Source organism: Dendrobates tinctorius, unplaced genomic scaffold (genome assembly GCF_039654945.1).
Source record: "Dendrobates tinctorius isolate UK_male_01 unplaced genomic scaffold, ASM3965494v1 ptg000028l, whole genome shotgun sequence".
NCBI lineage: Eukaryota > Metazoa > Chordata > Amphibia > Anura > Dendrobatidae > Dendrobates > Dendrobates tinctorius.
In genome coordinates, this window is record NW_027361696.1 from 46,764,245 (window position 1) to 46,836,333 (window position 72,089).

Here is a 72,089-nt window from a genome sequence, read left to right on the forward strand (position 1 = left end):
ATGTCACAATCACCAGGATCCATGGAAGCATTCCAGAGTTATTATCATATAAAGGGACAGTGGTCAGAATTGTAAAAATTGGTCTGTCATTAACATGCAAACCACTCTTTTGGGGGTAAAAGGTATAATAATGGAGGATATATTACAGTATTGAAAATATATGTAGGATCTAATTTATGTAAATGGCTATACTGGAAAATATGGACCCCTATCCAGGACCAAATATGATGATCTGGCAGGTATATTGTTTAATGTCTCAGGTCTTGTATCTTGTCCCAAGCAACCATATCAACAGTATCTAGCTGTTGATCCTATCATCTGTCTATTATTTTTGAGTATCTTCTACCTAAAAAGCTCATCTATTGACCTACCTATCTGTTCAATCCATCACCTAAAATTTGTGCACTCATATAGTTGAAAATTAGAACTGAACCTTGGATTCTAGGTATTAAAAACAGTTATGATTTCACAAAACTAAACAAATGTGTTACGTGTTATATGCTTTACACAATTTTTACCTATCAGTGATGATTTCCTTCTGGATATCAATAATATTGATACTGTCAATGTAAATCATATGGTGACTTTTTTTATTTTGTACCTACTTATCTATAAATATATCATAGAATCATAGAATCGTAGAGTTGGAAGGGACCTCCTGGGCCATCTGGTCCAACCCCCTGCTCAAAGCAGGATTCGCTAAATCATCCCAGTCAGATGTCTGTCCAGCCTCTGTTTGAAGACTTCCATTGAAGGAGAACTCACCACTTCTCGTGGCAGCCTGTTCCACTCATTGATCACTCTAACTGTCAAAAAGTTTTTTCTAATATCTAATCTGTGTCTCCTCCCATTCAGTTTCATCCCATTGCTTCTAGTCTTTCCTTGTGCAATTGAGAATAAAGTTGATCCTTCTACAATGTGACAGCCCTTTAGATATTTGTAGACAGCTATTAAGTCTCCTCTCAGTCTTCTCTTTTGCAAACTAAACATTCCCAAATCCTGCAACCTTTCCTCATAAGACAGGGTTTGCAGACCGGTCACCATTCTGGTCGCTCTTTTCTGAACTTGCTCCAGTTTGTTGATGTCTTTTTTAAAATGTGGTGCCCAAAACTGGACACAATATTCCAGATGAGGTCTGACCAGAGAGGAGTAGAGGGAAATAATGTCTTCACGTGATCTAGACTGTATGCTTCTGTTAATACATCCTAGAATTGCATTTGCCTTTTTTGCTGCTGCATCACACTGTTGACTCATATTCAGTCTGTGATCTATTAGTATACCCAAGTCTTTTTCACATGTGCTGTCACTTAGCCCTATTCCTCCCATTCTATATATGCTTTTTTCATTTTTATTGCCCAGATGTAGTACTTTGCATTTCTCCCTGTTAAAAACCATTCTGTTAGTTGCTGCCCACGTCTCCAGTTTATTTAAATCTTTTTGAATCCTCTCACTCTCTTCTCTAGTATTAGCTATCCCTCCTAGCTTTGTGTCATCAGCAAATTTAATCAGTTTACCCTCAATTCCTTCATTTAAATCATTGATAAAGATGTTGAACAATACAGGGCCCAGGACAGAGCCCTGTGGTACCCCACTTGAGACATTCTTCCAACTGGATGTGCAGCCATTTACGACCACTCTTTGGGTCCGATCACTAAGCCAGTTATGAATCCACCTAACAGTTGCCTTGTCCATTCCATACTTAGTCATTTTTTCAATAAGGATTGTATGAGAGACTTTGTCAAATGCTTTGCTGAAGTCAAGATATACTGTATCTACAGCATTTCCTTGATCCACCCAATCAGTGATACCGTCATAGAAGGAAATTAAGTTAGTCTGACATGACTTATTAGTTACAAACCCATGCTGACTCTGTTTAATCACTTCATTCTTATCCAGGTATTGACATACATGTTGTTTAATAATTTGTTCAAAGATCTTTCCTGGTATAGAAGTCAGACTCACCGGCCTATAGTTCCCTGGGTCCACCTTCTTCCCCTTTTTGAAGATAGGAACAACATTTGCTCTTCTCCATTCTTCTGGCACTTCTCCTGTTCTCCAAGAATTTTCAAAGATTATGGAGAGGGGTTCAAAAATTTCTTCTGCTATCTCCTTCAGTACTCTGGGGTGTAATTCATCTGGACCTGGAGACTTGAATTCATTTAGGTTAGCTAAGTGTTTCCTCACTATCTTTCTGTTTATAGATATCCTGGATTCTTCTATTCCCTTAATAGGACAGTGAATAACAGTTGATGTTACATTTCCTTTCTGAGAGAAAACAGATGCAAAATAGGAATTTAAAAGTTCAGCCTTCTCAACATCCTGTCTTACCATTTCATCATTTTCATCCTGTAAAAATCCTATAGCATCTTTGACTTTTCTTTTACTTTTGACATATCCCCAAAATCCTTTATTATTGTTTTTGACATCTCTTGCAAGCCTCAATTCATTTTCAGCTTTAGGTAATCTGATTTGTGCCCTGCAGGTTCTACAGACAGCATTATATTCTTCTTTAGATATGCCTCCCTCTTTCCATTTTATAAACATTTTTTTCTTCCTTTTTAGCATGTGCTTAAGTTCTGTGTTCATCCATCCTGGTTTCCTTAAATGCTTCCTATTCTTCCCTCTTTTCGGAATTGTTAACAACTGTGCTTTGAGAATTTCATTTTTCAAGATTTCCCATCCCTCCTGGACATTTTTGTCTTTTAGGATATCCAGCCATTGGATCCCTCCAATTCTCTTTCTGAATCCCTTAAAATCTGCCTTTCTGAAATCTAACCTTGACGTCTGAGTCTTCACAGGTCTTCCGCCTCTAGTTATCCAAAATTCTAAAATAGCATGGTCACTACCTCCTAGGGTCCCAGCCACTTTTACCTCCTCAACCATTTCCTCCCTGTTTATAAGGATTAGATCCAAGGTAGCAGTTCCCCTTGTTTTCTCCCTTACCTTTTGGAAGATAAAGTTGTCAGCAAGAGAGGATAAGAATTTCCTTGACCTGTTAGTTTTGCCTGAGAGAGATTCCCAACAAATGTCTGGATAGCTGAAATCTCCCATGACAACTATGTCATATTTTTTGGAGAACTTGGCCATTTGATGCATAAAGAGTTCATCCATATCTTCAGCTTGCACAGGCGGCCTGTAGTAAATGCCTACAATGGTGTCCTTTCCATTGTTCTGTCCTTGTATTCTTACCCAAACAGTTTCCACAGAACTCCCAGTCTCTGAAGCTTCAATCTCTGTGCAGATATACGTGTTTCTAACATACAATGCGACACCCCCTCCTCGTTTATCAAGTCTGTTTCTTGCAAATAAGTTGTATCCTTCTAGTCTTGTATTCCAATCATGTGTATTGTCCCACCAAGTTTCAGTGATTCCAATGACATCATATTTCTTTTCCTGTGTTAGTAGTTCCAATTCTCCTTGTTTGTTGCCCATGCTTTGTGCATTAGTATAGAAGCATTTTAGTTTGTGATTGGTTTCTCTTTCTCCAATATTTTTATTAATTAGATTCTTTTGTCTTTGTTCTTCCTTTCCACTTCTAATAGCTGAGTTCTCAATAGCATTTGTCAGATGTATGGCTTTTTCTGGTCTTTTGCTTCCCTTCCCATGTTGTTCTAGTTTAAAGCTCTCCTTACAAGTGTAGCAAGGCGACTTCCAAATACATGCTTTCCAGTCTTCGTAAGGTGCACCCCATCTCTAGCAAGTAGTCCATCGTATAAGTAGTTCACTCCGTGATCCAGAAATCCAAATCGTTGCTGACGGCACCATCGACGTAGCCAGTTGTTCACCTGCAGAATCTTATTCCACCTCCTTGTTCCATGGCCATCCACTGGGAGGATGGAAGAGAAGACCACCTGTGCTCCCAGTTCTTTCACTTTCTTGCCTAAGTCTTCAAAGTCTCTGCAGATGTTTTCCAGGTCGTTTCTTGCGGTGTCATTTGTCCCCACATGTAGTAGCAGGAATGGGTAGTCATCTGTAGGTCTGAAGAGTCCTGATATCCTGTCAGACACATCTTTAATTTTTGCACCTGGAAGACAACACATTTCTCTTGAAATTATATCCGGTCTGCAGATAGCGGCCTCTGTTCCTCTCAACAGGGAATCCCCCATGACCACCACTCTCCGTTTCTTCTTCACAACATTTTTCTTTCTCCATCCAGGAGGACTCTGAAGGCGTACAAGGTTGCTGTTTGTGGGCAAAGTCTTATCCTGATGTATTTCTTCATCGTTTTCCTGCGTGAGAGCCTGGTACTGGTTTCTGAGCAGTATGGGTGCTGACTGCCTCCTGATCCTCCTGCTTCTCTGGGTCACATGTCTCCATTCCTCTGTTTCTTCAGGTGCACTTCGAATTTCTTCTCTTTCTGTAACATGAAGAGATAATTCTGCTCTGTCCAAGAACTCTTCACCTTCCTTAATGATCTTCAACGTAGCTAACCTCTCTTCGAGATTTTGCAACTTTTCCTCCAACAGGGACACAAGCTTGCATTTGTGGCATGAGAAGTTTGGCTTTTCCACTGGTAAATCTGTGAACATGTAGCAAGAAATGCAGCTCACCAAATGGCTCCTGGCCTCTTCCATCTTGAGATTTCTTAAAAACGGTGAAAGATGAGCCAAAATTTCCAATTTCCTCTTTTCAGCTGCAACGGCCAATACCCAGTGATCGTTGAGCTCACGCAGACTCTTCACTTATCCCAGAAGGCACTGGGAATATGCAAATGATCTCCTCAAGACTCTTCCTCTAGACACTTACTAATGTCTATTCCTGTGTTGACTAACCAATTCTTCTATCGATAAAATACCCTAAAGCCCAGGGCCGGACTGGGACTAAAATTCAGCCCTGGCATTTGAAGTTACACAGGCTCACTAGTCACATGGTGACTATATAATATTTTTGTACAGTTGTAGGTTACAAGCAGTGAGAGGAGATTAACACGACTATATAACATGTAGTCACAGCTGTGCCCAGTATTTCAGCTCAGTCCTATTTATTGCTTTTAGGTACAATACTCCTCCCAAAGCTCTGTCCCCTTTTGTACGCACGGTGACAGAATTCCTGGCAGAACTGCTATCCATTGGGCAACCAGACCCCCTGGTCATAGCTGCCTCTATCACACCTCCCAACTTTTGAGGGAGGGAAAGAGGGACAAAGACTGCGGCGCGCTGTGCGCGCCGCTGCAAATTTTAGGCCATGCCCGGCCACACCCATTCCACAACTAGTCACACCCATGTCCACGCCTAATCGCACCCATTTAGCACTGCTGATCACACTGACTTGTACTGAGGGCACAGTGGCTGGCATTATGGGCACACTGACTGGCACTAAGGAAGAGAGAAAACAGAGAGAGAGAAAAAAGAAAAAAGAGAAAGAAAGAAAGAAAGAAAGAAAGAGGGGAAAGAAAGAAAGAACAGAGAGAGAGAGAAAGAAAGAGGGGAAAGAAAGAAAGAACAGAGAGAGACAGAGAAAGAATAGGGAGAGAAAGAAAGAAGTAAAGAAAAGAAAGAACAGAGAGAAAGAAAGAGAGGAAAGAAAAAGAAAGAAAGAGGGGAAAGAAAGAACAGAGAGAGAGAAAGAAAAAAGAAAGATTAGAGAGAGAAAGAACAGAGAGGGAGAGAGAAAGAAAATGAGGGAAAGACAGAACAGAGAATGAGAAAGAAAGAACAGAGAAAGAAAGAAAAAGAGAGAAAGAAATAAAGAAAGATTCTATAAAGATACTACAGCAGCCCGGCTCCCATTGTAGTGCCCACCTGAGCCTCCCGATGCAGGACATATCATGATCCGCTCACATGGCCGGCATCCCCGATTCCAAGGCGATCCTGCTGTCTGCGCTGTCGGAGGAGGACACGGTGATGGATCTGAAGCATTCCTGGTTCTGTTACAATCTCCTCAAGAAATTATCTCATTTCCGGTCAGCTTCAAGCACATCACTTCAGGTGGAACATCATGTGTGTGTTTTAAAATGCTCCTCGGGGCTCCGCCGTGTACTCCTGTGTCCGTGGGAAAAGCCGGCTTTGTATGCTTTGTACACACTTGGCTCCGCTCCGTACATCCCGTACACATATGGCTCCACTCCGTACAGACACGGCTCCTCTCCGTATAACCCATACACACGCGGCTCTGCTCCGTAAACCTCGTACACGCGGCTCCGTTCCGTACACCTCGTACACACGCGGCTCCTCTCCGTACTCTTCGTACACACGCGGCTCCGCTCCATACACCTCGTACATACGGCTCCGCTCCGTACACCTCGTACACACGCGGCTCCTCTCCGTACACTTCGTACACATGCGGCTCCGCTCCGTACACCTCGTACACACGGCTCCGCTCCGTACACCTCGTACACACGGCTTCGCTCCGTACACCTCGTACACACACGGCTCCTCTCCGTACACCTCGCACACACACGGCTCCTCTCCGTACACCTCGTACACACACGGCTCCTCTCCGTACACCTCGCACACACACGGCTCCTCTCCGTACACCTCGCACACACACGGCTCCGCTCCGTACACCTCGCACACACACGGCTCCTCTCCGTACACATCGTACACACACGGCTCCTCTCTGTACACTTCGTACACACACGGCTCCTCTCCGTACACCTCGTACACACACAGCTCCTCTCCGTACACCTCGCACACACACGGCTCCTCTCCGTACACCTTGTACACACACTGCTCCTCTCCGTACACCTCGCACACACACGGCTCCTCTCCGTACACCTTGCACACACACGGCTCCTCTCCGTACACCTCGCACACACACGGCTCTGTTCCGTACACCTTGTACACCTCGTACACACACGGCTCCGCTCAGTACACCCCATACACATACAGCTCTGCTACATCTACCCTGTAAACCCCTCCTGACCTCACACATGCTTATCTCATCCAGCAACATGACAACAGCACAGCAGAGTCTTGCAGACACCAAGAGGCAAGGCTGAGCGCACAGGACCTGTGATGAGGTCACAGGAGGGGCGGAGTCAGGGGTCTGGACAAAGGCTCCTGATCATGTGACCCCCTGACTCCTCCCCTCCTGTGACCTCATCACAGGTCCTGCGAACGGAGAAGGCAAGCGACACTGTGAGTGGCTGCGGGGGCGGGGGGTCTCATGCTGCGGCGAGGATGGGGTGTGTGGGGGAGGCATGGTGGCTTATCTCCCTGCAGTGCGGGAGGAACTTGGAAACTATCACCGCCGTGCCCGCAGAGGGCCGGCGGCAGGAGCAACAGTGGCCGCAGCAGCTGGCAAGCGGCCAGATGATCGGGAGCTGCCGCCCGCGGACCACATGACAGCGGCCCAGCGGGAAAATGCCCGGTTGGTTATATTGCCAATCCGGGCCTGCTAAAGCCTCCTTTACATTTAGCGATGCACCAGCAATCCCGACCATGATACAACAAGGTCAGGATCGCTGGTGCATCGCTAAATGGTTGCTAGTGAGCTGCCACACAAGCGCCGGCGCCAGCAGGAAGCCCAGCAAGAAGCGCCTGACGAGAAATGTAGCTGCACGATCTCGCACGATCAGCGACAGACAGTGGGGAGCCGGTCGGAGGTAAGTATCACACATAGCGATATCGCTAGCAATATCGCTGCTGCGTCACAAAATCGATGATGCTTTAGCGATGTTGCTAGCGATATCGCTATGTGTAAAACCCCCTTTAATGTACAGTAGACTTTGGTGGATCCTGGGTATTTTCTTGTCTCTTCTTGTGCTAAGTTACCAATGGGATTACAAGGATCGGGACAAGTGTGAACTCTGAAGTGTCTGTTATGTCTAATGGACAATTCTCTAAGGTCAATTTCATAATAACAGAGGGAATTACAGCTCAAATCAATGCAGCAATACCTGACTGGTTTCTGGAGAGGAAAACAGGGACAGAGTATTTATTTTATTTAGAATTTCAACTATACATAAATATATTTGTTAAATTTCTCATCCTCTCATATGTGTTATGCATAATTATTTTTTCCATAAAAAATGTATAGCATAATACAAATAGGGAAAAAAATTACGGAACTTTTCAGACTACAAGGATGTACTGACCATAAGACACACCACAAATCTTGGGGAGGAAAATAAGGGAAAAAATTTTAAAAATTACGGTCCGTCTTATAGTGCAAACTTAGCTTATGGAGGGAAGGTGGGGCACTGTGGAGAGGGGTCACAGGAGACAGGATTGCTGCTGCAATATTCCAGCAACAAGAGTTCTTCACAAATCTGTCGGTGGTGAGGCAGGAGTGGAGTCCGGACTCTGTACATTGGATTTTTCCAGTAGTGCGTGTTTGGATTTTCCCACTGCACTGGATAGATCCCCAGCCTTTCCTGCCTCTGTGGCCTCCTACCTGGGCTCGGCCACTGCGGGTGCTGCTCAGCATAGACATTGGTCCCAGTGTCTTTCTCAGCTTGTTGTGTATGCTTAGTTACTGCTGGTTCTCCAGCCATGTCCTTAGTAACCAGTGATATACAGCTGCAGCCTGGTACTCTGGAGTCAGCATGTCTGTGATGAGGCGTCCTGCTATTAGTGGTCGTACGTCACCTGCTCTGGTGAAGTGGCGGCTCTGGTTTGGCCCACGGGCGATGTCTCGGCCTACTGGGCGTGAGTGTTTGGGGTGGAGCCTAATGTATATAAGGCTCTAAACGGTGCACGCGGGCACGCTAGTGTCATCTATGTTATGGTGTGAGATTGTGGATACTCTAACATTCTGTCTGCATGCTGTTTGAGTCATCTAAGTCTCGGGACTTTACATGTTGGGAGGCAGTTAGCATCAGTGGGGGCAATGAGATTTTGGCTTAGCATCTGTTTCCTGCATGTGTGCAGTTATCACAGTGGAGTTACAGAGCAAGTCCAACCCTTTAGTCAGGGTATTATACCTATCTTCATAGAAGTTTCTTCCGGCTTAGTATCTGTTTTGTGCCAAAATGAGGTGGCAGATTCCCTTTAATAGATTGCAGACACCGTGTTTTATTTGCAGAGGCTGTGAAGCACTATTTCAACAGGAACTCTAAGAAGCAGGCAATATTTACAGAGCCTAGAAGGTGGCAGAACAGTAGAAAAACTCCAAAAGTCACCCCATTGTAGAAACTGTACTTTTCAATGAATTCATCTACAGCTGCAGTAGCTATTTTGCAACATCCACACCAAGCTTTATTTTGGAGAAATGCAAATATGCCAGTTTAGTGTCCATACATTTCAGCCTTGTACAGCAAATTACCCCCATATATTTATATAAAAATATCAGAAGAAAAATTATCACACTAGGGTTACTATAGGCCACAGACCATAGATAATATTGTCAAATGCAACAGATATACTCTAATAAGTAGGTACAAAATGAAGAGGAAAAGGAGTGCAAAATCCATTTAAAAGCTACAAAAATATTTTATTTATTTAATTACAACGTCATATCAATAACTGTCATAATTACAAAGGTATATGGACAAAAGGATTTGAAAGTGAAGGACTCGAACAATGATAAGTCTGAGTCAACCAAAGATTATGTACAGATCGGGAAGTGACATTCTTGCAAAAATTGTAACTCCAAACTTCATTCTATAACAGTCCCAACTAAATCTATGTGTGGCAGCACTTAAAGTTGTATATACAGTCATAATGCAGTTACTTCATCCACACATATATAGGGACATATTATCAATGTAAATAAAGTGACATAGTGTCTGTCCCTGTGAACCAACAGACAAGGCAGCCCCAATGCGCGTTTCTTGTGGACTTCCTCAGGTGGCCGTGACAGTAAATGTGCATTTACCATTTTATTACCCTGAAACACAGGGTCTGCAAATTGAGATTCTGGTTTTGGCTTTTATCCTAAGTCATGTAACAAGGCTTGTTAAAGGGTCGACATTGACTTTTAGGATTGCTGCTTCCAATAGGTAGCACTAGAGTTCTAGTCCTCTTCCTCTCTGAAGAGACAATTTGCATAATTCACCATTTTATACATGACCATCAGCTGTTAAATTATGTTGCTAAACCCGTGGACCATTTTGGGACCGGAAAACCAAATGACATAATGACACAATTCCACTTGAGGTACAGGATTATGACCCAAGGAGATTTTGAGTACAGGACAATTATTTTTCTGTATTAACTAGTGGCATTTTCAGGCCTTATCTGCCTTGTTTTGAACTTCTGTAGATTCCTGCATGGAAAGTTCTCCAGTTCTACCACAACAGATCCAGAGATTCAGGGGGTGTTTACACTATATAGAAATGTCACACTTAGAAACAAAAAAAGTGATTCTTTCTAATATAAAAACTGCAACTTTGTGGTCGTTATATGTGAAGAACCTGGGAAGACATTGACAGTAACAGAAAACTAGAGCAGCTCATATATACATGATATAGCTGGGAGAATGTACGAGATAAAAACTTTTCTTGTTGCAAAAAATAAACACAAAATAATCACTGCACTCAAAGTCAATTATAACCCAGAAATACCAAAACATCAAATTTAACCCTATCAGACACTGGTTTGGAGAAACCTGACTTACATTGAGAGGTCATGTTATAAAGATGACGAAAGGAAGAAATATTTTTAGATTAAATTCAAGTTTTATTGAAGTAATAAATTTTACAAAATTATCAAAATATACAAAGGATTAAAGTGTCTTCGGTTTCATTCCACAGCACAAAGTCCAGCTGCCGATTTGTTCAATCTTGTTGCTTTAGGAAAAACTGGCAGAGACTCTAAATACAGATCGGATGCAGAATTAGTTTTCAAAATTCAGTTGCCACCAGTTCTTCTGTCATCTCCGCCAGCAAGGATCTTTTTATTTTTTCTGTGGGAAGATAAGAATAAAATGTAAATATTACACCACAATGAAATTAAACAATAGGCAAAACATTGTCAAATGTACCTATTTTTGTAAAATATACAGGGAAAACATCAAGTTTTTTGGAAATGGTCCCATTTTAGATATTATTGGTCTCAATAATATTGAAAGCAATAAGATATATTCTGCCCCAAACTCATCCTGGTTAATCCTGGTTCATATTGTGTGCAGTAGATTCTAAGTTTTCAAGCTTGCTACAAAAATCACAATAAATAAAAGTCTGACATCAAGATGATTGTCACCCAATTGTCCCAAAAACAGATGTATGCAAGGTGTGAAGACCCTAGTGATGGAATGTGGTGTGTATTGTCCTCTTACCTTTTACTCATCTTCTTTCGAAGCTTCTTGGCTGCTCTAATCTCCAGGTCTTCCAGATCGTCAGGACAGTCCCCAAATTCATGACCTTCCATTAAGCAGCTGTCGCAGAAAGGTTCGTATTTTTTCTTGCGATTCTCGTCCTCCAATAAATCAGCCATGTAAGAAATTATGGCTTCTGAGTTTCCCAATGTGCATCTGTCTGGTAGATGCCAAAGTCCGTCAAATGAGGAATCATCTTTTCTAAGTCTGACCAGGAAAGACCAATTCCCAGTCCAAAATCCAAAAGTATTGAAGACCTTGGTGGGACCTTTCAAAACAGTGCAGCGCTTTCCTAGGTCTTCAGCAATCTCCTTCTCTGGTGTTTGTGGGTTTCGCATGGTTACAATTATTTCAATTTCATCAGTATTAGCTGGGCAGTTGGTGGAAAGGGATTCAGGCTTTGTAGACTTCTCCATTATCTTATTTCTTCTGATTGTAGCTGCAGGCTATGAAGTAGAAGAATCCAGGAAGATGTTCATTAGGAGAATGTATGAGGGTAGAGAGAAGACCCTCCTTTATATCAGACTGGGAAGGGGAGGGCTTTTCCAGCCATTGTTTCCATCATCTTAGGTTTTAATCTTATTTACATAATACAAGTCTGTTCAGTAGGTGAAGACCAAAGAAAACATCTAAGTAAGGAGCTTCCCTCCAAATCTCTCTACATAGTCATATGGCTAGATATATTTTTATGTATTTATCTGTCACCTATCTTTTATTAATTATCAGATTTCACTTTCCTGCTAACTATTTACTAAGTTGTCATGTACTTGTGTATATCTGAAATATAATTCATTTGGATTTCCCTCTATTGTTCATCTGAATTTAGGCGTTTTATTCATTAATGTTTCCATTATAAAAGTGTACAGATATATCTATAAAATAATGAATTATTTCCAATATCTTCAATATTTTCAATAGAATAATGACAATTTGATTTATTTCAATCAATTGTCAAAACAACCAAAAAAATCTGTAAATCAGAGGGAAGAAGAGAGATGCAGAAAATAACATCATTTTTGTCTGTCATGTATTTATAATTTAAGAGCCAGATCAAATAAATTTGTCTTCCTTGCTCTTTCCGGAAACCAATCAGGCTTTAGGTGTATTGCTCTGGGATAAATCTATTAGTTCACGTGAATAATAATGGAGGCCACTTTTATTATTATCCAACTGACCTCATAGAATTGTCCCTGAGACACAATGGACTCAGCAGAAGTTACACCTTTCCAGAACCTTCCAAATCCTGTAGTTAGTCAGCATGAGAAGAGCCAAGCAAACAACCAGGGTCCACCCAATGTGACTGTATACATAGGGCATTACATATTCACTCAGGAATATTCCTATAGGAAGTGTGATAGATATGAAATAGATACAAAATAGATTGAAGAAAGGTTCCCATAAATTTTACATAATCCTTGTCCAAACCCAATAAATTTGGTCACCATATTATGTTAACAATGTTGTCCTGACTCTTCTTTGGCAAAAATATATGATCATTTTGAGTAGATAGATATGACATAAAAAAGACAATTAAATAAAACTTTGTAGAAACAAACGATCCACTGCTCACTGCTAATGATTATCTTCCATCAAAATATCTTGCTAAAAGGATAAAAAAAAGTTTTAATAGCTCAGTAATGGCCGTTACTGCAAAGCAAGCGATTATCACTGTCAGTAAGCTTGATATAAAAGCAGGAATTTTACTTATTGTCACAAATAAACACATTTATATCTAAAACATATCAGCTGTACTAGCTATCTCTATTCCTGGGGTGATTAACCCATTCATCTACATATAATTACCCTTTGTGTTCATTTCACTAAAGGCCCCTTCACACATAGCGCTGTGTGTGACAGCGATCAGGGACCGGCCCCCTGCTGGTATCGCTGATTGCTGCAGGAAAGGCCAGGACTATTTTTTGGGCGCTGGTCTCCCGCTGGCCACCACGCATCGCTGCGTGTGACAGGCGGGAGACCAGCGATCAGCTGGTAACTAACTTACACATCGGGTATCCAAGGGACATGCGTCCCTTAGATACCCGATGTGTACGTTATTTACCAGCGCGCTGATGCAGGGAACTGGTAACTAACGTACACATCAGGTATCTAGGGACACATGTCTCTTACATACCCAATGTATACGTTAGTTACCAGCTTCCTGCATCAGCGTGCTGGTTACTAACGTGCACAGCGACGCCGGGCGCTCGGCGCCGCTGTGCTGATCGCTGGTGAAGCTGTTTGACAGCTCACCAGCGATCACATAGCGATTCACCAGTGATCCTGACTCATTGATATCGTTGTCAGGATCGCTGGTGAGTCGCTATGTGTGACTCCAGCCTTAGGTGGATCCTGGGTATATGCTAATCTTTCCCCATGCTGAGTTTCTGGAGAGATTACAAGGATCAGGCCAAGTGTGACCTCTGCAGAATCTATTGTGCCTCAATGTTAAGTCATTTGGATAATAGTAAAAGTGTCACTATAAAAATAATAATAATAATAATAATGATTATTATTATTATTATTATTATTATTATTATTATTATTATTATTACTTAAACTGACTGGTTTATGGAGTGGAAAATGATGAAAATATGTAAAAATTATTTAGGATTTGAGTTATAAATATATATTTTACTCTCTTCCTCTCATGTGTATTATACATAATTATTTTTTACATTTAAGTTATCGTGTGATACAAATAGGGAACAAATTAAAAGTTCTGTTTTAAGTCTGATTTTCTCATATTGTCATAGAATTTGCTAATATTGATATTTGATACATGAAAACCAATATAGACGGGTAAAATAGGTAAAAAGTATATAACAAAACAAGTTATGTAATGATTTACAATGGCTATTTAACAAGTTTGTCCAGTTTGGTAAAGTCATTACTCTCTCATATCCTATAATCCAAGTTTAACTTCTAATTTTCTATTGCATGTGTGCAAAATTGTTAGATAGAAGATACATTCACTAAATGGGTAGGATGAGAGCTATTAATCTTGAGTAGAAAAGACAATACCTGAAACAACACAATCGGCTCACTTTATTTTCTCTTGGATGGGGTCCATATTTTCTAGTAAAGCTATTTAACCACATAGGGTCCTACACAAGTTAATAAATGTCAACTTTTATCAAGGACACATCTGACATTCTTACTATCATCTCTGGTGAAATAATTCTTGATAATGACATATTAATGTCTGTCGACATACTAACTTATTGCACTTTTATTGATTATAGCTGAAAGGTTGTTGGCTAAGGTCTGCTGCACAAACACTAAAAGAAGTTACCACAGTATTTCCCAACAATAACTTTTGATAACTGTTTTTGAAAATATCTTTATGTTAAGAAGTGATTTTTTTTATTTAATAAAGATTTACCACCATGGAGTCTAATGTAGAGGCTAACCCACAATTTCAGCTGAGTTCTGAGTTTTTCTGATATATAGATATTTTACTCATAGTGATCGGCTCTTCTAAAGAACTTGATGAATTCCAATCTTAGAAACCAAACCTAATTTAATCTTAGGGTCCATATAAATGATCCGTCTCTCATTCCATCATGTTTTTAAATATAATTGTGTTGATTTGTGGTAATAGGTTAATTACCTTTTTGTTAAACTTACTCATGGGAATAGTATTTCCTTTACAACAGCTGACATGACTGAGTTTTGAGAAAATGCTTATCCCTGTGGTCTGTTACTTTGAGGAATAAAGTCATTATCAATCTTTGCTGTTACCAGACATGACATGAGATGTGATAAATTCAAATTCAATGTCTACAAAATTTTAAGTTCTAATTACCTTTTTTTCTATTTCATATCTATTTCCACACTCATATCATGTGTTTCTTGTCAAGGAATCAGGACACCTTCATTTACATTAGACAGTGATCACATTTTGTTGAGTATGGACAAGGATTACAAAATATATGTGGAGACAATTAACCCTGTCATTCACATAAGAAATGTCCTGTGTTTACAGGTGGCTGAGGTGGTCCCTGGTATGTGCTTGTCTCTTCTAATGCTGAGTTACTAATGAAATTAGAAGGCTCCATAGAAGTGTTACCTTTCCAGTCTATTGTATCTCATGAACAGTGCCCTCCATTATTATTCAATTGAACTAATATCTTTATCCAAGGCCAATACACCCAAAACCAGACTGATTTATTTAACCTTCTAATGAACCTCTTAGTGAAGGAGACAATTTTAACCCTAATGACCAGGCCAATTTTTTTTTAAATCAAACCAGTGTCACTTCATGTTGTGCAAATTGCCTCTTCAGAGACATGCTTCAGAGACAATGCCTCTTCATGTTGTGACATCTCTGAAACTCTTTAACATATATCAGTGATTCTGAGATTTTTTTGTGACTAATTGTACTTTATGTTAGTTGTAAATTAAGGTTGATATGTTTTGCGTTCAATTGTCCCAAAAAAATAAATGTTGGTGAAAATTTTTGAAAAAATTAGCAATTTTCAAACTTTCAATCTTTATATCCTTAAACAGTTAGTCATGCTGCGCAAAATAATTAATAAATAACATTTCTCATAAAGCTACTTTACAACTGCATAATTTTTCAAATTTAATTTTATTTTGTTATGATGTTAGAGAAATTTAAAAAGCCAGTTTCTTTAGGGACCCATTCAGATTTAAATGAACATGTAGTCAAAAAGTTCTGTTTCTACCGATGGCAGGGCTCGGAATGAAGAAACAACATCTGGTATTTGGAATATAAATTTGTCTGGAATAGATTGCAGACATCATGTCTTTTTTGCAGAGGTGAGGTACTAAAACAGCAGAAACCCCCAAAAGTGACCCCATACAACCCTCAAGGAATTCATCTAGGGGCATAATGAGCATTTGTAGCCTACAGGTTATTCACAAACTTTATAACATTTAGATATGAAAGCAAAAAAGTATTTTTTTTCCACTAAAATACTGTTTTAACATAAAATTTATAATTTCCACAAGGGATAATAGGAGAAAATGGACCCACAGTTTGCTATATATTTTTTTACCAAATGTGGTAGTATCTAATGATGGGCAAGCACTAAAATGCTCGAGTGCTCTTTGCTCAGGTAGAGCAAACTGAAATGCTCGAGTGCCTGACCCAAGCAACGAGCCCAAAGTAAGTCTATGGAAAACCCGAGTAATTTGCTGCAACCCCCGGGTGTCTTTTTAGCATCTCAAAACGTCTGAAATCAATGGAAACAGTGTTGAAATAACATGTGAACAGCATGGAGAAGACCCCTGGAAGTATTTCTGACTCCTAGGTCACTGCTGTGAAGAATGTTGTCAGAATGTTATGTCACTTTACAGGCGCACACTAGAACATACAAAAACAGAACCAAAATGGATTTTTCTGGGAAATAGGCTAAGGAACTTCCTTTCTAGGGTATTGATTTCAATGTAAGGCAAAATAAATAACCCCAAAAAATGTACCTCCACCACTTAGGCTATGTTCACACTTAGCGTTTTTAATGCGTTTGTCAACTTTAGCATTGCTTTCAACCAATGCAAATGCATTCACAGGGACATGTCATTTTAACATTTAACAACCTTAGCTGGCCATGTGGTGTGTGACACATCATCAGACACCACACATCCTGTTTCATTTATGAAGGAGGGACTCTGAAAGTCACAAAAGTCTATTTTTATAGAGGCATTAGGCGGTAATAACAGTGACAGCAGCTAAACATAAAACCCAGTATATCACCTCTTTCACACGTCCTGATAATTCCGGTACCAGAGATGTCAGTGTCCTTGTGTATAATACTCAGTGCTTTTTTTGCACCGGTACGCTTCGGTATGGCGTACCGGAAATCTGAAGGTGCTGCCGCATTGCTGCTGTGCCTGTCACATGACGCCGGTGAAAGCAGGAAGAAGCAGGGACTGGCAGCGGTAGCGGAGGGTAATCATAGAATCCTAGAATCATAGAATCGTAGAGTTGGAAAGGACCTCTTGGGCCATCTGGTCCAACCCACTGCTCAAAGCAGGATTCGCTAAATCATCCCAGTCAGATGTCTGTCCAGCCTCTGTTTGAAGACTTCCATTGAAGGAGAACTCACCACTTCTCGTGGCAGCCTGTTCCACTCATTGATCACTCTAACTGTCAAAAAGTTTTTTCTAATATCTAATCTGTATCTCCTCCCATTCAGTTCATTCCCATTGCTTCTAGTCTTTCCATGTGCAAATGAGAATAAAGTTGATCCTTCCACAATGTGACAGCCCTTTAGATATTTGTAGACAGCTATTAAGTCTCCTCTCAGTCTTCTCTTTTGCAAACTAAACATTCCCAAATCCTGCAACCTTTCCTCATAAGACAGGGTTTGCAGACCGGTCACCATTCTGGTCGCTCTTTTCTGAACTTGCTCCAGTTTGTTGATGTCTTTTTTAAAATGTGGTGCCCAAAACTGGACACAATATTCCAGATGAGGTCTGACCAATGAGGAGTAGAGGGAAATAATGACTTCACGTGATCTAGACTGTATGCTTCTGTTAATACATCCTAGAATTGCATTTGCCTTTTTTGCTGCTGCATCACACTGTTGACTCATATTCAGTCTGTGATCTATTAATATACCCAAGTCTTTTTCACATGTGCTGTCACTTAGCCCTATTCCTCCCATTCTATATATGCTTTTTTCATTTTTATTGCCCAGATGTAGTACTTTGCATTTCTCCCTGTTAAAAACCATTCTGTTAGTTGCTGCCCACTTCTCCAGTTTAGTTAAATCTTTTTGAATCCTCTCTCTCTCTTCTCTAGTATTAGCTATCCCTCCTAGCTTTGTGTCATCAGCAAATTTAATCAGTTTACCCTCAATTCCTTCATCTAAATCGTTGATAAAGATGTTGAACAATACAGGGCCCAGGACAGAGCCCTGTGGTACCCCACTTGAGACATTCTTCCAACTGGATGTGCAGCCATTTACGACCACTCTTTGGGTCCGATCACTAAGCCAGTTATGAATCCACCTAACAGTTGCCTTGTCCATTCCATACTTAGTCATTTTTTCAATAAGGATTGTATGAGAGACTTTGTCAAATGCTTTGCTGAAGTCAAGATATACTATATCTACAGCATTTCCTTGATCCACCCAATCAGTGATACCGTCATAGAAGGAAATTAAGTTAGTCTGACATGACTTATTAGTTACAAACCCATGCTGACTCTGTTTAATCACTTCATTCTTATCCAGGTATTGACATACATGTTGTTTAATAATTTGTTCAAAGATGTTTCCTGGTATAGAAGTCAGACTCACCGGCCTATAGTTGCCTGGGTCCACCTTCTTCCCCTTTTTGAAGATAGGAACAACATTTGCTCTTCTCCAGTCTTCTGGCACTTCTCCTGTTCTCCAAGAATTTTCAAAGATTATGGAGAGGGGTTCAAAAATTTCTTCTGCTATCTCCTTCAGTACTCTGGGGTGTAATTCATCTGGACCTGGAGACTTGAATTCATTCAGGTTAGCTAAGTGTTTCCTCACTATCTTTCTGTTTATAGATATCCTGGATTCTTCTATTCCCTTAATAGGACAGTGAATAACAGTTGATGTTACATTTCCTTTCTGAGAGAAAACAGATGCAAAATAGGAATTTAAAAGTTCAGCCTTCTCAACATCCTGTCTTACCATTTCATCATTTTCATCCTGTAAAAATCCTATAGCATCTTTGACTTTTCTTTTACTTTTGACATATCCCCAAAATCCTTTATTATTGCTTTTGACATCTCTTGCAAGCCTCAATTCATTTTCAGATTTAGCTAATCTGATTTGTGCCCTGCAGGTTCTGCAGACAGCATTATATTCTTCTTTAGATATGCCTCCCTCTTTCCATTTTATAAACATTTTTTTCTTCCTTTTTAGCATGTGCTTAAGTTCCTGTTCATCCATCCTGGTTTCCTTAAATGCTTCCTATTCTTCCCTCTTTTCGGAATTGTTAACAACTGTGCTTTGAGAATTTCATTTTTCAAGATTTCCCATTCTTCCTGGACATTTTTGTCTTTTAGGATATCCAGCCATTGGATCCCTCCAATTCTCTTTCTGAATCCCTTAAAATCTGCCTTTCTGAAATCTAACCTTGACGTCTGAGTCTTCACAGATCTTCCGCCTCTAGTTATCCAAAATTCTAAAACAGCATGGTCGCTACCTCCTAGGGTCCCAGCCACTTTTACCTCCTCAACCATTTCCTCCCTGTTTATAAGGATTAGATCCAAGGTAGCAGTTCCCCTTGTTTTCTCCCTTACCTTTTGGAAGATAAAGTTGTCAGCAAGAGAGGATAAGAATTTCCTTGACCTGTTAGTTTTGCCTGAGAGAGATTCCCAACAAATGTCTGGATAGTTGAAATCTCCCATGACAACTATGTCATATTTTTTTGAGAACTTGGCCATTTGATGCAGAAAGAGTTCATCCATATCTTCAGCTTGCACAGGCGGCCTGTAGTAAATGCCTACAATGGTGTCCTTTCCATTGTTCTGTCCTTGTATTCTTACCCAAACAGTTTCCACAGAACTCCCAGTCTCTGAAGCTTCAATCTCTGTGCAGATATACGCGTTTCTAACATACAATGCGACACCTCCTCCTCGTTTATCAAGTCTGTTTCTTGCAAATAAGTTGTATCCTTCTAGTCTTGTATTCCAATCATGTGTATTGTCCCACCAAGTTTCAGTGATTCCAATGACATCATATTTCTTTTCCTGTGTTAGTAGTTCCAATTCTCCTTGTTTGTTGCCCATGCTTTGTGCATTAGTATAGAAACATTTTAGTTTGTGATTGGTTTCTCTTTCTCCAATATTTTTATTAATTAGATTCTTTCGTATTTGTTCTTCCTTTCCACTTCTAATAGCAGAGTTCTCAATAGCATTTGTCAGGTGTATGGCTTTTTCTGGTCTTTTGCTTCCCTTCCCATGTTGTTCTAGTTTAAAGCTCTCCTTACAAGTGTAGCAAGGCGACTTCCAAATACATGCTTTCCAGTCTTCGTAAGGTGCACCCCATCTCTAGCAAGTAGTCCATCGTATAAGTAGTTCACTCCATGATCCAGAAATCCAAATCGTTGCTGACGGCACCATCGACGTAGCCAGTTGTTCACCTGCAGAATCTTATTCCACCTCCTTGTTCCATGGCCATCCACTGGGAGGATGGAAGAGAAGACCACCTGCGCTCCCAGTTCTTTCACTTTCTTGCCTAAGTCTTCAAAGTCTCTGCAGATGGTTTCCAGGTCATTTCTTGCGGTGTCATTTGTCCCCACATGTAGTAGCAGGAATGGGTAGTCATCTGTAGGTCTGAAGAGTCCTGCTATCCTGTCAGACACATCTTTAATTTTTGCACCTGGAAGACAGCACATTTCTCTTGAAGTTATATCCGGTCTGCAGATAGTGGCCTCTGTTCCTCTCAACAGGGAATCCCCCATGACCACCACTCTCCGTTTCTTCTTCACAACATTTTTCTTTCTCCATCCAGGAGGACTCTGAAGGCGTACAAGGTTGCTGTTTGTTGGCAAAGTCTTATCCTGATGTATTTCTTCATCGTTTTCCTGCGTGAGAGCCTGGTACTGGTTCCTGAGCAGTATGGGTGCTGACTGCCTCCTGATCCTCCTGCTTCTCTGGGTCACATGTCTCCATTCCTCTGTTTCTTCAGGTGCACTTCGAATTTCTTCTCTTTCTGTAACATGAAGAGATAATTCTGCTCTGTCCAAGAACTCTTCACCTTCCTTAATGATCTTCAACGTAGCTAACCTCTCTTCGAGATTTTGCAACTTTTCCTCCAACAGGGACACAAGCTTGCATTTGTGGCATGTGAAGTTTGGCTTTTCCACTGGTAAATCTGTGAACATGTAGCAAGAAATGCAGCTCAACAAATGGCACCTGGCCTCTTCCATCTTGAGATTTCTTAAAAACGATGAAAGATGAGCCAAAATTCGGCGCACGGTTTTTCCGATTTCCTCTTTTCAGCTGCAACGGCCAAAACCCAGTGATCGTTGAGCTCGCGGAGACTCTTCATTTATCCCAGAAGGCACTGGGAATATGAAAATGATCTCCTCAAGACTCTTCCCCTGGTAAGAATCTGCGAGCTGTGTAGAGACCCCGGGCAACAGGCGGCAGGGAAGGAATAGCAGGAAGGGGGCTGTGGCGGTGACTGAGTCAGCGTCCCTGCCAGTGGAGGGAAGAAATGTGCTGGGATGCGGGTGCTGCACTTACTGAGGTATTTTAATGTCATAGAAAGTGGCACAGGCTTCAGACCCTATATTTGTGCCATAATGAAAACTGCTTTATAGCAGTGACTTCTACTCTGGAATCTCAGACTTACAAAAAAGGAGTTCTCTTAATATAAAAACCTCTAAGTGGCAACACAACACTTCCTGCATTCATAACCCTTGCCTCCAGCTGTAGCTGCCAGAACTGTGTGGCTGCTGTGGGTAAAGGTGGTCAATTATAGATCCAGAACAACTTGCGATATCATGGTTGTTTCCCAAATGTGATATATTAGTGGGGAATTAAAAGTTTCTGAAATAATGAGAAATTAATCATAAATGCATACAGGCAAATATTTATTTTTTTACAAAAAAGCCCTGATAATACTTGTGGCACACGTCTGGCATGCATGTGCTGCATCCCTACCACAACGATGGGTGCCAGGGAAAAAGCTTTACTGTAAGTGCCTTTCCCAAGTGCTGGGTTCTGAACATGGTTTTCATCATTCTCCCCTGCTCTGCCAGCAATCGGCAGAAGCAGGGGACAATGATGAGAGCAAAGTTCAGCACCTGATGCCGGGTATCAGTGCTTACTGTAACTCTTCTTCGCAGCATCGATGCGTGTCACATGGATGATATCCATATATGTTATGTGTATGAACATGTGCTGGATGTTTTGTGGCATATGCTAACATTATAAAATGGACATGTCAGCGTGTGTTGCCCATGAACACACCGTCCGCGGAAACACACTGACATATGCACAGACCCATTCTCTTGAATAGGCAAATAGCTCTCCATTCCTCCCAAGTCTCTCTGCATTATTAAGTAGCACTGTATAGCCACATATGGGGAATTGCCATGTTCAGCAGAAATTGTGGGACTAATTTGGCTGCCATTTTTACCCACTTCTTGTGTGAAAATCTAAAATCTTTGACTAAAGCAAAATGTTGATATTAAAAATGTTGTTTTTTGTCTTCACTGCCCAATGGCATAACATTCTGTGACACACCCATGGTGTCAAAATGATCACTGCATTTAGACACATCAGGGGCTCTCCAAGCACGACATGGTGTCCGATCTTAATTACAGCTTATTTTGCGTTGAAAAATTCAAACAGTACTCCTTCCATTCCGAGCTCTGCCATGCACCCAAATAGTGCTTTACCTCCAGATATGTGGTATCAGCATACTCAGGACAAATTGCACAACATCTTTTGCATCCAATTTTTCCTGTTACCCTTGGGAAAATAAAAAATTGGGGGTGAAAAAAATCATTTTTGTGAAAAAAATATGCTTTTTTATTTTTACGGCTCTACGTTATAAACTTCTGTGAAGCACTTGATGATTCAAAGTGCTCACCACAAATCTAGACAAGTTCCTTATGGGGTCTACTTTCCAAAATAGTGTCACTTGTGGGGGGTTTTCACTGTTTTTCACTCCAAATGCAACATGGTGTCTCAATTCCAGCCACTTTTGCACTGAAAAGTCAAATGGTGCTCCTTCTCTTCCGAGCCCAGCCATGCACCCAAACAGTGGTTTACCTGCATATATGGGGTATCAGCGTGCGCAAGAGAAATTGCACAATAACTTTTGTGGTCCAATTTCTCCTGTTACCATTGGTAAAATCAAAAAAATTTAATCTGAATTAAATTTTTGTGAATAAAGTTAAATGTTCATTATTTTAAACATTCAAAAAACTCCTGTGAAGCACCTGAAGGGTTAATAAACTTCTGGAATGTGGTTTTGAGCACCTTGAGGGGTGCAGTTTTTACAATGGTGTCACTTTTGGGTATTTTCTGTCATATAGACCCCTCAAAGTGACTTCAAATGTGATGTGGTCACTAGTGTTGAGCGATACCGTTCGATACCCAAAAATATCGTATCGGATGGTATCGCCCGATACGAAAAAAATATCGGGTATCGCCGATTCCCATACCGGAAGTCCCATTCAAGTCAATGGGACTTCCGGTATCGGAATTAAAAAAAGCCCTTTATTTCCTTGTTGGCTAATTCTACATAATTGAAAACAAATAAGAATCATGTAGAATGTATTGTGGGAGGTGGAGGAGACATTAAAGGCATAATGGTTTATTCAAATCACATGGCATAGCATTAATTCCAATTTTTTTTTTCAAGACGTTCGCAGTTGAAAAGATATTGACAATGTTAACTTTTTTATATTTTGTCAGATATGTATGTTTCACAACTTCCATGCTCTTCACCTTCTTTTGTAGTTCTCCCACACTTTCTCCTTCATGATCCGCAGCAGTAGCATTTATTTCATCAACTTTTTCTTCACCTTATTCATCTTCTTCTTCTTCACCTTCTTCCCTTTATTTTTTTTTCCATTCTTCATATTCTTCTTATTCAGCTATTATTAATTTTCATATGCTATTTCTTCATCTTCTTCCTATTCTTCTTTTTCTTCATTTTCTTATGGTGACAGGAATTCCTGTAGTACTTATCTATAAAAGTTATAAGATTACACCTTACGTTCTGCCTGTCACAAAAGATTTACAACAGGATTTGTCCGCGTTCAGTTTGGCCTGCAGCAGCAGGCATTTTCCAGGGGCACCACGAGGAGGAACGGACTCACCCCCATTTACTGCTTAGTCTTCTTCTGCTTATAATTTTGATATCTTCTATGCTGATTTTTAGTCTTATGCTTAATGTTCTTCTGCTTTCTGTTCTTCTGCTTTTGCTTCTTCTGCTTCTTGTTCTTCTGTCTTTTGTTCTGTATCTTGGTGGTTGTCTTCATGTTCTTTGTCCTCTTGGTCATATTATTTAGGGTCATATTTCTGGTCTTCTTTGGTGTGGTCTTCAGGGTCGTCGTCATCAGGGTCGTCGTCATGGAGATCAATAAGGATTACCAAAGACAATTTCAAAAAGCTTGATCTTGGCAATGTAGCAGAAGGTGCAAGAAGGCTGAGAAACTGTCGAGAACCAGCTGACAGTACTGGAACCCATAGTGGCAGCAGAAGGAACAAGAGCCAATGGCACTACTGAGTAACAGCTGACGGTGCTGGACCCCGGTTGCTATGCAGGAGGTACCTGTGCTAGAAACCACTACCAAGGACCAGCTGACGTTGCTGGACCTCGGATACCGAGATGGAGGCACCTAGGCCAAAGGCTCTGGCGAGAACCAGCTGACAGTGCTGGCACCCGGATGAGTAGCAGAAGGTACCCATCCAAAACAAAGTAGCCAGGCCGCAAGCCGGCCGCAGTTACCGAAACCCACAGTCCTACAGGGGGTCCATGTCCCATTGGCACTACGGATCCAGCCTTCAGTGCCAGATCCCGCAGTCCACATTGGAGTCACCTAAACTGCAAGCACCGAAAAGTCGGCTAACCCGGCCGCAAGAGGACAGGACAACGGATTGGTGGCAAAGTGACCTTGACACTACCCGGAAACAGCTGGCGTGCTGAAAACAGGCTGGGCAACAGGGAGTACCCGTGCCAAAGACACTGCCGAGAACCAGCTGACAGTGCTGGAACCCAGATGGGTAGCAAAAGCTACAAGAGCCAATGGCACTACCGAGGAACAGCTGACGGTGCTGGACCACGGTTACTAGGCAGGAGGTACCTGTGCTAGAAAGCACTACCAAGGACCTGCTGACGTTGCTGGACCTCGGATACCGAGATGGAGGCACCTAGGCCAAAGGCTCTGGCGAGAACCAGCTGACAGTGCTGGCACCCGGATGGGTAGCAGAAGGAACAAGAGCCAATGGCCCTACCGAGGACCAACTGACTTGTAGTGGGAAGGTGGACAGCGCAGGAGACAGTGCCGGACACACATTGGGGGATCAGCTCACGTAACAGAACACCAGGAACACAGGAACAAGTGTGGAATGCGTGGACGGCAACTGTGAGCAGGAACTGGCAGTTTTGGAGGTCAGGGGAAATACTAGAGACAGAGGCCAAATCAGAGAATGTTTAAATCAGAAGTAGTTACAATTTGGAGGCAGCAGCAGTTTGCCATCCACACAGCAGGGGATCAGCTGATGTTACTGACCCCCACTTTCACATGAACGAGTGTTTTTTTCTGTGTGGACAGCACTTCCGAGCACCAACTGGCGTTGTTAGAGCCCAGGGACAATCATGGTGTAGGCTGAGGCCTACTAGGAGCCAGGTGTAAATCGGAGGTATTTTGACTTTGGAGGGAGCAGGACACTTTGCCATACACACAGCAGGGGATCAGCAGACGTTACCAAACCCCACTTACACATGAACAAGTGTTTTTTCTGTGTGGACAGCACTTCTGAGTACCAACTGGCGGTGTCGGAGCCCAGGGAAAATCAGGTAGTAGGCCGAGGCCTACTTGGAACCAGGTGTAAATCTGAGTTACTTTGAGTTTGGAGGAAGCAGGACATTTTGCCATACACACAGCAGGGGATCAGCTGACGTTACCAAACCCCACTTACACATGAGCGAGTGTTTTGTCTGTGTGGACAGCACTTCTGAGCAACAACGGGCGTTGCTGTAGCCCAGGAAATAAAGTTCAGGTCATAGAAACATGAACACAACAGGAGACCTGGATCCTGTTGCCAGGCAATTATTTATTCTGGAAGAGGACTGGCAAATTCAGGTGAGATTCAGGCCTTGTTCATTTTCACAAAAGTAAGCCGGTCAACATTATCGGCGGATAGTCGTGTGCGACAGTCTGTTACCACACCACCTGCAGCACTAAAGACACGTTCCGATAATACACTGGCAGCAGGGCAAGCCAGCACCTCCACTGCATACTGGCTAAGCTCTGGTCATGTATCCAGCTTAGAGACCCAAAACTTGAATGGGGAAGAGCCGTCTGGGAGTACACTAACAGGGCAAGACAAGTAGTCTGTCACCATCTGACGGAAACGTTGCCTCCTGCTGACTGGAGCTGTCTGTGATGGTGTAGCCGTTTGTGGCGGTCCCACAAAACTTTTCCACATTTGGGCCATACTGGCCTTGCCTTGTCCTGCGGCACTGCCTCTGCTACCTCTTTGTGCAGAGCTTCCTCCACTGCCTCTACCCACATGGCTGCTTTGAAAAGCACTACCAGCAACACTTGCGGGGAGAATGGAGAACATGATGGCCTGCACAAGTGTTTCTTGGTACTCCCGCATTTTACGCTCCCGGTTCAACTGTGGTATGAGGCTTTGTAAGTTGTCCCAGTAGCGAGGATCTAGGAGGGTGTACACCCAATAATCAGCCGTGTGGAGAATGTTGGCGATGCGGCGGTCATTTAACAAGCACTGCAGCATGAAATCAACCATGTGCTGCAGACTGCCAACTGGACCGGGAACGCTGTCCCCAGCTTGAGGCAGCATCTCAGCCTGCTCAGCATCACCCCACCCTCGCTGTACACACTGACTACTAGAGCCTTGTGTACCTCCCTCCTCTGGAGAGATGTGTTTCTCCTCCTCCATTGACTCCTCGTCATCCTCCTCACTAAGTGTCCCCTGCCTGGGCCTTTGTGTGGAAGCACGTTGTGCAGACTTGCCAGAAGCAGATGGCATTTCTGACTCCTCATCCTCAACCTCTTCAAAAACCTCCTCACTTAGTGCTTGTAAGGTTTTTTGAAGCAGACAGATAAGGGGGACAGTCATGCTGACTAGTGCATCATCTGCACTGGCCATCCGCGTGGAGTCATCGAAGGCACGCAAAACTTGGCAGATGTCCCTCATAGTGGCCCACTCAGTGGTGGTGAAGTGTGTCCAGCGCACAGTGCGACTTGTTTGCGCCTGATGCAGCTGGTACTCCATTACTGCTGCCTGCTGCTCACACAACCACTCCAACATATGTAACGTTGAATTCCACCTGGTGGGGAGGTCACATATGATGCGATGATCTGGCAGGTGGAATCAGCGTTGCAGAGATGCAATGTGCGATCTTGCCATGCTGCAACGCCGCAAGTGAGCACACTCTAGGCGAACCTTGTGCAGCAGTGCATCAAGATCCGGATAGTCCCTCAGAAAGCTCTGCACGACCAAATTGAGCACGTGTGCCAGACATGGTATGTGAGTGAGGTTGCCTAGGCCCAGAGCTGCAACTAGATTTCGGCCATTGTCACTCACTACCAAACCTGGCTGGAGATTTGCTAGCACAAACCACACATCGCTCTCCTGCTTGATGGCATTCCAGAGCTCCTGTGCTGTGTGGCTCCGATTCCCCAAAGAAATTAATTTACGGACGGCCTGTTGACGTTTGGCCACACCTGTGCTCATATCTGGCCTAACAGCCTAACAGGCTCATGCAGTGCTGATTCCGAGGAACTACAGTAGGAGGAGGACTCAATATGTACAGACTGCATTCCTGCAATCCTTGGAGTTGGCAGAATACGTACAGAGCCACTCTCCAGATCTGTACCCGGCTCCACAACATTGACCCAATGGGCAGTGAGGGAAAGGTATCGTCCCTGTCCATGGCTACTGGTCCACGCATCGTTGGTCAGGTGGACCTTGCTACTGACGGCGTTTCGTAGCGCATTTTTAATTTTTCCCTCCACATGCTTTTGCAGGGCAGGGACGGCTTGCCTGCTGAATTAAAAGCAGCTGGGCACATTGTATTGTGGAACTGCCAATGACATAAAGTTCCGGAAGGTGTCAGTCTCCACCAGCCTGAATGACAGCATCTCAAGGACCAGTAGTTTGGCAATGCCGGCATTCAGTAGCCTCGGAGTGTGCTGATTCGGAGAACGTGGTTCAGTGGGTGGAATTTCACTGGGTCTGTGGACAACAGTGGCAGAGGTTCTTCCATGGCGTTCCAGTGAGGAAGCCGAACCAGCTGTGTGTGAGCTGGAGGAAGAGGCCCCAACATGAGCTGAAGAGGTGGTATGTGCTGTTGAAGGTTGGCCTACATCTTCAGTGTGTCTGTGTAACTCCACCTCGTGCTTGGTACGCACATGTTTCCACATATTTGTGGTATTGAGGTTGCTCACATTTTTCCCTCGTTTAACTTTCTGATGACACAGCTTGCATTTGACAAAGCAAATGTCATCTGCAACTGTGTCAAAAAAAGACCACGCACTGTAAGTCCTGGGAGCGCCCGTTTTGTGTTTTGGAAGAGGATTGCTACTCACGGGTGCCAAAGTGGAGGCTACAGGCAACCAAGTCTGCCCCCAGCCTCTCCCTCCTCTTTTGGCCATTCAGGGAATCTCTTCCTCAGAGCTGCTCCCACCACCTTCCTGTGGCTGACGCCATGATGGGTCAAGGACCTCATCATCTCCACTCTTCAAGCACCGGCTGGTCCTGGGTTGTCTCGCCAGCACTGAACGCACCAGAAACTGGCAACTGAGTCTCAGCATCATCAGATGAGTACTGAGGTGTGCTGACAATAGGCACAGGCCCACCCGCCTCTTCAGATTCAGAGGGACAAAGCAGTTGCGCATCACTGCATACTCCCTCTTCTTCACGCTCTAGAATGCTGCTTGGCTGGCCACCTCTTTCCAAGCCAACAGATTCTGAGAACAGAAGTAAAGATTGAGATGGCTGCTGTCCAGGGCTCTCAGACTGCCTAGGCAATTTGGCAGGTGGTGAAGAGACAGATGGTTGCTCTTCAGTGCTCTGGCCCTGAGAGGATGCGGAAGTCATTGAAGTGAATGCGTTAGCTGCCATCCATCCGACAACGGCTTCAATTTGTTCGTCACGCAGCAGTGGGGTACGGCGAGGTCCTACAAAGCTGCGCATGAAGGACTGTTGCCTGCTAAAAGTGGGGGATGCCGGGTCACTGGTGGCCGCAGCAGACACCGAATCCCCACGTCCTCTCCCTGCTGAATCCCCCGTCCTCTCCCTGCTGAAACTCCACGGCCACGACCATGTGCCTTACTCCCTGCCTTCTTCATCTTGGTAGACTGATAAAGATAGGCAGAAAAGTAAAAAAGGGGGGGCTTAGTATTCTTATTCCTGAACACCTGCTAACCAGTATCAGAAACACTAATTTTGCTAAGAGTGTGTGTACTACACTTTAATATGATCTAATGTGGCCTACACAACTCTAAAGTGGAGTGTTTGGTGAACTTTATTTCCTTTTTTTTTGGGGGGGGGAAATAAAAGGATGTGACCAAAGTTTGAAAGCTATAGTATCACAAACTTTTTGGAGCGATTACAATGCAGGAAGCTAACCTACAATGCAATTGATGAGGCTCCAAAAAATAGGGTGATACTAGTCTGGCTGGCCCTGAAGGGCACAAGCCAGCAAAAAGGCTCCTCTATCTAATCCTATATAGTGTTTGCAACCAACCAATGACAATGGATGCGGATGGAAGCACACTAATATAGGAGCAAAAATCTGGACAAATTAGCTGCAAAAAAAGGACTATGTATCAGGCAGTGACGCATGCTGAGCGGACTACAACCAGCGGTGGCTGTAGAACACACTGCAACGTGAGCTGCACTCACACACAGAGAGACCTATCAGACAGCCAAAAACAGTGCAGAGAAATGGGCTATAGCACTGAAAGGCTGCTGAAAGGCTCCACTGTCCACTCCTTTAGTGTTTGCAACCAACGTATATGGATACGTATGGAAGCACACTATACAGGAGGAAAAAAAAGCAGCAATAAAAGAAAAATGTGTTTGAGGCACACGCTGGGCGGCCGACAAGCAGACGTGCCTGCAGGACACACTACACAGCGTGGGTTTGCACTCACACAGCCCTTGCAGACAGCTATTAAAACAGTGCTGCTGGGCTAAAAAAAAATGCTACAGTGGTGGATTATGTAGCCTGGGTAGAGCAATAGATATGTTTGATGATCGCTATTTCTAACTGTCCATCACAGTCTTCAACAGCAGCCTGTCCCTAACTGAATTCACAGCAGAGTGAACCCAAAATGGGGGCTGCTGCGGTTTTTATAGTACATCATTTCAGCAGCCAATCACAGCCATGCCAGTAGTTAACATGCCTACATGCCTAACAGGATGTGCCCACACTTCTGAGGATCCCCATTGGCTGAATCAAATCGAGCGGGCTCCTAGCATTATGGGAACTTCCGATTCCGGTATTCGATATGAAAAAAGTATCGGAACTAAGTATCGGAATTCCGATACAGCTAATATCGGCCGATACCCGATACTTGCGGTATCGGAATGCTCAACACTAGTGGTCACTAGAAAAACTTGTAAAAATGAGAAATCGCTGTAACACTTATATATTCCTAACAATAAAAAATTTTGGCTCCAAAATTGTGCTGATGTAAAGCAAACACATATGGGAAATGTTACTTATTAAGTATTTTATGTCACATATCTCTGTGATTTAAGGGCATGAAAATTCAAAGTTGGAAAATTGCTACATTTTCAACGTTTTCGCCAAATTTCCATTTTTTTTCCACAAATAAATGCAAGTATTATCAAAGAAATTGTACCACTTTCACGGAGGACAAAATATCATGAGAAAACAATGTCAGAATCACCAGGATCCATGGAAGCATTCCAGAGTTATTACTATATAAAGGGACAGTGGTCAGAATTGAAAAAATTGGCCTGGTCATTAACATTCAAACCACCATTTGGGGGTAAAAGGTATAATAATGGAGAATATATTATTTGAAAATATATGTAGGATCTAATTCAGGTAAATGGCTATACTGGAAAATATGGACCCCATCCAGGACCAAATATGATGATCTGGCGGGTGGATTGTTTAATGTCTCAGGTCTTGTATCTTGTCCCATGCAACCATATCTATCTAGCTGTTGATCCTATCATTTGCCTATTATTTTTGAGTATCTTCTATGCAAAATCCTCATCTATTGACCGACCTATCTGTTCAATCCATCACCTAAAATTTGTGCATTCATATAGTTGAAAATTACAACTGAACCTTGGATTATAAGTATTTAGGACAGTTATGATTTCACCACACTAAACAAATGTGTTATGTGTTATATGCTTTACATAATTTTTACCTGTCAATGATGATTTCCTTCTGGATATCAATAATATTGATACTGTCAATGTAAATCATATGGTGACCTTTTATTTATTTTGTACCTACTTATCTATAAATCTATCACACTTAATAATGTCTATTCCTGTGTTGACTAACCCATTCATCTATTGATAAAATACCCTAAAGCCCCCTTTACATTTAGCAATGCACCAGCGATCCCTACCATGATACTACCCGGTCAGGATCGCTGGTGCATCGCTAAATGGTTGCTAGTGAGCTGCCACACAGGCAGATCTCAAAGTGACGGAGCGACGCAGCAGCGGTCGTTACTTACCTTTCAAACGCGGCGATCCTGACGTCCTCCCGCCCGCGTCCACGCGTCCCTCGTCAGTGCCAGCAGGAAGCCCAACGGGAAGTGCCCGATGAGAAATGGAGCTGCACGATCTCGCACGATCAGCGACAGAAAGTGCGGGAGCCGGTCGGAGATAAGTATCACACATAGCGATATCGCTGCTGCGTCACAAAATCGGTGATGCTTTAGCGATATTGCTAGCGATATCGCTATGTGTAAAACCCCCTTTATTGTACTGTAGACTTAGGTGGATCCTGGGTATTTTCTTGTCTCTTCTTATGCTAAATTACCAATGGGATTACAAGGATCAGGACAAGTGTGATCTCTGAAGAGTCTGTTATGTCTAATGGACAATTCTCCAAGGTCAATTACGTAATAACAGAGGGAATTACAACTCAAACCAATGCAGCAATACCTGACTGGTTTCTGGAGAGGAAAATAGGGACAGAGTATTTATTTTATTTAGAATTTCAACTATACATAAATATATTTGTTACATTTCTCATCCTCTCATATGTATTATACATAACTATTTTTTCCATATAAAATGTATAACATAATACAAATAGGGAAAAAATTACAGTATTTTTCAGATTACAAGGATGTACCGACCATAAGACACACCACAAATCTTGGGGAGGAAAATAAGGGGAAAACTTTTAAAATTATGGTGCCAGCAACAAGACTTCCTCACTAATCTGTCGTCCGTGAGGCAGGAGTGGAGTCAAGGCTCTGCACATTGGATTTTTCCAGTAGTGGGTGTTAGGATTCTCCTGCTGCACTGGATAGATCCCAAGCCTTATCTGCCTCTGTGGCCACCAATTTGGGCTCGGCCGCTGTGAGTGCTGCTCAGCATAGACATCGGTCCCAGTGTCTTTCTCAGCTCATTGTGTATGCTTGTTTACTGCTGGTTCTCCATCCAAGTCCTTAGTAACCAGTGATATACAGGTGCAGCCTGGTACTCTGGAGTCTAAGTCCAGAGATCACCTTACTGAGCATTCACAATGAAAGTTGCCTCTATCTATTCTACTGTGAGGGTTTCTAAAAACCTGTGACACTTGGCACCAAACTTTTTTTATAGCTAGTGTTGCTTAACTCTTTTTTCTGTACCTTGTGTTTTTATAAGATATATCCTGTGAGCCGATTTATATATTGTTTCAGTGTCAGACATACAATAGTGCTATTGCCATAACTGTTTTTTAATTCTTCTCCAAAATCCAACAAGTTTAATCAATGTGAATGAATTTTTCATACAGCTCTTCAGAGGATTTTATTCATAAAACAAAAATATTTTCTTTGTATCACAACAATCTCAAAACTCATCTCATCACTACATTTGATCCCATGGCAGTACCCCTTTACTGAACAAAAAATTAACTACTTAAATAAATTTTCAAAAATAAACAATTATAAGAGGAGTTGAAAAAATTATTGTAGGAAAATAATTATTGATAATGACATACAAATGTCTTAAACCATATTAACGCACTACTAGAATTCACAGCAGTTTTTAAAAAACAATACATTTTTGTTTGTCCTGATAGTTGCTTTTCATGAAAATATCTTTGTTAAAGAGTGGCTTATTTTGTTTAAAAAAGCGGTACCGCAATGGGATCTGATGTTGAAGCTGACCCATAATTTCAGCCAAGTTCTGAGTTTGTTGTAACATATAGATAATATTTTCCTCATATTGTTGGGCTTCTCTGAAGAACTTGATCAGTTCCATACTTTCCTTATTTAAATTGACACTAAGGTAAAATTAGGTCTGGTTTCCATTAAGTTTTAAATATAACTGAATTTGTTCGTGATAATAGGTAAGGGTAATAAAGACAAATTATTTATTTGATCTAGAGCTTTAGTTACAGATACCTGATAAACAAATGTTATTTTCTGCATCTCTCCTTTGTGCCTTGATGTATAGATTTATTTATTACAATGAAAGTGACTGAAGACTTTGTCTGCTTCAAATGTTTTCTTTAATCTCATATCTGTTTATTTTTCTACATTTGCTCGTCTTTCCATTCATTTGTTATAACTCCCAATCTGTCTTATTAGATGTATGAAATATTAACGGCTTTAGTAAGTAGAGTATGATGATTATAACAATTGGGGCTACAGGTCATTGATGCCATCACTTGGGGTACAGGATAATGATACGTACCTTGAGTTATGGAATAATGAAACCAACAATTGGGGGTACTGAAAAATGAAATTCTGACATTTGAGGTACAGGATGACAGCAGACAGAAATTTGGTGTCATTACTCTGTACCTCAAATATCAGTGAGTCATTATGTTCTCACCAAGTGTCAGTGACAGCCCAATACTTGGGGTACAGGATATTGACACAATGAGACTTTGGATACAGCCAATGACTTTGTTTGATTAACCCTTGGTATTTTTGTATTTTCAGGCTTCTTCTGTTCTGATTAGAACCTGATCTGTTCTTGATATGGATTCCTACATGATAGGACCAAAGTTCTACCACAAACTAATCACTTTAAAAAAAAAAAATGTAATTATTTCTTCTAGTAAATTTGTGGTGGTGAATCTGCAGCTCTGTATTTACATGATAAAGTTGTGAAAATGTGTAGAAAAATTAACTTATCCATTTTTTTTATCATGGCTGCTTGTGGTTGGAAAACATTAATAACCTGCCGGTCAATTAAAATGTGTTAAACCACACATAAAAGGCAACCTTAGAAAACCTTGTGATTATGTTGCACGTGCAATGAACATATTTAGGGAGACCTTATAACTAGAGATGAGTGAATTTGGTGGGTTTTCTCTTGCCGAATAAGCTGCATAAGAAACCCAGCTTCCTGGATCACACCAGCCGATTAGCTGATCGGCGCCACAGCTGCATGTGGTGTGGATGTGTCACAGTCATGACACATGCATGGAGAACCTGTGTGTTGGGCTCTTCATGCATTTTTCATGACTGTGACACATGCAGATGCAGCGTCGATCAGCTGATTGACCCATGTGATCCAGGAAGCCGGGTTCCCTCTGCAGCTTATTCGGCAAGTGCTATAACTTGCCAAATAAGAGGGATCCTGAGCAAATTTGCTCATCTCTACTTATAGCCAACTATTGACTCTTGCATCTAAAGCACTTTAACTTCTTGAATCAGAATTGTCTCCTATGTGGGATCCAGCAGCTGCTCAAGACAGACATAGCCATCATTTATTGTTAAAGATGTAGATCAGGATGCATAACATGTGTCTGGGGAGCCCTCCATGTGGTTTTGTGCACATGTTCTCATACTACAGTAGTTTATGAAGACAGTTATGTAAAATTCTTAGGGATATTGAATACAGAATGGGGGACCCCTAGCTCCCTGCTGAGAACCTGAGAGGAGGATATTAGGTGGATATGGCCCTATGAATATGTTGTGCAGCTTGGCTTGTATTAGGGTACCTTCACACTTGGTAACGCACCAGCGATCTCAACAATGATATGACCTAGTAGGGATCGCTGGTGTGTCACTACGTGGTCACTGGTGAGATGTCAAACAGTCAGATCTCACCAGCGATGCAGCAACAATGCAGAACAATACAATGGTCGTTGGGACCCTGTCTCTCAAACCTGTAGTATTAAGGTCGTTCGTCGTTGTCCCTGTCAAACACAGCGATGCATGCTGGCCAGCGGGACACAAGTGATTAAAAAATGGCCCAGGACATTCGAGCACAATTAGTGACATCGTAGCAGGGGCCCAATCGCCGCTATGTGTCACAAGTAGCAAGATCGCTGTTGCGTCACAAAATCAGTGACGAAACAGCTATCTCGCTAGCGATCTCGCTATTTGAGATGGGGGCTCTAGGCACATAATGACCTTGAAGTCTCAGCGCCCCAGTCATTGTACCCAAAGTCAATCATAACTTATAAACAGATAGGCTTAGAGGAACCAGACCAACAATGGTTACAATGTACCTTTTTGAAGAATATGAAGATGACATATGACATAAGGAAGACATTTTTTCATTTGAAATTAAAGTTTTATTGAAATAACAAATGTCACAAAATAATGAAAATACACAAAAGATCCAAGTATCGTCAGTGTCATCAAAATGGGAAGAAATCTTTAGTAACTGGATCCAGAATTATATGGGGCTCAGATTAGGAGTCACCGGTCCTTCTGCTAACTCCACCAGCAAGAAAATATTTTATCTGTAGAACAAAAAAGAAATGTACATATTACACTACCATGAAATGCACCAAAAGGCAAAATATTATGAAATATATAATTTTGTAAAATGTTCTCGACAGCCTTGATTTTTTTGAAATTGCCCAGTTTTAGATCTGATGGCTCACAATATAAGTGATTGTAACAAGATATGTTCATCCCCAAGCTCATACAGATCAGTTCTGAGTCATTATATTGTGCACAGTAGATTATAAGGATTGTAGCTTCCAAGAAAACTCAAAATATATAAAAGTTTAACATCAAGTGCATTGTTACATAGTTGACTCAAGAACAGATACATGATATTTGGAGACCCTTGTAATGAATGGTGGAGGGCATTGTCCTCTTACCTTTTACTCTTCCTCTGCTGCTTCTTGGCTTTCTTAGGGTACCGTTACACTAAGCGATGCACCAACGATCCCGACAGCGATATGGGTCGCTGGTGCATCGCTAAGTGGTCGCTAGTGAGCTGCCACACAGGCAGATCTCACCAGCGACATAGCAGCGGTCGGGGGTCGCTACTTACCTGTCAAACACGGCGATCCTGACGTCCTCCCGTCCGCATCCACGCGTTGCTTTTCGGCGCCACAGGAAGCCCAGCAGGAAACGCCCGACGAGAAATGGCCCAGGACGTTCTCGCACGATCAGCGATAACCAGCAGGGGAGCCGGTCGCAGGTAAGTATCAGACATAGCGATATCGCTAGCGATATCACTGCTGTGTCACAAAACCTGTGACGTTTCAGTGATATTGCTAGTGATCTCGCTGTGTGTAATGGGGGTTTTAGATGTCCTGTCCTGGATTTCCTTGATATCACCAGGATAGTCCTTGAAAATATAATCTTGCACAATGCAGCTGCCGCAGAGATTTGTCATGCTGTCCTCCTTGTATTCCATTGTCATCCTTCTATGCTCACTCAATGACTTGTCTGAATAAGAAATTATTGCTTCTGAGTCTCCTATTGTGCATCTTTCTGGTAAATGCATGAGTCCACTAAATGGTAAGGACTGGTCTTGTCTCAGTCTGACCATGACAGACCAGTTTCCAGTCCAGAAGCCTAAATTATTTAAGATCTTGGTGGGACCTTTCAACACGATGCAGAAGCGTCTCAAGTATTCAGCAACCTCCTTCCTTGGTGTATGAGGGTTTCGTACTGACACTATCACTTTTATTTCCTCTATGTTAGTGGCGCAGTTAGAGGAGATAGTTTCTGGTCTTGACGATTCATCCATGATCTATTCCTTCCAAAGATTAAAGCGTAGCAGAAGAGTTTAGAAGGGTTTTCTCCAGAATGTATGAGGGCAGAGCAAAGAACCCTCTTTTTATCAGACTGAGTAGGGGCTGGATGGTTTCCTGTTATTGTCTCCACCATCTTGGGTATCAGGTAGAGTAAATCTGATTTACATTGCAAAAGTCTATTCATTAGGTGATGAACTCACACAAAACTTCTCAGAAAAAAGGTTCCCTCCAAATCTCTCTCCATGGTCATATGTCAGGATTTTTCTATTTATCTGTCATGTATCTTTTATATTTTTTATTTATCACATTTATCTTTCCTGCTATTTAATAAGTAATCATTTACTGGTGTATAAATGTCAAAAACTAATTTAATTACGGTAATTAATCTGTAGTTATATCTATTGTGAATCGGTATTTAGGCAATTTGTTCATCAAATGATCTATCATAAAAAAGTATAGATATACTGTATCTACAAAAATATAAAATAGTTCCCAACATCTGCAATAATTCAAATAAAAATAATTTGCTTTGCTTCTATCAGTTGTAAAAAAAAAGATTCTGATACACAGTGCAGACCATCCTGAAAAAGTTCCTCTTCTTCTCCTTAGAAGACTCTGGTTTATATTGTTGTAGATATGTAGTGTCTGAACTATCTGTATGAATATGTCTATATATTTTTAATGATAAATATATAGAGGTAGCTGACCAGGTCAATAAGGTGTAGAAATGTTTAATAATACAAAAGTAATCATAAGTCATATATTAATACATCCATAAAAGTACAAACGAATGCAGATATAATATAAATCACCAAAATATATAAAATCCATAGCAATACATGCAGTGATGCATCATACAAGGTGTGAAGTGCATAAATTCATAATAATAATGCTCATGTGTTAGAATAATTAAAGTAGAGGACATCCTGCCAAATAAAAAAGTGTTGACAGCGTGGCTTCTGCATTTTGGAATTATAGTGAATGAGGACCTTATCTATGTATCCCACCACTTCAGTTATGTTTTTCAGGAGGTAGAGATGCATATATGATGTCTTCCTCCTATGAAATGGCACTCTAGCATAACTCCATAATTTCCATGGATTTTCTTTGTAACATGATCTTATATCACATTTACATTAGTCTGCATTACTATTTTGAACAATTTATAGATGTTTCAATTTCACAGAAAGAATGAATATTGACCATTTCCAAGTAAGAAAAATAATATCTATATGTTGTAATCAATTCAGAAATGACTGAAATTTTGGGATAAGCATTACATTGGACCCCATTGTGGTACCCCTTCATTAAAATAAAATTTGACATCTTAACAAAGACTTTTTTTAAACAATTATCAAAGAAGAGAAGATTGAAATGATTGCTGAAAAATAATGTCATAGGAACTTAGCCAAACCTATGTCATGAATCATAGAAGTTTGAAGATTTAGTATTTCAAATGATATTAGATAGCCATTATCAAGAACAATAAAACCAGAAATCATAGTAAGAAAGTAAAATATGTCCTTGATAAAAGAGGATGAATTATTTACAGAGTGATGTAGGATTCTGCCCAGGTAATTGGCAACACTGGAAAAAATAGACCCCATACAGGACACTGTAGGATGAACTGAAGACTGTCTCAGGTCTTAAATCTTGTATGAAACGCTCATATCTAGCTATATATTGAACCTATCAACTAATATTTTTGCATATCTTCTACCCAAGATCCTTATCTAATGACCTACACATCTGTGGAATCTATCACCTAAAATATGTGTAGATTCAAGGAAAAGAACTTTTATGGATTAAGCGTGCGCTGCCAGACTATCACTCCTCACAAGTAGTGTGCTTTATACATTTATTTCCCATTTCATTTAGGGAAATAAATGTATAAAGCACACTACTTGTGAGGAGTGATGGTCTGGCAGCGCACGCTTAATCCATAAAAGTTCTTTTCCTTGAATCTGATGATTTATGGCCACGGCGTGGTCATTTGGATGCGCAGCAAGCTGACCTTGTTCCTTTATGTCTGATACCCTCCTACATAGGGTGAGTATAACGAATTGTTTTACATTCTTATTTTCTCGGGTAAGACTCTATTGCGCTCTTTTTCTTGCAGTTTTTACCATACTAAAATATGTGTACGCATACAGCCATAATTTTGAACTGAAATTTGTATTTTAAGTATTAGAAACAGTAATGATTTCAGAAAATGACAAAATTGTGATATGCTGTATATTATATGCTTTATACAATTTCTACCTATCAATCCTGATTCCCAACTAACATAGTAACATAGTTTTGAAGGCTGAAGGAAGACCTTATGTCCATCTAGTTCAGCCTATTTTTAGTGCAGCTGTTCTGCATTGTTGATCCTGGGGAAGGCAAAAAACCCACAGAGTAGAAGCCAATTTTCTCCATAGGGAAAAAAATTCCTTTCCCTAAGCTGGGACAACCGTCTACCTATAATATTCTGTTATTCGTAACCTTCTACACTGTTACTCACAAGAAAAGCATCCATTCCTTTCTGAAATTCTTTCAGAGAGTTGGCCATCACCACTTCCTCAGGAAGAGAACTCCAGAGCCTCACTGCTCTTACCGTGAAGAACCCTCTTCTATGCTGGTGCAGAAATTGTCTTTCCTCCAAACAAAGAGAATGCCCCCTTGTTCTTGTCACAGTCCTTGGTACAAGCAGTTCATTGGAGAGATCTCTGTATTGCCTTCTGATATACTTGTACATATATATTAAATCTCCCCTAAGTCTACTCTTTTCTAGAGTAAATAGGCCTAATTTTGATAACCTTTCTGGGTATTGTAGTGAACCAACTCCATTTATCATTTTAGTAGCCCGCCTTTGAACCCTTTCAAGTTCAGTAATGTCTTTCTTGAGCACCGGCATCCAAAATTGCACACAATACTCCAAGTGTGGTCTGACGAGTGGTTTGTACAGAGGGAGAATTATGTTTTCATCTCGTGTCCCCAGACCTCTTCTAATGCATCGCATGACCCTATTTGCTTTGGTGGCAGCTGCCTGACACTGGGCACTCCAATTTAGCTTCTTATTGACTAAGATGCCTAAGTCTTTTTCCATGTCTTATTCCCCAGCAGTTTCCCATTTAGTAAGTAATTATAGCATTTGTTTCTCCTTTCCATGTGCATAACCTTACACTTATCTGTGTTAAACCTCATTTGCCATTTTTCAGCCCAATTCTCCAATTTACTCAAATCTGTCTGTAGTTGCAAACTGTCCCCCTTTGTGTTAACTACCTTACATAGTTTTGTATCATCTGCAAATACTGATATTTTACTGTGTAAGCCATCCACTAGATCATTTATAAATATATTAAATAGTAGGGGTCCAATACAGAACCCTATGGTACCCCACTAGTAACCCTGGCCCAATCTGAGTATGCACCATTAATAAAAGTAATAAAAGATTGATACTGATAATATTCATGATATCAGGGAGTTGGAAAAATAATTATAATACATATGGGGATCTTTCATCTATTTAAATATATTTCACATCACGCTTCAGATACATTTATTTTTCAGACAATTAACCCTGTCATCTACATATGAAATGCTCTGTGTCTACAGCTGGCTTGGGTGGATCCTGGGGATGTTCATGTCTCTTCTCATGCTGAGTTGCTCATGAGATTACAAAGCTCTTGACAAGTGTGATCTCTGCAGAGTCTCTTTTGTTTTGAGCATTATTCTATCAGGTCAATTACTTAATTACATACAGAACTGCAGAGCAAACTATTCAACCAATACCTGACTGGTTTCTGGAGAGGGAAACGGGGACAAATTATAAATGTTGTTTAAATTTAGAATTATAAATATTTTTAAAATGTTTCTTTCTCTCATATGTATAATAGAATTTTTATTATTTATATAAAAAAGTAATAGCCTGATACAAACGGGAACTAATTATGTGATGTGTTTCATGCCTCTGTGTGTCATATTGTAAGAGATATTGCTAATATTGATTTTTGATAGGTGAAAATCAACATAGATGTGTAAGATAAGTAAAAAGCGTATTACAATAAGTTATGCAGGAATTTATAATGGAAAGTTAAAAAGTTGCCCAGTTTGGTGCAGTCATTACTCTCTAACACCTTCTAATTTTCATTTGCATTAGTGCAGAATTGTAATATATATAATCCATTTACTAAATAGGTAGGAAGATATTTATGAATCTTGGGTAGAAGATGCAAGACCTAAAACATCACAAATTAATAACTGCCATTGTTTTATCAAGGACACATCTTTCTATGGTCTCTGGTGTAATCATTCTTCTTGATAATGACATACTAAATCATTTCACGGTTTGGGATTATGAAAGGTGGTCGGCCCAGGTTTGCAGCACATGCACTACCAGAACTTATTGCAGTGTTTCCCAACAAAATATTGTAAAATGTAATTTTATTTGTTTTTGATAAAAAAAATCTTAATGTTAATATGTGATAATTTTCTTAATAAAGGGCCACCGCCATGGTGTCTAATTAAAAGGCTAGCCAACAATTTCAGCTGAGTTCTGAGCTTGTTGTGATATACAGATTATATTTTCTTCATATTGATGGGTTCCTTTGGAGAACTTGATGTGTTTCATACTAATCTCATTTGTATGCACCTCAAGGTAAAATTAGCTTGATTTCTGTCTCTTTTCCATGTTGTTTTTCTCTATAACTGTATCGATTTCAAGGTTATATCAATATAAAGTTAAATACCTGCTTTTCTGTCAAGCTTCTTCATCAGAATAATTTATTCCTTCACAATCGCTGACATTACTGAGTCTTGACAATTTCTATCCCCGTGGCTTTTAATTTGGAGGAAGAAAATCATTATCAATGGATTCTTTACTATTACCAGACTTGTTGTGACGTGCAATCAGCTCTAACTGAATATCTACACAGTTTTATTTGCCTATTTTCTATTTCATATCTACTTACCCACCTATGTCACATGTTTTTTTGTGAAGGAAGAGACAGGATACAGCCATTTGTGGAGTTTGGACAAGGATTATAAAACATATATGGGGAACGTCAACTTATTTTGTAGCCATTTCATTAACATACTTCCTCATACAAGTAATTTATCCTGGGGCTGTTAACTCTGTCATCAATATATGAATTGCCCTGTGTAACCAGTTGGCTTGGGTGGATGCTGAGTTTGTGCTCCTCTCTTCTCATGCAAAATTGGTGACGGAATTAGAAAGCTCCTCAAAAGTGCGACCTCTGCAGTGTGTCTTGTTTCTTATGGATAATTCTATTAGGTCAATTGGATTATAATAACAGTAACCTCCATAATGTTATGCTACAAGTGCACTAACAGATGTGTCCCAGACCAATATGCCCAAAACCTGCCAGGTTCTTTTAAAGGGCAATGATTAGCAAATATTTAATCTGGAACTTAAATTATGTATAATCGATAGAGAAAAAATAATGTTATTTTCTCTCCTTCTTTATCCCTCTGAAGAATGTATTTATTACATAGAAAGTGACAATTGATGTCATCTGCTTCAAATTTGTATCAATATCTCATATCTGTTCATTTATTTATGCTATATAAGTGGTCTATCTACGGCTTTTTCAATATCGCCCTGTCTTAGTATATTTATGAAACAGTAAAGGCTTTAATAAGTAGAGAATGATGACATCGACACTTGGGGGCACAGGATAAAAAGAAACAGACAAATGGGGTCCTGAACAACACTGTAATTTGGGGTACAGGATAATGATGCTTACACTTGGGAATATTATGAAGAAAATGTGTAAAAAGCATAAAGCAATATAAGTGATGTGCGATGTATAATGGCTATTTACCAAGTGTGTCCAGTTTGGTGTAATCATTATTTTCTTATACGTATAATCCAGGTTTAAGTTCTAATTTTCATTGTGTGACAGAAAAAATGTTAAATATATATTACATTCACTAAATGTGTAGTACGATAGATATGAATCTTGTGTAGAAGACCTGAAACATGACACAACGAGGTCACTGTATTGTGTCCTGAATGGCATCCATATTTTTCAGAAAAACTATTTACAAGGACAGGATTCGACACAAATTCAGAAATATGCCATCTTTTCATCAAGGACTTATCTGACTATTAATATGATCTCTGGCCTAATAAATCTTGATAATGAAATCCTAATGTTGTTAGACATACTAAATTATTACACGTTTATCAATTATTAAAGGGGATGACTAATCTATCCTTCACACCCTCTACCAGAATTTACAGCAGCATTTCCCAAAAATAATTTGTTGGCTCATCTTATAATTGTTCTATATAGAAATATCTTTATGGTAAGGAGTGTTTTTTTCCAATAAAGGGGTGCCACCTTGGGTGGCTTATAACGAGTGCAATTTCCTGTACTACTCAGAGCCCGGCACTCACAGGGGTCCCGTAACAGCATTATTTTCTCTCCCTCACCCTTATCTCTCAATTCATCATAATTTGCTGTCCCCACCCTCAATTGATCATAATTTATGTCCCTCACCTTACAAAGTTAATGCATCACCATTTGGTCTCCTTCACCCTCAATTCATCATTTGCTCTCCACTAACCCTCAATTCATTATCTTTTGCTCTACCCCACCTTCAGTACATAATCCTTTACTCTCCACCACCCTCAAATCACCCTAATTTACTGTCACTCAACTTCTAGTCAGAATACATAATGATTTACTCTAGCACCCTCAAATCATCATTATTTGCTGGGACCCATGGGAGATCTGGGCCCTGGGTGGTAGCACTAATAGCCCTCATTATAATCAATCCATGCTTAACTTAAAGATATTTCCATAAAGAACAATTATATAGAATTCCAGTTTGCTATATATAGCGCTATGCTTTATTAAGTTGCATTTATTTTTATGTATAGTGCCGTCCCATATTATATAACTTCCTCTTGTTATATATAGTGTAGTTTCTTATTACATAGTATCCTCTACTGGGTATAGCGTTGCTATTTTAGCACTCTACACAAGGAGAAAAAATTTGCATTGTCCATGTAGCACACCAATGTCTCTGCTGTCTTACATTTGCACACATGCATCTCTGTGTTAAACACTTGACCTATCACATCTCAGTGTGTGCTGAGGGCACACTCTGTAGAGCCAGAGGTCCTGGCTACTCTTAATCCACCCCAGGGGACCGCGATGGGGTCGAGTGTAAAGGCTAAACCACAATTTTAGCTGAATTCTAAGTCTGTTGTGATAAATAGAAATTATTTTCTTTCATATGGATGTGCTACTCTGATGAACTCCATGAGTTTCACAATTACCTTATTTGCATGGACTCAAGGGTAAAATTAGTACCGGTTTCAATCTACAATTTTGTTGTGTTTTTACATGTAACTGTATCGATTTATGATAATATATTATGTACCTGCTTTTATGTCAAGCTACTAATATCTGCCATTACTGAGCTTTGACAATTATTTTCTTACCACAAAATAATAGGCTACATGGATAAAAATGTAATCAATGGAATATTTACAGCTATCAGACTTAACATGTGGCACATCATGTTTCTTGTCAAGGAAGAGTCACGACACCATCATTCTCATTATGTAATAAGCAACATTTATTGAGTTTTTCAAGGATTATATGACTTATAATTTACTGATTGCAATGGAGACTAAGATTTATGCAATCTGTACATTAAAATACAGATAAATGAAATAGAAATATTTTCTTCATCCTTCTGATGTATTGACTTATGTATTAATTAAAAAGTGAAAATGGCATCATCTTTTTCCAATTGGTATCATTACCTCATATCGGTTAATCTATCTATACTGTGTAACTGGTCTTTCTTTTTCCTTTTCTATATCTTCCTGTCTTAATAGATGTGCGAAGTATTAAAGGTTTTAATAAGTAGAGAAAGAGGAAGCAGACACTTGTGGTACAGGATATAAAGAAACTGACAAATGGGGTTCTGGACAATGACACTAGAACTTGGGGTACACGATGATAAAAACAAGAATTGGAGGTATAGAAAACTGAAATGCTCACAATTGGGGTACAGGATAAAAACAGCCTGAAACTTTATGTCATTATCCAGCATTTAAGTGTGAGCATCACTGTACTGTACCCATAATGGCACAATGACACTTGGGGTTCAGGATATTGACACAATGAGATTTAGGGTACAGGACAACTAACTTGATAGATTAACTCTTTGCATTCTTGTACTTTTTTTTACTTCTTCTGCCTCGTTCTAATCTGGATTCCGGCAAGGAGGGTACCCCAGTTCTACCACAACCGACCCAGAGATATACGGGGTGTATATATTATACAGAAATGTCACATGTGTATGTTGCTTTTAGATACAAAAAATGATTCTTTCTTATAATAAAGATCTGGAGATGAATCTGCAACTCTGTGATTTTTATTTGTGAAGAACCTGGGAACACAGGTAGCGTATTGCCATGTACAGAGGACCAGAGCAGCTCATATATACAAGAAATAGATAGAAGAATGCATGAGATAAAATCTAATCATTATTTGTTTTATTGTTGTAAAAAGTATACACATAATTGAATGGGAGTATTTGCACCCAGTCTATCATAATGCAGAAATACAAATCCATCAATTTTAACCCTAAAAGACACAGATTTGGAGGAGCCTGATTTACATTGAGAACAACTTTTCCCTTTTGGATGAATATAAAGATGACACAAGGGAGAGACATTTTTGGATTAAATTCACGTTTTATTGAAGCAACAAATTTGACAAAATGATCAAAATATACAGAGGATTAAAGTGTCCACAGTTTCATCTGTCGGTACTAAGTCCCGGTGCTGATGTGTTCATAAACAAGTTGCTTTGTGAAAAATTGGCACTCTTCATAGAGATCGGATCCAGAATTAGTTTTCAAATTCAGATGGCACCATTTCTTCTGTCATCTCCATCAGCAAGGAAATCATTATTTTATCTGTAGGAAAATAAGGACAAAATGTAGATATTACATCACTATGAAATGCAACAATAGACAAAACTCTGTCAAATGTAACTATTTTTACAAAATATGCTGGAAAAATCAGATTTTTTTCAGAAAGGGCCCCATTTTATATATCATTGGACTCAATAATAATGAAAGTAATAAAATATATTCTGTCCCAAACTTATCCCAATTAATCCTGGCTCATATTTTGTGCAGTAGATTATAAGATTTGAAGATGGCAACAAAAATTACAATAAATTAATGTCAGCATCAAGTTGGTCGATACCCAATTGTCCCAAGAACAGATATATGATATTAGAAAATCCAGGTAATGAATGGTGGAGTGTGTTGTCCTCTTACCTGTTACTCTTTCTCTGATGCTTCTTGGCCTTCTTAATTCTTCTGTCTTGGAATTCTTTCAGGACACTAGAATAGTCCTTGAAAACATTGCTTTGCAGAAGGCAGCTGCAATAGAGATGTGTTATGTTGTCCTCCATATATTCCACCATCATCCTTCTATTCTCGCTCATTGACATGTCCGAATAAGTAATGATTGCTTCTGAGTTTCCTAATGTGCATCGTTCTGGCAGATGCAGGAGACCACCATCAGAAAAGGACGGGTCTTCTCTCAGCCTGACCATGAAAGACCAGTTCCCGGTCCAGAATCCAAAACAATTTAGCATCTTGGTTGGACCTTTCAACACGGTGCAGAAGCATCTCAAGTATTCAGCAACCTCCATCCCAGTTATATGAGGGTTTTGTGCTGATACTATCACTTCTGTTTCCTCTATGTCAGTGGCACAGTTAGAAGAGACAGATTCTGGTCTTGATAATTTCTCCATTTTCTATTCCTTCGAATGATAGATGTATAGCAGAGGAGTTCAGAATGGTTTTCTCCAGGAGAATGTATGAGGGAAGAGCAAAGAACCCAATTTATATCAGACTGAGGAGGAGCTCATGGGTTTCCTGTCAAAGTCTTCACTACCTTGGGTATCAGGTAGAGTAAATCTGATTTACATAACAAACATCTGTTCAGTAGGTGCAGAGCTCACACAAAACTTCTCAGAAAAGATTTTCCCTCCAAACCTCTCTCCATGGCCATATGTCTGTCATATGCTTGTCTATCTCTCATGTATCTTATCTTTTATTATTTAACACATTTAGCTTTCTTGTTACCTATTTACTAAGTAATCTCAGTAATCTAAGTGATATTAAGTAGAACTTGTGTATAAATGTCCCAAACTAATCTAATTATTTTGTATTTCTCTCCATCGTGCATCAGTATTTAGGCTATTTATTCATCAAAGGATCTAATGGAAAAATGTGTAGATCAATCCATAAAAATGTAAAATAATTCCCAATATCTTCAAATAATAATAATTTGCTTTAATTCTATCAGTTATCAAAAACCAACATAAAAGTTTCCTATACACAGTGCAGACGGAATAACAGTATGAGAAATGCGTATTTTGCTGCATACCCTCTGGTTTTAAAGTTCCACTTCTCATCCATGTAACACCCTGGTTTATATTAGTGTAGATATCTGGTGCCTGCATTATCTGTATGTATGTGTCCCTATATATTTAATGGTAAATATATAGAGACATCTCCCAATATCATCAATACTTCAAATAATAATAATTTGCTTTATTTCTATCAGTTATCAAAAATAAACATAAAAGATTCCGATACACAGTGCAGACTGAACAACAGCACGAGAAATGCATATTTGGTTGCATACCCCCCAATTTAAAAGTTCCACTTCTCATCCATGTAACACCCTGGTTTATATTAGTGTAGATATCTGGTGCCTGCATTATCTGTATGTATGTGTCCCTATATATTTAATGGTAAATATATAGAGACAGCTCCCAATATCATCAATACTTCAAATAATAATAATTTGCTTTATTTCTATCAGTTATCAAAAATAAACATAAAAGATTCCGATACACAGTGCAGACTGAACAACAGCACGAGAAATGCGTATTTGGTTGCATACCCCCCAATTTAAAAGTTCCACTTCTCCTCCATGTAAGACACTGGTTTATGTTAGTGTAGATATGTGGTGCCTGCATTATCTGTATGTATGTGTCCCTATATATTTAATGATAAATATATAGAGACATCTCTACAGGTCACTAAGTTGCAAAAGTAATTAATAATACCAAAATGATCATAATTCATATTTATACATCCATAAAAGTACAAGTGACTGCAGATACAATATAAATCAGCATAATACATGAAATACACAGAAACACATAAAGATATGTATCATATAAGGTGTGAAGTGCATGAATTCAGAATAATAATGCTCATGTATAAGAATAATTAAGGAAGATAACATCCATTCAAGTAAAAAATTGTTGTAAACATGACCCCCACATTTGTAATTATAGTGATATCATCCCTTGATTAGGACCTTATCTGTGTATCCCACCACTTCAGTCATATTTTTTAGTTTTTGGATTTTCATAGATGATGTCTTCCTCCTAGGGATCAGAATTCTAGCAGAACTCCATGATTTCAATACATTTTCTATGTCACATGATCTTCTACCAAATTTACATTAGTCAAATTTTTTGGAGCAATTTATGGATGTTTTGATTTCACAGAAGGACAGAGGATTGCCTCGTCTGGACTTGTGATGCCCACAAATAAAAAAGAGGTTGAGATATGGGAGTCACCGTCCTGATAAAATAGTGCAATCACCATCATATAATCAATATCTGGGAGTCAGAAGCATTTTAAGTGATTATCATCAAAAAAGACAGAAAAATTCAGGGATAAAAGGTAACCTAAAACACTGCTGGATAACTGTAGAGGAAAGAACACACGTGGTGACATATGGACATATTTTTATCATTCTTGTCCAAACCCAACAAATTAGGTCAATGTGAACAATGGTGTCCTGCTGTACTGACTATTCTTCAACTTATCACAAAACATGTCAAGTCTAGGAACAGAAAAGGATCCTTTCCTTTGTTATAAATATTACTCCCTTGAAGGAACTGGCTACAGGAGTAAAAATGTTATCATACCTCAGGTATGGAAGCTACTATCAAGGAAAAGAAGATTATGTTCAGGAGACTGCAGACTGCATGAAAAAGTAAGCATCTGACTTTTTATCAGAAATTAATACATTTATGTATAAAGACATGATGGAACTGGGGGGTAAGAATGAGTGCTAATTATACCTTAGGGTCCATATTATTAGGGTAAGTATGGCACTAATTGAATTCTTCAGAGGGGCCTGTGCATATAAGTATAATGTTGTCTATGTATCAAAACAAACTCATAACTCAAATCACAATATGGGAGAGGTGTTATATTTTACCCCATGGTGGTACTTATTTGAAAAAACATTCACAACTTAAATAAAGGCAATAAAGGAAAGGCAAAAAAATATTGCTGGAAAATACTGCAGAAAGTGCTGACAGTGAGTGTGCTGCAGAACTTAGCCAGACCCATTTTGTAATCTATAACGTGTAGAGTTACTATGTCAAATGATGTTAGTATGCCATTATGCACATCCAAATACTCTGAGATCACCTGAGCATGCTCGGGAAATCTCGCGTAATGAGTATACTCGCTCATCACTAATTAAATATAATATTGTATATGAATCTACTGTGAAGTATTATACCAGCAGGGTGTGTTTAAAGGTGTCCGTAGTCAATAGTGTCTGTCACATCTGAGGCCACTATGTTATATATTTAATGTTTGTTTTCATACAAATTTTTAATAAAAATTGCTACTTATTGACAAAAAAAATCTTATATTTGTGCATTTTTTGGTTACTTCTTACACAAGTTGGGATTTTTAGTGTAACAGATGAGATTTATAAGTATGTTAAGCATATGACTTTTTTTGACCATTGATTGAGTCACCCAACAGCACCACAAACACTTACTGGTGACTAGTTCATGCAGCCTTTATCTATCCCCAAATCCCTCAAGATGGCTGGACCATCAATGTAAATAAGTACCTGTACATTTAAAAATATGACGGATTTGAGAATGAAAATCAGAGCTTTTCCCCTTTGGTCTGTACAATTAGAATAAGCTTATACTCATTTTGTTCTTCAAAGGAGCCTATACATATGCGAAAATTATTATCTATAATTCACAACCAGCCCAGAATCAGCTGAAATCGTGGGATAAGCACCATATTTGACCCCATCACGGTTCCTCTTTGTTGAATAAAATATGAATTTCCTTACAATGACATTTCCATAAAAAAATAATTACGGAACGCAAAAAATTATTGCTGGAAAATACTGTCAAAAATGCTGATAGTGAGTGTGCTTCTGGCCTTAGCCAAAAAATTTTAATCATCCAATGAAATGTGAAGAGTTACTATGTCTAATTATGTTAGATTGCCATAATCAAAAGTAGTTAGACCAAAAATCATAATAAGAAAGTCCTTAATGAAGGGGCATACAGTATATTATTTGAAAAGATGTGTAGATTTCTATTCAGGTAAATAGTTATACTGTAAAATATGGACCCCATCCAGGGCACAATATGATGGACCTGGTGGTTGGATTATATAATGTTTCAGGTCTTGTATGGAATGTTCATATCTGTATATCTATTGAGCCTATATGTCTATTTCTGGGGTGATTAGAATCATAGAATCATAGAATCATAGAGTTGGAAGGGACCTCCTGGGCCATCTGGTCCAACCCCCTGCTCAAAGCAGGATTCGCTAAATCATCCCAGTCAGATGTCTGTCCAGCCTCTGTTTGAAGGCTTCCATTGAAGGAGAACTCACCACTTCTCGTGGCAGCCTGTTCCACTCATTGATTACTCTAACTGTCAAAAAGTTTTTTCTAATATCTAATCTGTGTCTCCTCCCATTCAGTTTCATCCCATTGCTTCTAGTCTTTCCTTGTGCAAATGAGAATAAAGTTGATCCTTCTACAATGTGACAGCCCTTTAGATATTTGTAGACAGCTATTAAGTCTCCTATCAGTCTTCTCTTTTGTAAACTAAACATTCCCAAATCCTGCAACCTTTCCTCATAATCCGATCATATAATATATAAAGCTCAAAGTGTGTATGTATGTATGTATGTATGACACAAAGCTAGGAGGGATAGCTAATACTAGAGAAGAGAGAGGGGATTCAAAAAGATATAAATAAACTGGAGAAGTGGGCAGCAACTAACAGAATGGTTTTTAACAGGGAAAAATGCAAAGTACTACATCTGGGCAATAAAAATGAAAAAAGCATATACAGAATGGGAGGAATAGGCCTAAGCAACAGCACATGTGAAAAAGATTTGGGGATACTAATATATCACAGACTGAATATGAGTCAACAGTGTGATGCAGCAGCAAAAAAGGCAAATGCAATTCTAGGATGTATTAACAGAAGCATACAGTCTAGATCACGTGAAGTCATTATTTCCCTCTACTCCTCTTTGGTCAGACCTCATCTGGAATATTGTGTCCAGTTTTGGGCACCACATTTTAAAAAAGACATCAACAAACTGGAGCAAGTTCAGAAAAGAGCAACCAGAATGGTGCAGGTTTTCGGATTGTTTAGTTTGCAAAAGAGAAGACTGAGAGGAGACTTAATAGCTGTCTACAAATATCTCAAGGGCTGTCACAGTGTAGAAGGATCAACTTTATTCTCATTTGCACAAGGAAAGACTAGAAGCAATGCGATGAAACTGAATGGGAGGAGACAGATTAGATATTAGAAAAAACTTTTTGACAGTTACAGTGATCAATGAGTGGAACAAGCTGCCACAAGAAGTGGTGAGTTCTCCTTCAATGGAAGTCTTCAAACAGAGGCTGGACAGACATCTGACTGGGATGATTTAGCGAATCCTGCTTTGAGCAGGGGGATGGACCAGATGGCCCAGGAGGTCCCTTCCAACTCTACGCTTCTATGATTCTATGATTCTATGTATGTATGTGTGTATGTATGTGTGTGTGTATGTCCGGGATAGGCATCCGCACCGTCGCAGCTACAGCCGCAAAATTTGGCACAGTCACACGTCTGGACTCCGAGAGCGTCCTAAGCTATGTTGTGAGGAGAAATTTTAACCCCACATGTTCCAATTCACCAAACAAATTTGCCCCTATCTACATACTGGGGAAAAAGTGTGTGTGCGTCAAGCCCCACCCCTCATTATGATGTCATAATACCCCTATTTGCATACTGGGGAAACAGTGTGTGCGTATCAAGCCCCACCCCTCATTATGATGTCATAATGGTTGCCATGGCAATGCTGATGTCATCATAGGTTGCAAGCCCCGCCGCTCATTATGATGTCATAATGGTTGACAATGGAATGGAGGATGTGTGATGGGTATATGGGCACTGGACTATGGGATGGTGGATATGTATGATGGGTATATGGGCACGGGACTATGGGATTGACGATATGTATGACCGGTATATGAGCACAGGACTATGGGATGGAAGATGTGTGATGGGTATATGGGCACTGGACTATGGGATGGAAGATATGTATGATGGGTATATGGGCACTCGACTATGGGATGGAGTATGTGTGATGGGTATATGGGCACGGGACTATGGGATGGAGGATAATTGTAATTTGTTATAACTAACCACAGTTAGTTACTATGCCCGGGCAGCACCGGGCTCTTCAACTAGTCTATATATAAATACCTATCACATTTTGTTGAGTATGGACAAGGATTACAAAATGTATGTGGAGACAATTAACCCTGTCATTCATATAAGAAATGTCCTGTGTTTACAGGTGGCTGAGGTGGTCCTTGGTATGTGCTTGTCTTTTCTAATGCTGAGTTACTAATGAAATTAGAAGGCTCCATAGAAGTGTTACCTTTCCAGTCTATTGTATCTCATGAACAGTACTCTCCATTATTACTCAATTAAACTAATATCTTTATCCAAGGCCAATACACCCAAAACCAGACTGATTTATTTAACCTTCTAATGAACCTCTTAGTGAAGGAGACAATTGATTAATGACCAGGCCAATCAGACCAGTGTCACTTCATGTTGTGCAAATTGCCTCTTCAGAAACATGCTTCAGAGACAATGCCTCTTCATGTTGTCACAACTCTGGAAGGCTTTAAGACTGTTTTTCTCATATTGTCATAGAATTTGCTAATATTGATATTTGATACATAAAAATCAATATAGACGGGTAAAATAGGTAAAAAGCATATAACAAAACAAGTTATGTAATGATTTATAATGGCTATTTAACAAGTTTGTCCAGTTTGGTAAAGTCATTATTCTCTCATATAGGTATAATCCAAGTTTAACTTCTAATTTTCTATTGCATGTGTGCAAAATTATTAGATAGAAGATACATTCACTAAATGGGTAGGATGAGAGCTATTAATCTTGAGTAGAAAAGACAATACCTGAAACAACACAATCGGCTCACTTTATTTTCTCTTGGATGGGGTCCATGTTTTCTAGTAAAGCTATTTAACCATATAGGGTCCTACACAAGTTAATAAATGTCAACTTTTATCAAGGACACATCTGACATTCTTACTATCATCTCTGGTGAAATAATTCTTGATAATGACATATTAATGTCTTTCGACATACTAACTTATTGCACTTTTATTGATTATAGCTGAAAGGTTGTTGGCTAAGGTCTGCCGCACAAACACTAAAAGAAGTTACCACAGTATTTCCCAACAATAACTTTTGATAACTGTTTTTGAAAATATCTTTATGTTAAGAAGTGATTTTTTTTATTTAATAAAGATTTACCACCATGGAGCCTAATGTAGAGGCTAACCCACAATTTCAGCTGAGTTCTGAGTTTTTTCTGCTATATAGATATTTTACTCATAGTGATCGGCTCTTCTAAAGAACTTGATGAATTCCAATCTTAGAAACCAAACCTAATTTAATCTTAGGGTTCATATAAATGATCCGTCTCTCATTCCATCATGTTTTTAAATATAATTGTGTTGATTTGTGGTAATAGGTTAATTACCTTTTTGTTAAACTTACTCATGGGAATAGTATTTCCTTTACAACAGCTGACATGACTGAGTTTTGAGAAAATGCTTATCCCTGTGGTCTGTTACTTTGAGGAATAAAGTCATTATCAATCTTTGCTGTTACCAGACATGACATGAGATGTGATAAATTCAAATTCAATGTCTACAAAATTTTAAGTTCTAATTACCTTTTTTTCTATTTCATATCTATTTACACACTCATATCATGTGTTTCTTGTCAAGGAATCAGGACACCTTCATTTACATTAGACAGTGATCACATTTTGTTGAGTATGGACAAGGATTACAAAATATATGTGGAGACAATTAACCCTGTCATTCACATAAGAAATGTCCTGTGTTTACAGGTGGCTGAGGTGGTCCCTGGTATGTGCTTGTCTCTTCTAATGCTGAGTTACTAATGAAATTAGAAGGCTCCATAGAAGTGTTATCTTTCCATTCTATTGTATCTCATGAACAGTGCCCTCCATTATTATTCAATTGAACTAATATCTTTATCCAAGGCCAATACACCCAAAACCAGACTGATTTATTTAACCTTCTAATGAACCTCTTAGTGAAGGAGACAATTTTAACCCTAATGACCAGGCCAATTTTTTTTTAAATCAAACCAGTGTCACTTCATGTTGTGCAAATTGCCTCTTCAGAGACATGCTTCAGAGACAATGCCTCTTCGTGTTGTGACATCTCTGAAACTCTTTAACATATATCAGTGATTCTGAGATTTTTTTGTGACTAATTGTACTTTATGTTAGTCATAAATTAAGGTTGATATGTTTTGCGTTCAATTGTCCCAAAAAAATAAATGTTGGTGAAAATTTTTGAAAAAGTTAGCAATTTTCAAACTTTCAATCTTTATATCCTTAAACAGTTAGTCATGCTGCGCAAAATAATTAATAAATAACATTTCTCATAAATCTACTTTACAACTGCATAATTTTTCAAATTTAATTTTATTTTGTTATGATGTTAGAGAAATTTAAAAAGCCAGTTTCTTTAGGGACCCATTCAGATTTAAATGAACATGTAGTCAAAAAGTTCTGTTTCTACCGACGGCAGGGCTCGGAATGAAGAAACAACATCTGGTATTTGGAATATAAATTTGTCTGGAATAGATTGCAGACATCATGTCTTTTTTGCAGAGGTGAGGTACTAAAACAGCAGAAACCCCCAAAAGTGACCCCATACAACCCTCAAGGAATTCATCTAGGGGCATAATGAGCATTTGTAGCCTACAGGTTATTCACAAAACTTTATAACATTTAGATATGAAAGCAAAAAAGTATTTTTTTTCCACTAAAATACTGTTTTAACATAAAATTTATAATTTCCACAAGGGATAATAGGAGAAAATGGACCCACAGTTTGCTATATATTTTTTTACCAAATGTGGTAGTATCTAATGATGGGCAAGCACTAAAATGCTCGAGTGCTCTTTGCTCAGGTAGAGCAAACTGGAATGCTCGAGTGCCTGACCCAAGCAACGAGCCCAAAGTAAGTCTATGGAAAACCCGACTAATTTGCTGCAACCCCCGGGTGTCTTTTTAGCATCTCAAAACGTCTGAAATCAATGGAAACAGTGTTGAAATAACATGTGAACAGCATGGAGAAGACCCCTGGAAGTATTTCTGACTCCTAGGTCACTGCTGTGAAGAATGTTGTCAGAATGTTATGTCACTTTACAGGCACACACTAGAACATACAAAAACAGGACCAAAATGGATTTTTCTGGGAAATAGGCTAAGGAACTTCCTTTCTAGGGTATTGATTTCAATGTAAGGCAAAATAAATAACCCCCAAAAATGTACCTCCACCACTTAGGCTATGTTCACACTTAGCGTTTTTAATGCATTTGTCAACTTTAGCATTGCTTTCAACCGATGCAAATGCATTCACAGGGACATGTCATTTTAACATTTAACAACCTTAGCTGGCCATGTGGTGTGTGACACATCATCAGACACCACACATCCTGTTTCATTTATGAAGGAGGGACTCTGAAAGTCACAAAAGTCTATTTTTATAGAGGCATTAGGCGGCAATAACAGTGACAGCAGCTAAACATAAAACCCAGTATAACACCTCTTTCACACGTCCTGATAATTCCGGTACCAGAGATGTCAGTGTCCTTGTGTATAATACTCAGTGCTTTTTTTGCACCGGTACGCTTCGGTATGGCGTACCGGAAATCTGAAGGTGCTGCCGCATAGCTGCTGCGCCTGTCACATGACGCCGGTGAAAGCAGGAAGAAGCTGGGACTGGCAGCGGTAGAAGAGGGTAATCATAGAATAATAGAATCGTAGAGTTGGAAAGGACCTCTTGGGCCATCTGGTCCAACCCCCTGCTCAAAGCAGGATTCGTTAAATCATCCCAGTCAGATGTCTGTCCAGCCTCTGAAGACTTCCATTGAAGGAGAACTCACCACTTCTCGTGGCAGCCTGTTCCACTCATTGATCACTCTAACTGTCAAAAAGTTTTTTCTAATATCTAATCTGTATCTCCTCCCATTCAGTTTCATCCCATTGCTTCTAGTCTTTCCATGTGCAAATGAGAATAAAGTTGATCCTTCCACAATGTGACAGCCCTTTAGATATTTGTAGACAGCTATTAAGTCTCCTCTCAGTCTTCTCTTTTGCAAACTAAACATTCCCAAATCCTGCAACCTTTCCTCATAAGACAGGGTTTGCAGACCGGTCACCATTCTGGTCGCTCTTTTCTGAACTTGCTCCAGTTTGTTGATGTCTTTTTTAAAATGTGGTGCCCAAAACTGGACACAATATTCCAGATGAGGTCTGACCAAAGAGGAGTAGAGGGAAATAATGACTTCACGTGATCTAGACTGTATGCTTCTGTTAATACAGCCTAGAATTGCATTTGCCTTTTTTGCTGCTGCATCACACTGTTGACTCATATTCAGTCTGTGATCTATTAATATACCCAAGTCTTTTTCACATGTGCTGTCACTTAGCCCTATTCCTCCCATTCTATATATGCTTTTTTCATTTTTATTGCCCAGATGTAGTACTTTGCATTTCTCCCTGTTAAAAACCATTCTGTTAGTTGCTGCCCACTTCTCCAGTTTAGTTAAATCTTTTTGAATCCTCTCTCTCTTCTCTAGTATTAGCTATCCCTCCTAGCTTTGTGTCATCAGCAAATTTAATCAGTTTACCCTCAATTCCTTCATCTAAATCGTTGATAAAGATGTTAAACAATACAGGGCCCAGGACAGAGCCCTGTGGTACCCCACTTGAGACATTCTTCCAACTGGATGTGCAGCCATTTACGACCACTCTTTGGGTCCGATCACTAAGCCAGTTATGAATCCACCTAACAGTTGCCTTGTCCATTCCATACTTAGTCATTTTTTCAATAAGGATTGTATGAGAGACTTTGTCAAATGCTTTGCTGAAGTCAAGATATACTATATCTACAGCATTTCCTTGATCCACCCAATCAGTGATACCGTCATAGAAGGAAATTAAGTTAGTCTGACATGACTTATTAGTTACAAACCCATGCTGACTCTGTTTAATCACTTCATTCTTATCCAGGTATTGATATACATGTTGTTTAATAATTTGTTCAAATATGTTTCCTGGTATAGAAGTCAGACTCACCGGCCTATAGTTGCCTGGGTCCACCTTCTTCCCCTTTTTGAAGATAGGAACAACATTTGCTCTTCTCCAGTCTTCTGGCACTTCTCCTGTTCTCCAAGAATTTTCAAAGATTATGGAGAGGGGTTCAAAAATTTCTTCTGCTATCTCCTTCAGTACTCTGGGGTGTAATTCATCTGGACCTGGAGACTTGAATTCATTTAGGTTAGCTAAGCGTTTCCTCACTATCTTTCTGTTTATAGATATCCTGGATTCTTCTATTCCCTTAATAGGACAGTGAATAACAGTTGATGTTACATTTCCTTTCTGAGAGAAAACAGATGCAAAATAGGAATTTAAAAGTTCAGCCTTCTCAACATCCTGTCTTACCATTTCATCATTTTCATCCTGTAAAAATCCTATAGCATCTTTGACTTTTCTTTTACTTTTGACATATCCCCAAAATCCTTTATTATTGCTTTTGACATCTCTTGCAAGCCTCAATTCATTTTCAGATTTAGATAATCTGATTTGTGCCCTGCAGGTTCTGCAGACAGCATTATATTCTTCTTTAGATATGCCTCCCTCTTTCCATTTTATAAACATTTTTTTCTTCCTTTTTAGCATGTGCTTAAGTTCTGTGTTCATCCATCCTGGTTTCCTTAAATGCTTCCTATTCTTCCCTCTTTTCGGAATTGTTAACAACTGTGCTTTGAGAATTTCATTTTTCAAGATTTCCCATTCTTCCTGGACATTTTTGTCTTTTAGGATATCCAGCCATTGGATCCCTCCAATTCTCTTTCTGAATCCCTTAAAATCTGCCTTTCTGAAATCTAACCTTGACGTCTGAGTCTTCACAGGTCTTCCGCCTCTAGTTATCCAAAATTCTAAAATAGCATGGTCGCTACCTCCTAGGGTCCCAGCCACTTTTACCTCCTCAACCATTTCCTCCCTGTTTATAAGGATTAGATCCAAGGTAGCAGTTCCCCTTGTTTTCTCCCTTACCTTTTGGAAGATAAAGTTGTCAGCAAGAGAGGATAAGAATTTCCTTGACCTGTTAGTTTTGCCTGAGAGAGATTCCCAACAAATGTCTGGATAGTTGAAATCTCCCATGACAACTATGTCATATTTTTTGGAGAACTTGGCCATTTGATGCAGAAAGAGTTCATCCATATCTTCAGCTTGCACAGGCGGCCTGTAGTAAATGCCTACAATGGTGTCCTTTCCATTGTTCTGTCCTTGTATTCTTACCCAAACAGTTTCCACAGAACTCCCAGTCTCTGAAGCTTCAATCTCTGTGCAGATATACGCGTTTCTAACATACAATGCGACACCTCCTCCTCGTTTATCAAGTCTGTTTCTTGCAAATAAGTTGTATCCTTCTAGTCTTGTATTCCAATCATGTGTATTGTCCCACCAAGTTTCAGTGATTCCAATGACATCATATTTCTTTTCCTGTGTTAGTAGTTCCAATTCTCCTTGTTTGTTGCCCATGCTTTGTGCATTAGTATAGAAACATTTTAGTTTGTGATTGGTTTCTCTTTCTCCAATATTTTTATTAATTAGATTCTTTCGTATTTGTTCTTCCTTTCCATTTCTAATAGCAGAGTTCTCAATAGCATTTGTCAGGTGTATGGCTTTTTCTGGTCTTTTGCTTCCCTTCCCATGTTGTTCTAGTTTAAAGCTCTCCTTACAAGTGTAGCAAGGCGACTTCCAAATACATGCTTTCCAGTCTTCGTAAGGTGCACCCCATCTCTAGCAAGTAGTCCATCGTATAAGTAGTTCACTCCGTGATCCAGAAATCCAAATCGTTGCTGACGGCACCATCGACGTAGCCAGTTGTTCACCTGCAGAATCTTATTCCACCTCCTTGTTCCATGGCCATCCACTGGGAGGATGGAAGAGAAGACCACCTGTGCTCCCAGTTCTTTCACTTTCTTGCCTAAGTCTTCAAAGTCTCTGCAGATGGTTTCCAGGTCATTTCTTGCGGTGTCATTTGTCCCCACATGTAGTAGCAGGAATGGGTAGTCATCTGTAGGTCTGAAGAGTCCTGCTATCCTGTCAGACACATCTTTAATTTTTGCACCTGGAAGACAGCACATTTCTCTTGAAGATATATCCGGTCTGCAGATAGCGGCCTCTGTTCCTCTCAACAGGGAATCCCCCATGACCACCACTCTCCGTTTCTTCTTCACAACATTTTTCTTTCTCCATCCAGGAGTACTCTGAAGGCGTACAAGGTTGCTGTTTGTTGGCAAAGTCTTATCCTGATGTATTTCTTCATCGTTTTCCTGCGTGAGAGCCTGGTACTGGTTCCTGAGCAGTATGGGTGCTGACTGCCTCCTGATCCTCCTGCTTCTCTGGGTCACATGTCTCCATTCCTCTGTTTCTTCAGGTGCACTTCGAATTTCTTCTCTTTCTGTAACATGAAGAGATAATTCTGCTCTGTCCAAGAACTCTTCACCTTCCTTAATGATCTTCAACGTAGCTAACCTCTCTTCGAGATTTTGCAACTTTTCCTCCAACAGGGACACAAGCTTGCATTTGTGGCATGTGAAGTTTGGCTTTTCCACTGGTAAATCTGTGAACATGTAGCAAGAAATGCAGCTCACCAAATGGCACCTGGCCTCTTCCATCTTGAGATTTCTTAAAAACGATGAAAGATGAGCCAAAATTCGGCGCGCGGTTTTTCCGATTTCCTCTTTTCAGCTGCAACGGCCAAAACCCAGTGATCGTTGAGCTCGCGGAGACTCTTCACTTATCCCAGAAGGCACTGGGAATATGCAAATGATCTCTTCAAGACTCTTCCCCTGGTAAGAATCTGTGAGCTGTGTAGAGACCCCGGGCAACAGGCGGCAGGGAAGGAATAGCAGGATGGGGGCTGTGGCGGTGACTGAGTCAGCGTTCCTGCCAGTGGAGGGAAGAAATGTGCTGGGATGCGGGTGCTGCACTTACTGAGGTATTTTAATGTCATAGAAAGTGGCACAGGCTTCAGACCCTATATTTGTGCCATAATGAAAACTGCTTTATAGCAGTGACTTCTACTCTGGAATCTCAGACTTACAAAAAAGGAGTTCTCTTAATATAAAAACCTCTAAGTGGCAACACAACACTTCCTGCATTCATAACCCTTGCCTCCAGCTGTAGCTGCCAGAACTGTGTGGCTGCTGTGGGTAATGGTGGTCAATTATAGATCCAGAACAACTTGCGATATCATGGTTGTTTCCCAAATGTGATATATTAGTGGGGAATTAAAAGTTTCTGAAATAATGAGAAATTAATCATAAATGCGTACAGGCAAATATTTATTTTTTTACAAAAAAGCCCTGATAATACTTGTGGCACACGTCTGGCATGCATGTGCCGCATCCCTACCACAACGATGGGTGCCAGGGAAGAAGCTTTACTGTAAGTGCCTTTCCCAAGTGCTGGGTTCTGAACATGGTTTTCATCATTCTCCCCTGCTCTGCCAGCAATCGGCAGAAGCAGGGGACAATGATGAGAGCAAAGTTCAGCACCTGATGCCGGGTATCAGTGCTTACTGTAACTCTTCTTCGCAGCATCGATGCGTGTCACATGGATGATATCCATATATGTTATGTGTATGAACGTGTGCTGGATGTTTTGTGGCATATGCTAACATTATAAAATGGACATGTCAGTGTGTGTTGCCCATGAACACACCGTCCGCGGAAACACACTGACATATGCACAGACCCATTCTCTTGAATAGGCAAATAGCTCTCCATTCCTCCCAAGTCTCTCTGCATTATTAAGTAGCACTGTATAGCCACATATGGGGAATTGCCATGTTCAGCAGAAATTGTGGGACTAATTTGGCTGCCATTTTTACCCACTTCTTGTGTGAAAATCTAAAATCTTTGACTAAAGCAAAATGTTGATGGTAAAAATGTTGTTTTTTGTCTTCACTGCCCAATGGCATAACATTCTGTGACACACCCATGGTGTCAAAATGATCACTGCATTTAGACACATCAGGGGCTCTCCAAGCACGACATGGTGTCCGATCTTAATTACAGCTTATTTTGCGTTGAAAAATTCAAACAGTACTCCTTCCATTCCGAGCTCTGCCATGCACCCAAATAGTGCTTTACCTCCAGATATGTGGTATCAGCATACTCAGGACAAATTGCACAACATCTTTTGCATCCAATTTTTCCTGTTACCCTTGGGAAAATAAAAAATTGGGGGTGAAAAAAATCATTTTTGTGAAAAAAATATGCTTTTTTATTTTTACGGCTCTACGTTATAAACTTCTGTGAAGCACTTGATGATTCAAAGTGCTCACCACAAATCTAGACAAGTTCCTTATGGGGTCTACTTTCCAAAATAGTGTCACTTGTGGGGGGTTTTCACTGTTTTTCACTCCAAATGCAACATGGTGTCTCAATTCCAGCCACTTTTGCACTGAAAAGTCAAATGGTGCTCCTTCTCTTCCGAGCCCAGCCATGCACCCAAACAGTGGTTTACCTGCATATATGGGGTATCAGCGTGCGCAAGAGAAATTGCACAATAACTTTTGTGGTCCAATTTCTCCTGTTACCATTGGTAAAATCAAAAAAATTTAATCTGAATTAAATTTTTGTGAATAAAGTTAAATGTTCATTATTTTAAACATTCAAAAAACTCCTGTGAAGCACCTGAAGGGTTAATAAACTTCTGGAATGTGGTTTTGAGCACCTTGAGGGGTGCAGTTTTTACAATGGTGTCACTTTTGGGTATTTTCTGTCATATAGACCCCTCAAAGTGACTTCAAATGTGATGTGGTCACTAGTGTTGAGCGATACCATTCGATATCCAAAAATATCGTATCGGATGGTATCGCCCGATACGAAAAAAATATCGGGTATCGCCGATTCCCATACCGGAAGTCCCATTCAAGTCAATGGGACTTCCGGTATCGGAATTAAAAAAAGCCCTTTATTTCCTTGTTGGCTAATTCTACATAATTGAAAACAAATAAGAATCATGTAGAATGTATTGTGGGAGGTGGAGGAGACATTAAAGGCATAATGGTTTATTCAAATCACATGGCATAGCATTAATTCCAATTTTTTTTTTCAAGACGTTCGCAGTTGAAAAGATATTGACTATGTTAACTTTTTTATATTTTGTCAGATATGTATGTTTCACAACTTCCATGCTCTTCACCTTCTTTTGTAGTTCTCCCACACTTTCTCCTTCATGATCTGCAGCAGTAGCATTTATTTCATCAACTTTTTCTTCACCTTATTCATCTTCTTCTTCTTCACCTTCTTCCCTTTATTTTTTTTTCCATTCTTCATATTCTTCTTATTCAGCTATTATTAATTTTCATATGCTATTTCTTCATCTTCTTCCTATTCTTCTTTTTCTTCATTTTCTTATGGTGACAGGCATTCCTGTAGTACTTATCTATAAAAGTTATAAGATTACACCTTACGTTCTGCCTGTCACAAAAGATTTACAACAGGATTTGTCCGCGTTCAGTTTGGCCTGCAGCAGCAGGCATTTTCCAGGGGCACCACGAGGAGGAACGGACTCACCCCCATTTACTGCTTAGTCTTCTTCTGCTTATAATTTTGATATCTTCTATGCTGATTTTTAGTCTTATGCTTAATGTTCTTCTGCTTTCTGTTCTTCTGCTTTTGCTTCTTCTGCTTCTTGTTCTTCTGTCTTTTGTTCTGTATCTTGGTGGTTGTCTTCATGTTCTTTGTCCTCTTGGTCATATTATTTAGGGTCATATTTCTGGTCTTTGGTGTGGTCTTCAGGGTCGTCGTCATCAGGGTCGTCGTCATGGAGATCAATAAGGATTACCAAAGACAATTTCAAAAAGCTTGATCTTGGCAATGTAGCAGAAGGTGCAAGAAGGCTGAGAAACTGGCGAGAACCAGCTGACAGTACTGGAACCCATAGTGGCAGCAGAAGGAACAAGAGCCAATGGCACTACTGAGTAACAGCTGACGGTGCTGGACCCCGGTTACTATGCAGGAGGTACCTGTGCTAGAAACCACTACCAAGGACCAGCTGACGTTGCTGGACCTCGGATACCGAGATGGAGGCACCTAGGCCAAAGGCTCTGGCGAGAACCAGCTGACAGTGCTGGCACCCGGATGAGTAGCAGAAGGTACCCATCCAAAACAAAGTAGCCAGGCCGCAAGCCGGCCGCAGTTACCGAAACCCACAGTCCTACAGGGGGTCCATGTCCCATTGGCACTACGGATCCAGCCTTCAGTGCCAGATCCCGCAGTCCACATTGGAGTCACCTAAACTGCAAGCACCGAAAAGTCGGCTAACCCGGCCGCAAGAGGACAGGACAACGGATTGGTGGCAAAGTGACCTTGACACTACCCGGAAACAGCTGGCGTGCTGAAAACAGGCTGGGCAACAGGGAGTACCCGTGCCAAAGACACTGCCGAGAACCAGCTGACAGTGCTGGAACCCAGATGGGTAGCAAAAGCTACAAGAGCCAATGGCACTACCGAGGAACAGCTGACGGTGCTGGACCACGGTTACTAGGCAGGAGGTACCTGTGCTAGAAAGCACTACCAAGGACCTGCTGACGTTGCTGGACCTCGGATACCGAGATGGAGGCACCTAGGCCAAAGGCTCTGGCGAGAACCAGCTGACAGTGCTGGCACCCGGATGGGTAGCAGAAGGAACAAGAGCCAATGGCCCTACCGAGGACCAACTGACGGTGCTGGACCACGGTTACTAAGCAGAAGGTACCTGTGCTAAAAAGCACTACCAAGGACCAGCTGATGTTGCTGGACCTCGGATACCGAGATGGAGGCACCTAGGCCAAAGGCTCTGGCGAGGACCAGCTGACAGTGCTGGCACTCGGATGGGTAGCAGAAGGTACCCATCCAAAGCAAAGTAGCCAGGCCACAAGCCGGCTGCAGTTACCGAAACCCACAGTCCTACAGGGGGTCCATGTCCCATTGGCACTACGGATCCAGCCTTCAGTGCCAGATCCCGCAGTCCACATAGGAGTCACCTAAACTGCAGGCACCGTAGAGTCGGCTAACCCAGCCGCAAGACGACAGGACAACGGATTGATGGCAAAGTGACCTTGACACTACCCGGAAACAGCTGGCGTGCTGGAACCAGGCTGGGCAGGAGGGAGTACCTGTGCCAACGAAACTTCTGAGCAGCAACTGGTGATGTTGGAGCCCAGGGACAATTATGGTGTAGGCCGAGGCCTACTTGGTGGCAGTATTATATAGGTTGTAGACTGCAACAAACGTGCTCCAATTAGGCATCTGTCTCCACTCTGTTTCGAGGATTTCACCTGACCACCAACACCGCCAGTTTATGCGTACAGTAGCCGTCTGCCCAATCCATACGTGTTCCTGTGTTACTGGGGTTCTGTAATGTCAGCAGATCCCCTGATGTGTGTCTGGCAATGTCTCCTGCTCTGTCCACATTCCCACCACTTGTAGTGGGAAGGTGGACAGCGCAGGAGACAGTGCCGGACACACATTGGGGGATCAACTCACGTAACAGAACACCAGGAACACAGGAACAAGTGTGGAATGCGTGGACGGCAACTGTGAGCAGGAACTGGCAGTTTTGGAGGTCAGGGGAAATACTAGAGACAGAGGCCAAATCAGAGAATGTTTAAATCAGAAGTAGTTACAATTTGGAGGCAGCAGCAGTTTGCCATCCACACAGCAGGGGATCAGCTGATGTTACTGACCCCCACTTTCACATGAACGAGTGTTTTTTTCTGTGTGGACAGCACTTCCGAGCACCAACTGGCGTTGTTAGAGCCCAGGGACAATCATGGTGTAGGCTGAGGCCTACTAGGAGCCAGGTGTAAATCGGAGGTATTTTGACTTTGGAGGGAGCAGGACACTTTGCCATACACACAGCAGGGGATCAGCAGACGTTACCAAACCCCACTTACACATGAACAAGTGTTTTTTCTGTGTGGACAGCACTTCTGAGTACCAACTGGCGGTGTCGGAGCCCAGGGAAAATCAGGTAGTAGGCCGAGGCCTACTTGGAACCAGGTGTAAATCTGAGTTACTTTGAGTTTGGAGGAAGCAGGACATTTTGCCATACACACAGCAGGGGATCAGCTGACGTTACCAAACCCCACTTACACATGAGCGAGTGTTTTGTCTGTGTGGACAGCACTTCTGAGCAACAACGGGCGTTGCTGTAGCCCAGGAAATAAAGTTCAGGTCATAGAAACATGAACACAACAGGAGACCTGGATCCTGTTGCCAGACAATTATTTATTCTGGAAGAGGACTGGCAAATTCAGGTGAGATTCAGGCCTTGTTCATTTTCACAAAAGTAAGCCGGTCAACATTATCGGCGGATAGTCGTGTGCGACGGTCTGTTACCACACCACCTGCAGCACTAAAGACACGTTCCGATAATACACTGGCAGCAGGGCAAGCCAGCACCTCCACTGCATACTGGCTAAGCTCTGGTCATGTATCCAGCTTAGAGACCCAAAACTTGAATGGGGAAGAGCCGTCTGGGAGTACACTAACAGGGCAAGACAAGTAGTCTGTCACCATCTGACGGAAACGTTGCCTCCTGCTGACTGGAGCTGTCTGTGATGGTGTAGCCGTTTGTGGCGGTCCCACAAAACTTTTCCACATTTGGGCCATACTGGCCTTGCCTTGTCCTGCGGCACTGCCTCTGCTACCTCTTTGTGCAGAGCTTCCTCCACTGCCTCTACCCACATGGCTGCTTTGAAAAGCACTACCAGCAACACTTGCGGGGAGAATGGAGAACATGATGGCCTGCACAAGTGTTTCTTGGTACTCCCGCATTTTACGCTCCCGGTTCAACTGTGGTATGAGGCTTTGTAAGTTGTCCCGGTAGCGAGGATCTAGGAGGGTGTACACCCAATAATCAGCCGTGTGGAGAATGTTGGCGATGCGGCGGTCATTTAACAAGCACTGCAGCATGAAATCAACCATGTGCTGCAGACTGCCAACTGGAACGGGAACGCTGTCCCCAGCTTGAGGCAGCATCTCAGCCTGCTCAGCATCACCCCACCCTCGCTGTACACACTGACTACTAGAGCCTTGTGTACCTCCCTCCTCTGGAGAGATGTGTTTCTCCTCCTCCATTGACTCCTCGTCATCCTCCTCACTAAGTGTCCCCTGCCTGGGCCTTTGTGTGGAAGCACGTTGTGCAGACTTGCCAGAAGCAGATGGCATTTCTGACTCCTCATCCTCGACCTCTTCAAAAACCTCCTCACTTAGTGCTTGTAAGGTTTTTTGAAGCAGACAGATAAGGGGGACAGTCATGCTGACTAGTGCATCATCTGCACTGGCCATCCGCGTGGAGTCATCGAAGGCACGCAAAACTTGGCAGATGTCCCTCATAGTGGCCCACTCAGTGGTGGTGAAGTGTGTCCGGCGCACAGTGCGACTTGTTTGCGCCTGATGCAGCTGGTACTCCATTACTGCTGCCTGCTGCTCACACAACCACTCCAACATATGTAACGTTGAATTCCACCTGGTGGGGAGGTCACATATGATGCGATGATCTGGCAGGTGGAATCAGCGTTGCAGAGATGCAATGCGCGATCTTGCCATGCTGCAACGCCACAAGTGAGCACACTCTAGGCGAACCTTGTGCAGCAGTGCATCAAGATCCGGATAGTCCCTCAGAAAGCTCTGCACGACCAAATTGAGCACGTGTGCCAGACATGGTATGTGAGTGAGGTTGCCTAGGCCCAGAGCTGCAACTAGATTTCGGCCATTGTCACTCACTACCAAACCTGGCTGGAGATTCGCTAGCACAAACCACACATCGCTCTCCTGCTTGATGGCATTCCAGAGCTCCTGTGCTGTGTGGCTCCGATTCCCCAAAGAAATTAATTTACGGACGGCCTGTTGACGTTTGGCCACACCTGTGCTCATATCTGGCCTAACAGGCTCATGCAGTGCTGATTCCGAGGAACTACAGTAGGAGGAGGACTCAATATGTACAGACTGCATTCCTGCAATCCTTGGAGTTGGCAGAATACGTACAGAGCCACTCTCCAGATCTGTACCCGGCTCCACAACATTGACCCAATGGGCAGTGAGGGAAAGGTATCGTCCCTGTCCATGGCTACTGGTCCACGCATCGTTGGTCAGGTGGACCTTGCTACTGACGGCGTTTCGTAGCGCATTTTTAATTTTTCCCTCCACATGCTTTTGCAGGGCAGGGACGGCTTGCCTGCTGAATTAAAAGCAGCTGGGCACATTGTATTGTGGAACTGCCAATGACATAAAGTTCTGGAAGGTGTCAGTCTCCACCAGCCTGAATGACAGCATCTCAAGGGCCAGTAGTTTGGCAATGCCGGCATTCAGAGCCAGTGCTCGGGGATGGTTTGCCGAGTATGGCCGCTTTTTCTCCCATGCCTGTGCTACCGATTGCTGGTGAGTAGCCTGGGAGTGTGCTGATGACGGAGAACGTGGTTCAGTGGGTGGAATTTCACTGGGTCTCTGGACAACAGTGGCAGAGGTTCTTCCATGGCGTTCCAGTGAGGAAGCCGAACCAGCTGTGTGTGAGCTGGAGGAAGAGGCCCCAACATGAGCTGAAGAGGTGGTATGTGCTGTTGAAGGTTGGCCTACATCTTCAGTGTGTCTGTGTAACTCCACCTCGTGCTTGGTACGCACATGTTTCCACATATTTGTGGTATTGAGGTTGCTCACATTTTTCCCTCGTTTAACTTTCTGATGACACAGCTTGCATTTGACAAAGCAAATGTCATCTGCAACTGTGTCAAAAAAAGACCACGCACTGTAAGTCCTGGGAGCGCCCGTTTTGTGTTTTGGAAGAGGATTGCTACTCACGGGTGCCAAAGTGGAGGCTACAGGCAACCAAGTCTGCCCCCGCCCTCTCCCTCCTCTTTTGGCCATTCAGGGAATCTCTTCCTCAGAGCTGCTCCCACCACCTTCCTGTGGCTGACGCCATGATGGGTCAAGGACCTCATCATCTCCACTCTTCAAGCACCGGCTGGTCCTGGGTTGTCTCGCCAGCACTGAACGCACCAGAAACTGGCAACTGAGTCTCAGCATCATCAGATGAGTACTGAGGTGTGCTGACAATAGGCACTGGCCCACCCGCCTCTTCAGATTCAGAGGGACAAAGCAGTTGCGCATCACTGCATACTCCCTCTTCTTCACGCTCAAGAATGCTGCTTGGCTGGCCACCTCTTTCCAAGCCAACAGATTCTGAGAACAGAAGTAAAGATTGAGATGGCTCCTGTCCAGGGCTCTCAGACTGCCTAGGCAATTTGGCAGGTGGTGAAGAGACAGATGGTTGCTCTTCAGTGCTCTGGCCCTGAGAGGATGCGGAAGTCATTGAAGTGGATGGGTTAGCTGCCATCCATCCGACAACGGCTTCAATTTGTTCGTCACGCAGCAGTGGGGTACGGAGAGGTCCTACAAAGTTGCGCATGAAGGACTGTTGCCTGCTAAAAGTGGGGGATGCCGGGTCACTGGTGGCCGCAGCAGACACCGAATCCCCACGTCCTCTCCCTGCTGAATCCCCCGTCCTCTCCCTGCTGAAACTCCACGGCCACGACCATGTGCCTTACTCCCTGCCTTCTTCATCTTGGTAGACTGATAAAGATAGGCAGAAAAGTAAAAAAGGGGGGGCTTAGTGTTCTTATTCCTGAACACCTGCTAACCAGTATCAGAAACACTAATTTTGCTAAGAGTGTGTGTACTACACTTTAATATGATCTAATGTGGCCTACACAACTCTAAAGTGGAGTGTTTGGTGAACTTTATTTCCTTTTTTTTTGGGGGGGGGGAAATAAAAGGATGTGACCAAAGTTTGAAAGCTATAGTATCACAAACTTTTTGGAGCGATTACAATGCAGGAAGCTAACCTACAATGCAATTGATGAGGCTCCAAAAATAGGGTGACACTAGTCTGGCTGGCCCTGAAGGGCACAAGCCAGCAAAAAGGCTCCTCTATCTAATCCTATATAGTGTTTGCAACCAACCAATGACAATGGATGCGGATGGAAGCACACTAATATAGGAGCAAAAATCTGGACAAATTAGCTGCAAAAAAAGGACTATGTATGAGGCAGTGACGCATGCTGAGCGGACTACAACCAGCGGTGGCTGTAGAACACACTGCAACGTGAGCTGCACTCACACACAGAGAGACCTATCAGACAGCCAAAAACAGTGCAGAGAAATGGGCTATAGCACTGAAAGGCTGCTGAAAGGCTCCACTGTCCACTCCTTTAGTGTTTGCAACCAACGTATATGGATACGTATGGAAGCACACTATACAGGAGGAAAAAAAAGCAGCAATAAAAGAAAAATGTGTTTGAGGCAGAGACACACGCTGGGCGGCCGACAAGCAGACGTGCCTGCAGGACACACTACACAGCGTGGGTTTGCACTCACACAGCCCTTGCAGACAGCTATTAAAACAGTGCTGCTGGGCTAAAAAAAATGCTACAGTGGTGGATTATGTAGCCTGGGTAGAGCAATAGATATGTTTGATGATCGCTATTTCTAACTGTCCATCACAGTCTTCAACAGCAGCCTGTCCCTAACTGAATTCACAGCAGAGTGAACCCGAAATGGGGGCTGCTGCGGTTTTTATAGTACATCATTTCAGCAGCCAATCACAGCCATGCCAGTAGTTAACATGCCTACATGCCTAACAGGATGTGCCCACACTTCTGAGGATCCCCATTGGCTGAATCAAATCGAGCGGGCTCCTAGCATTATGGGAACTTTCGATTCTGGTATTCGATATGACAAAAGTATCGGAACTAAGTATCGGAATTCCGATACAGCTAATATCGGCCGATACCCGATACTTGCGGTATCGGAATGCTCAACACTAGTGGTCACTAGAAAAACTTGTAAAAATGAGAAATCGCTGTAACACTTATATATTCCTAACAATAAAAAATTTTGGCTCCAAAATTGTGCTGATGTAAAGCAAACACATATGGGAAATGTTACTTATTAAGTATTTTATGTCACATATCTCTGTGATTTAAGGGCATGAAAATTCAAAGTTGGAAAATTGCTACATTTTCAACGTTTTCGCCAAATTTCCATTTTTTTTCCACAAATAAATGCAAGTATTATCAAAGAAATTGTACCACTTTCACGGAGGACAAAATATCATGAGAAAACAATGTCAGAATCACCAGGATCCATGGAAGCATTCCAGAGTTATTACTATATAAAGGGACAGTGGTCAGAATTGAAAAAATTGGCCTGGTCATTAACATTCAAACCACCCTTTGGGGGTAAAAGGTATAATAATGGAGAATATATTATTTGAAAATATATGTAGGATCTAATTCAGGTAAATGGCTATACTGGAAAATATGGACCCCATCCAGGACCAAATATGATGATCTGGCGGGTGGATTGTTTAATGTCTCAGGTCTTGTATCTTGTCCCAAGCAACCATATCTATCTAGCTGTTGATCCTATCATTTGCCTATTATTTTTGAGTATCTTCTATGCAAAATCCTCATCTATTGACCGACCTATCTGTTCAATCCATCACCTAAAATTTGTGCATTCATATAGTTGAAAATTACAACTGAACCTAGGATTATAGGTATTTAGGACAGTTATGATTTCGCCAAACTAAACAAATGTGTTATGTGTTATATGCTTTACACAATTTTTACCTGTCAATGATGATTTCCTTCTGGATATCAATAATATTGATACTGTCAATGTAAATCATATGGTGACCTTTTATTTATTTTGTACCTACTTATCTATAAATCTATCACACTTAATAATGTCTATTCCTGTGTTGACTAACCCATTCATCTATTGATAAAATACCCTAAAGCCCCCTTTACATTTAGCAATGCACCAGCGATCCCTACCATGATACGACCCGGTCAGGATCGCTGGTGCATCGCTAAATGGTTGCTAGTGAGCTGCCACACAGGCAGATCTCAAAGTGACGGAGCGACGCAGCAGCGGTCGTTACTTACCTTTCAAACGCGGCGATCCTGACGTCCTCCCGCCCGCGTCCACGCGTCGCTCGTCAGTGCCAGCAGGAAGCCCAACGGGAAGTGCCCGATGAGAAATGGAGCTGCACGATCTCGCACGATCAGCGACAGAAAGTGCGGGAGCCGGTCGGAGATAAGTATCACACATAGCGATATCGCTGCTGCGTCACAAAATCGGTGATGCTTTAGCGATATTGCTAGCGATATCGCTATGTGTAAAACCCCCTTTATTGTACAGTAGACTTAGGTGGATCCTGGGTATTTTCTTGTCTCTTCTTATGCTAAATTACCAATGGGATTACAAGGATCAGGACAAGTGTGATCTCTGAAGAGTCTGTTATGTCTAATGGACAATTCTCCAAGGTCAATTACGTAATAACAGAGGGAATTACAACTCAAACCAATGCAACAATGCCCGACTGGTTTCTGGAGAGGAAAATAGGGACAGAGTATTTATTTTATTTAGAATTTCAACTATACATAAATATATTTGTTACATTTCTCATCCTCTCATATGTATT